This window comes from Malania oleifera, chromosome 1 (genome assembly GCF_029873635.1).
Source record: "Malania oleifera isolate guangnan ecotype guangnan chromosome 1, ASM2987363v1, whole genome shotgun sequence".
NCBI lineage: Eukaryota > Viridiplantae > Streptophyta > Magnoliopsida > Santalales > Ximeniaceae > Malania > Malania oleifera.
Window position 1 is genome coordinate 11,168,019 of NC_080417.1, and position 72,089 is coordinate 11,240,107.

At 33.6% G+C, this 72,089-nt stretch overlaps 2 protein-coding genes and 1 long non-coding RNA gene across 5 annotated transcripts; 1 reads left to right on the forward strand and 2 right to left on the reverse strand.

The window, feature by feature from the left end:
* Positions 1 to 30,518: 30,518 nt before the first annotated feature.
* LOC131152589 (uncharacterized) lies at positions 30,519 to 40,838 on the forward strand. 2 transcript variants are annotated; one of them, XR_009136062.1, is made up of 4 exons: positions 30,579 to 30,760; positions 31,098 to 32,390; positions 37,261 to 37,313; positions 37,486 to 40,838. XR_009136062.1 is itself a non-coding variant. In XM_058104344.1 (2 exons), exon 2 carries the CDS (start codon positions 31,258 to 31,260, stop codon positions 32,344 to 32,346), a length of 1,089 nt encoding a protein of 362 aa, XP_057960327.1. In that variant the 5' UTR covers positions 30,519 to 30,760; positions 31,098 to 31,257; the 3' UTR covers positions 32,347 to 32,703. The 2 variants fall into 2 exon arrangements, 1 of the variants encoding a protein (XP_057960327.1); XM_058104344.1 differs by lacking the exons at positions 37,261 to 37,313; positions 37,486 to 40,838 and having other exon boundaries at positions 30,519 to 30,760; positions 31,098 to 32,703.
* A 6,206-nt stretch (positions 40,839 to 47,044) lies between these two features.
* Positions 47,045 to 49,196, reverse strand: LOC131152606 (peroxidase 51-like). Its single transcript, XM_058104354.1, has 4 exons — positions 48,753 to 49,196; positions 48,436 to 48,636; positions 48,141 to 48,306; positions 47,045 to 47,705 (listed from the first exon to the last, which is right to left on the reverse strand). Exons 1-4 carry the CDS (start codon positions 48,990 to 48,992, stop codon positions 47,299 to 47,301), a joined length of 1,014 nt encoding a protein of 337 aa, XP_057960337.1. The 5' UTR covers positions 48,993 to 49,196; the 3' UTR covers positions 47,045 to 47,298.
* Positions 49,197 to 53,392: 4,196 nt separating this feature from the next.
* LOC131152615 (uncharacterized) lies at positions 53,393 to 55,241 on the reverse strand. 2 transcript variants are annotated; one of them, XR_009136063.1, is made up of 3 exons: positions 55,036 to 55,241; positions 54,899 to 54,943; positions 53,393 to 53,603 (listed from the first exon to the last, which is right to left on the reverse strand). It is a non-coding gene; the product is annotated as an uncharacterized LOC131152615 (long non-coding RNA). The 2 variants fall into 2 exon arrangements; XR_009136065.1 differs by lacking the exon at positions 54,899 to 54,943.
* Between the last annotated feature and the right edge of the window lie 16,848 nt (positions 55,242 to 72,089).

Below are 72,089 nucleotides of genomic sequence, written 5' to 3' on the forward strand. Positions count from 1 at the left end.
GTTCATGAAATGCATGAATCCTAAAGTCATTTTAGGGTATATGTTGAGCCTCAAATTAAATCATACGAAAATGTAAATACATGAGTTCTAAGTACCCATTCCCATGATGTTCTTGAATTTTGCCGCTTGCATCTTGATTCTTGTACTCTTTGAGTTCCATAGATCTTGCCAAGATATGCATGTTTTAGTTTAAGGCTTCCATGACTTGTTATCCTTCTGTGCATGCTTAATATAGTTCCTAGTCACAAACTCAATGCACAGATCAAATACCAAGTGACTTGTCATTATCAAAACCAGATTAGACTCGTAAAGTCAATAATCTCCCCTTTTTTTACGATGACAAATGCACAAGCAAAAAATATATATAATGGGTTACGCCTAACAAGGCTCCCCCTCAATTAATGCATCAAATATTCAATCAATGAGAATATGATCATGTTCATACACAATAGTTTAGCCTGAATCCAAATGAAGTATGAAATATACTCATAATGAATATGATCATGATGTTTCAACAATTTTTATTTTTTGCTATTATCCTTCTCCCTTTGCATATTTTGCTATTATCCTTCTCCCCTTGCATATCTCCCCCTTTTCATATCATCAATAATAATTTTTGCTCATTCTTCTCCCCCTTTTGACATCAACAAAAAGGTGTATAATAAAAAGACATGAATGGACATAACCTTATGTTCTTTTCCCTTTTGAAATTTTAAAGTTTGAATCTTGTTCAACAATTAGAATTGGAAAAATTTTACTTCTCCCCTTTTTACATCAACCATTCCCCTTGCTAATGCATAAGTTTCAATGATTATGTGAGGATACCAAATATTGATTGATGTGATACCAAATGTGGACCAATGTTATATCGAATGTGTACAAAAGTTGATTGATTGATTTGATACCAAATGTTAGTTAATGTGATACCAAAAGATGATTGATTTGATACCAAGTGATTACATCTTAAGTGACGTTGCTCCTCCTGAATTATGTTATCTAATATAATTCTAGGCAACCTCTCGACTATGCATCAGGCCTAATTCCTGCCTAATTTCGATAAACCTATCCTCTGCAAGTGGTTTCATGAATATATCTATCTATTGTTCATTCGTGCATACAAACTCAAGTGTCACATCTTCTTTTTGCACATGATCACGAAGAAAGTGATGTCGTATCTCTATATGCTTAGTTTGTGAATGTAATATGGAATTCTTTGAGATGTTTATTGCACTTGTATGGTCGCATCTTATAGGGATTGTTTCATAACTTAATCCAAAATCCTTCAGTTGTTGCTTCATGTATAACGTTTGAGCACAAAAACTACCTACCGCTATGTATTCAGCCAAAGCTGTGGAAAGAGCTACTGAATTTTGTTTCTTGGAAAACCAAGAATTTAAGGAATGTCCTAAGAAATGACAAGTACCACTAGTGCTCTTCCTATCCACTTTACTACCCGCAAAATCCACATCTGAATAACTGATAATCTCAAAAGATGTGTACTTAGGATACATAACCCAAGTTCCATGGTTTCGATTAGGTATCTAAGTATTCGTTTAACGACTAACAAATGTGACTCTTTTGGTGCTGCATGAAATCTTGCGCACAAACATACGCTAAACATTATATCAGGTCTACTGGCAGTCAGATATAATAAGCTGCCTATCATTCCACGATAAAACTTGACATCTATTGGTATACCTTGTTCATCTTTGTCTAATTTCAATGAAGCACTCATAGGTGTACCTACTATTTTTCCATCTTCCATTGATTTATAAATATTCCATGTTTTGCTTGTTTGATCAGAAGTCCTAGGAAGAAATTTAGTTCACCCATCATGCTCATCTCAAATTCATTTTGCATAGTATTAGCAAATTCATCAAACAACTCTTTATTTGTAGCTCCAAATATAATATCATCTACGTATACTTGGACTAGGAGGATGTCATCATCTTTAGTCTTTATAAACAAAGTTGTATCTATCTTTCCTTTTATAAATCCATTTTCTAATTGGAAAATGGCTTAACCTTTCATACCAAGCTCTAGGAGCTTGCTTTAAACCATACAAGGATTTTGTCAGTCTATACATGTGATTTAGATTCTTATGATTTTCAAAGCCTGGGGGTTGTGCTACATATACTTCTTCACTTATGTAGCCATTTAAGAATGTGCTTTTAACATCCATTTGATATAACTTGAAATCCTTAAAAGCCGCATATGCTAAAAGCATTCGAATGGCTTCCATTCTAACTATAGGTGCAAAGGTTTCTTCAAAATCTATACCTTCTTCCTGATTATATCCCTGAGCTACTAGTCTAGCCTTATTTCTAACAACTATCCCATGTTCATCTTTCTTATTCTTATATATCCATTTTGTTCCAATGATTGACTTATCCTCAGGCATAGGAACTAATGTCCATACTTTGTTTCTCTCAAACTGGTTTAACTCTTCTTGCATGGACAACACCCATGATTCATCCTCTATAGCTTCACCCACATTCTTAGGTTCTTCTTGAGATAGAAATACTGTGTGACAAATTATATTCCTAAGTGAGGATCGAGTGGCTACTCCACGTAATGGTTTACCTATTATTTGATCTATGGGATGATTCTTTATATATTTCCATTCTCTAGGTGGTTCATTAACCTCATTTTCAGTTTGACTAGTTTCAGTGGATGGTTCCTTAAGTTCATTTTTCTTTTCTAAATCATTCTCAATTTATAGTTCTTCAAATTCCTTGTTTATCTCAATTTCATCTTCATCAAGTCTTTTGGAGAAGGGATTTGACTCATCAAACACAACATGAATAGATTCTAAAACCGTCAATGTTCGTTTGTTATATACTTTATAGGCTTTACTATCTAAGGCATACCCTAGGAAGATACCTTTATTAGATTTCACATCAAAATTTCCTAGATGCTCATTGTCTCTAAGCACAAAACATTTACAACCAAAGACATGAAAATATGATATGTTTGGTCTATAACCATTCTATAACTCGTACAAAGTCTTATTAAGTGATGGTCTAATCAGAATTCTATTTAGAACATAGCAGGCGGTATTCACTACCTTAGCCCAGAAATACTTAGGTAATTTATGTTTGTTAAGCGTAGTTCTGGCCATTTCTTGTATAAACCTATTCTTTCATTCAACTACACCATTCTGTTGTGGTGTTCAAGTTGCTAAAAAGTTATGGGCAATACCTAATGAGTTATAATAGTCTTCCATGCCTTGGTTTTTGAATTCTCTACCCTTATCACTTCAAATTTTAGTGATTGTATATCCCTTTTCATTTTGAATTTTCTTGCACAAGTTTATAAATTGTTTACATGCTTCATCTTTGTGACCTAAGAATAATACCCATGTGAATCTTGAAAAATCATCAACTATGACAAATGTGTATGATTTTCCTCCTAAACTCTGAATTGGGTTTGGTCCAAATAAGTCTAAGTGTAGCATTTGGAGTGGTCTAGTAGTGGAGATTTCTTTCTTCTTCTTAAAGCTTGTCCTTGCTTGTTTTCCTAGTTGGCATGCATCACAGATTTTATCTGTCACGAATTTAGTCTTAGGCAGTCCCTTAACTAATTCTTTCTTAACAAGTTTTGAGATTAAATCCATATTTGCGTGTCCTAGTCTCTTATGCCAAATCCAGCTAATTTTATTCATAGCAGAGAAGCATGTCACACTCTATGAAGTTAAATTATCAAAACTTATGGTATATATGTTTTCATGTCGCTTAGCAATGAACAGTATATCATTATCAGTTTTGTGTTCAACTATGCACTTGTCATCTTCAAAAGAAACTTTGTAACCTTTATCACATAGTTGACTTATGCTCAATAAGTTATGCTTTAAACCTTCAACTAGTAAAACATCATCTATAATGAGTGATGAGTCATTATCGACTTTACCTACACTTGTGATCCTTCCCTTTGCATTATCTCCAAATGTAACAAACCCTTCATCCTTGGGTGTGATGGATGTGAATCTCGTTTTTATCCCTGGTCATATGATATGAGCATCCACTATCCATATACCATTTGTCTTTTGAGGATACTGATGTCCAGGGGGGATTAGTTCTAGATTCTCCTTTGACTCTCCATACTGTCTTAATTTTGACATCTTTATTTTTTAAAGGACATTCGAATTTTATGTGACCTAACCTTTTACATTTAAAGTATGTAATATTTCTACGATAGTCCTTAGTTGGAACATATGATTTTGACTCTCTTACAAAGTATCCCATGTGAAGATGTCTTTGTTTTAGATTTTCTTTCCCATTCAAACTAAGCCCTTCCTTTTCTAGGGAATTTCTTTGAGATCTTAGGAGTTTTTCAAAATTATTTTGTCCTTCAGTAAATTTACAAATAATTTCATATTTATCTTTCAAATCATTTTCTAACTCCTCAATTTTCAAATCTTTGTCTCTTATGAAAGATGCATAGGATTCATTTTGATGTTCAACTAAACTTGAAAGTTCTTTGATTTTGCTTTTCAACTTAGAAATTTTCTTCGTTTTCTTCTCAAGCATTTTCATAGAGTATAGGTATTCTTGTTTCAGTTCATCATATGAAATCATATCATTTTCATTTTCAGAATCACTAGAATAATACGAAGATGATGAAAACGATGATTGTACCTCAAGGTCATCATGTGCCATTAGACACATATTGGCAATTTCGTCATCGCTGGATTCAGATTCTGAACAAGTAGTGTTATGTGTATCCCAACCGACTTTTAGCACTTTCTTTTTTATCTTTGAAGCTTTCACTAGCTTGGGACACTCAAGCTTGATGTGTCCAACCTCTCGGCAGTTGTAGCATGTTGGAGGATCTGTCTTCTTTTTCTTCATAATAGACTCTCCTCTTTCTGATCTAGAGTTTTGGAATTTTTTGTTGAACTTCTTATTCTTTTTCAAAGACTTTAGGAACTTCTTTGTAAACAAGGCCATGTCGTCGTCTAATTTTGAGTCACTTCCCTCACTGGAGCTATGAGTTGTTGCCTTAAGTATTGTGGTTTTCATAGCTTTGCTTTGCTCGTTCTTCCTCTCATTTATTGCCAACTCATAGGTGATGAGCGATCCAATGAGTTAATCCACAGACATCTCCTTGAGATTTCTCCCTTTTGCTATTGCCGTAGCTTTCGCTTCCCACACTAGAGGTAATCCCCTGAGTATTTTCCTGATCAACTCATAAGTAGGATAAGTTTTTCCAAGTGCATTTAAAGAATTTATTATGTGTGTGAATCTAGTGTACATGGATTGAATAGATTCATCTACAGTCATCTTAAATGCTTTATATTCACTGGTGAACATGTCTATCCTACTATCCTTGACTTCCTTAGTGCCTTCATATGTAACTTCCAATTTTTCCTAAATTTCTTTAGCTGAGTTACATGTCATTACCCTATTAATTTCATTTACATATAATGCACAGAAAAGTAAGTTCATGGTAGTGGCATTGATTTGTACTGACTTCTAGTCCTTTTCAATATATTCATCTTCAGTTTTAGGTACATTAATCTTATCAATTACTTTCATGGGAATATGATTTCCCTTAGTCACTATTTTCCATACCTTTCAATTTACGTTCAATAGATATATGCTCATCCTACGTTTCCAATAGGTGTAATTTACACCACAAAAAATAGGTGGTCTAGTGGATGAGTGTCCCTCACCGAATGGAGTTACCGATGTGTGCCATGTGATCTTTTTACAAATTAACTATTAAGTCTATGTAAAACCACTCTGATACCAAATGTTGATTAAGCTGTAATCCCAAGAGGGGGGTGAATTGGGTATTTTAAAATTCTTTGAACCTATTTACCACTTAATCCCTATTTGTATATTTACCAAATCAATTGATGGGATTTAAAACAAACTTAAATTTGATTTTATCAATAAGTTCTTTTTACCCAATTAAATGTGTGTGGAGTTATTCAACATACACATGCAATATGAATAATAAAGTGTAATGTGGAAAGTAAAGAGTTAAGGGAAGAGAGAATACAAATGCAATTTTTACGAGGTTCAGCCAACTCGGCCTACATCCTCGCCTTGAGCAACCCACTCAAGGATTTCACTAAAATCCCGACTCCTTAAATTGGGACAAAGCTTCCCTTACAATCTGCTATTTACAAGAGATATAGCTCCCTCCTAATCCACGCTTACAATAGATACAACTCTCTACTCAAACCCCAGTTCACAAGCCGAACCATGAATACAATGAAATTTGTAAAACACTTAAAATTGCTTCCAACAAAAGCTAGTGAGTACAATTCAAATTCCTAATACATTAACATATGATGTAACTTGAAGTTCAGAATGTATGAAACGACACAATCGTTTATGTATGATATGCTTCAACACACAATTCTCTTTTTATCAAATCTCTCAAAATGTTTGTATGAATCAATACTTTGGAGAACTTAGGTTAAATCTTTGAATACAAAAACATCTTTGAAGATTGAAAATATTTGACACACACTTTGTCAAAAACAATATTTCTCACAAGATCTCAATCTCAATGTGATCTTGGAAGTGTTTGCCCTAATGTATATATATATATGTATCTATATGATGAAAATACCAAGGATCAAAAAATTAATATATGATTTTCAGAAAATATCCTTCAATATGTATAGATATAGTTATACACTTCGTAGGATATCTAATCAACTAGTTTAGAAGTAACCAAAATATCACGTCTTTAACTTTGAACACACTTGAATGATTACTCTTTAAACAAATGTCAAATAAAAACTTTCTCAAGTATTCAACTTGTCAAAAACTATCTTTTTATGAATATAAAAACTCTATATCAAACTTCTCTAAAGATATTCAATAATAGATGTTGATATGAGAATCTCTTAGAAAAGCTAAATGAATCAACCAAACCTCAATACCAAGATGAAATAAATTTGTGTAAATGAATCCCCTTAGATTTCTAGAGTAGATTTGCCTAAGCTTGATGAATGTAAGCTAGAGTGCAGGCAATCCTGTATCAATATGCTCAGATTTCTCAATTCTCTTTCAAATTGAAGTTCTCTTCTCTTCTCTTTTCATTTTGGCTTACATACTAGGGTTTAGATATTCAGTATATATAGTGTCTTATCCTTAGAATTGATCTCAACCATTGGATCAAAGAAATATCTCGAGAGTCCTTTTAATAAAAATCAGATTTTTAAGTTTTCTCGCAAGTTTAGGTGACCGAAGTCTTTTAAAGCTTTGAAAAATTAACTTGGAATACAGGGTCAGGTGCCTAAAGTGAGGTTCAGCCTCCTGAAGTGGCGAGTTCAGGCGCCTAAAGTTTCAGGTTCAGGCGACCGAAGTGCCTCAGCCAGTTTCTGTATTTCCCATTAATTCTTTAGGCTACCGAACTTAATCTTCAGGCTCCTAAAGAAATTCGTCAGGTGACTGACGTTGAGTTCAGGCTACCAAAGTGGCCATTTCCTAAATTTTTTCTTTCTAAATTAAAATTTTGTTTTCCTCTCATTCTTCGCTCTTTTATAAAAAAACTTTCCAGGGTTTTAAGAATATTTTTAAGTCCATGAAAGTCCCCTAATGATGTTTATGAAATGCATGAATCCTAAAGTCATTCTAGGGTATATGTTGAGCCTCAAATTAAATCATACGAAAATGTAAATACATGAGTTCTAAGTACCCATTCCCATGATGTTCTTGAACTTTTCTGCTTGCATCTTGATTCTCATACTCTTTGAGTTCCATGGATCTTGCCAAGATATGTGTGCTTTACTTTAAGGCTTCCATGACTCGTTATCCTTCCATGCATGCTTAATATAGTTCTTGTTCACAAACTCAATGCATAGATCAAATATCAAGTGATTTGTCATTATCAAAACCAGATTGGACTCGTAGAGTCAATAGCAGTGTTCCTTGGCAAACCCAAGTTGGGGCATTACAAACAATCTGATCATAATTGAGCTACGAGGCACTATTAATAAGATGACTATACAGCTGAATGCTTTAGAAAAAGGTAAATTTCCAGCACAACCTCAACCTAATCCCCAAGTATATCGACAATAGTAGCAACCAGTACATAATGTTTTAGGGGATTCTTTTGAGTCAGCAAAGGCCGTCATTACCATGAGGAGCAGAAAAGAATTTTCCCGTCCTGAAATACCCATTGATCAACAAACAGTTGCTCCAACACTTGAAGTTGCCATTGAGATGGATGAAGCAAAAGAAAAATCAGATGAAGCAAGCTCACATCCAAAGAAGTTGTGTAATAAGGAGGATGAGACTATTAAGGAGTATCAACCTGTGGTACCTTATCCTCAAAGGTTGACATCTGGTCAAAAGAATAAGTATCACACTGAGATTCAAGAAATATTCAAGCAAGTAAAGATCAATGTCTCACTTTTGGATGTCATACAGTAAGTTCCTACATATGCAAAATTTCTGAAAGATCTATGCACAGTGAAAAGAAAACCGAACGTAAAGGGGCTTTTTTGACTAAGCAAGTCAGTGTGTTGATATTGAGTCAGACTCCTCAGAAACTCAGAGATCCTGATTCTCCCACTATTTTTATCATGATTGGTGAATCTCGTATTGGGAGAGCTTCACTTCATTTGGTGAGTAGTGTGAACTTGCTCCCATTTTCAATATATGAGCAATTGGGTTTAGGTGAACTGAAGAAAACATCCATTATGCTACAGCTAGTAGACAGATTCATAAAAGTTCCATGAGACATTATTGAGGATGTTGTGATACCCCATGGAAGAAAGACTTAAAAGTATTAGATGTTACTACCCATATCAACAAGGTGCACCTTTCTTTTCGGGAGTTTTCCCATAAGAACTCCATAGCTAAGCGTGTTTGGCTTGGAGTAATCATGGAATGAGTGACCTTCTGGGAAGTTTTCTCAGGAAGTGTGTGAGTAAGGACAAAACACACTGAAAAGGACACATGTTGGATTGTGTAGCCAATCATTAGTCCGATAAGACCTACCCCCCATTGTCTGGTTCAGGTGGAAGAGGAGAGACGCAGTATTCCTTGGCAGGCCCAAGTTGGGGCGTTACAAAATGGTATTAGAGTAATTACCTAGCTGTAAGTGTGATGAAATTTACATCACTTGGGTTTGGAAATGTGGGTTCACAACAAGGACGTTGCATTCTGTAAGTAAGGGAGAATGTGATACCCCATGGAAGAAAGGTTTAAAAGGATTAGATGCTACTATTTATATAAACAAAGTGCACCTTTCTTTTCGGGAGCCTTCCTATAAGAACTCCATGATTAAGCATGCTTGGCTTAGAATAATCTTGGGATGGGTGACCTTCAGGGAAGTTTTCTCAGAAAGTGTGTGAGTGAATACTGAAAAGTACACGTATTGGTCTGTGGGGCCAGCTATTAGTCCGATAAGGCCCCCCCCCCTCACGGTTGCCTGGTCCAGGTGGAGAAGGAGAGATGTAGTGCTCCCTAATAGGCTCAGGTTGGGGCATTACAGATGTATTGATTCAAGTTGACAAATTTTACTACCCAATTGACTTTGTTGTTTTGGACATGCAGTAGCCTACCTCCACCATATACCAAGCCCCTGCTATTCTTGGGTGACCATTCCTTGCTACCTCCAATGCCTTGATTAATTTTCAAAGCGGAGTAATTAAGCTCACGTTTGGAAATATGATATTTGAGATGAACATGTTCAATGGTCACAAGATGTCAAGTGGGTGTGATGATGCAGAAGCACATGTGGTTGATGTAATAGAGAATTTGGATATTTCAGAGCTGTTGTTAGTACTTGATGTTGATGGTGCGTTCGAAAATGATTCTCCTAAGCAGCCTGAGGTATTCAATGAAATAGTTCCCTTGATTAGAGAGTTTCCAGAATCAGAGGGGCAGTTCACAAAAATAGATGGTTCCCCTCGCTTATTGGATGCGAATTACACGAGTGTTGGCCTAAACAAGGCTTACGACTCTTAATTTTGATGATAACAAAGTAAAGTTATTTAATATTCTTCAAAGTTGTGATATTTCAGAAAAAATAAATATTGATGTCAAGCATACTTCATATGGTCAAGTGATCAAATTTTGAAAGCTCATATCAAATTCAAGATCAATATTGGAAGCTCAAGGAAAAATGAAGCTCAGGATTTAAAAGAACTCAAAGCAACAATTTCATGAAGATTCTCAAAGAGCTCAAGAAATGAAGAGAGACAATAGGACATGTATTGTAAGTACTTCAAGTATATTCAAAGTACAAATTTTCATTTTGAAGCTCGTTAGGCATAAATAAACTTAGAGACCTTCATTTTAAAACTTGGAACATGTTTTTCAAAGAGAACAATTTGATATTCTAAGAATTGAGAAGCAAAGAGAGTGAATACAGAAATATTTTAAAAACCAGATTTTTTACCTGACAGGAGCCTGACTGAATATTGTTAGTAGGCTGACACTTTAAAGGTTTTTAAAATACACAGACAGAAGGTCATCAGGCTATTGTCTGGACCTTGACAAGCGCCTAATGGTGCAAACTGAGAAGCCTATCTAGGTTTCATCAGGCTGCTGTCACCCTTCTGCCTATTTTTTAAAATAAAGAATTTCAGTGATAGGCGCCTGACCACAAGGTGACAGATAACTGCCACGCTACTACCTGTGAAAATTAACTATGTAATTTATTGACAGGCGCCTGACTAAAAGCTCTCAGGCTATTGCCACGCAGCAGATTTTAAGTTTTATAACAGACATATTTTTGAAAAATAGATTGCTTGGGGATCAAACCTGTTCAAAACTTGGACACTACTCCAAGTAAACTTGGGGATCAAGTTAGGCACTTTTCTAAATCTATAAATACCCTCAAGATCAATGAATTTATACACCAAGAATCAATTACAGCTCTCATACTCTCTCAATTGTTCTCAAACTCTCAAAGGCTCTCTCACTCTCATCTTGTGCATGAATCCTACTGAAGTACTGTTGTCTTTCATCACTGAAATTGTGCATTAAGTTCTAAATCTTTCATCCATTGAAAGAACCATTGAATAATGAAATTAGATATGATTTAAAGAGAATTAAGAAAGTTTGGATTCCAAAAGTAACATCTTAAATCCTTTATTGTAGGTTTGCTTTTGGACAACACCATCAAAGGAAAAGTGGTACTTGGACAGCGAATATTCAAGACACATGACTAGAGATAGAAACAAGTTCACCACATTAGCACAAAAAATGGGGGTTATGTAACCTTCGGTGACAATGTCAAAGGTAAAATTGTTGGAATTGGTAAAATAGGTAAAGAACCCTCACTCACTATTGATGTTGTGTTGTTAGTAGATGCAATCTGTAACGCCCCGAACCATTAAACCCGGGTCCGGTGCGTTATACCTAATAAAATCCCTGATAATCCATAATCCATAATATACGCAGTGGAATACATAACCATAGTCTCCACATAATATAATACCAGAGTTTACTAATTCTAACTACCAACCATAATAAATTAATCATCTATCAGTAATCAAATATATGCATGTCTCCAAAACATTATCCACCAATATCAGTATGTTTTACAACTATCCTTTCATAACTGAGTTAAAACATAAAGATATAAAACATTAAATATACATATCAGAATTAACATAAAAGTATACCCTTTTTCTTATATCTTCCACAAAATGTTATAAAATCTCGAGCTCTCAAAGCTCGATCCTGAGAAATCCTGAAAAAAATGAATTCATATTCGGGTGAGACACATCTCAGTAAGGGAAGAAACAATATATTAAACTCAGCGTGTGGCCATCATGAGATTATACATATCATTTTATAATATTTGCAAATCATTAACATAATACTGAAAGTCATTTTCTGATCCTAAACAAACACATGCAAATGTTTAACCCACGAGATTACCCGAGGATAAAGGTGATTACCCGCCCATACAAGTAGCACCCTTCTGCTCTGATACATTTAGCAACCCGAAGGTCACAATTTAAGCATACCAGGGTACTCACCTTACTCAGTAAGCCCTCAAGTGTTAGATTGATCTTGTACTCACGCATTCAACAATAGTTTACCGGCAAAGGCCCTAAGGATTGGGAATTCTACCCGCCCATACAAGTAGGTTCCCTCTGCCCTAGTGCGTTATGTAGCTACTGTCACATTTGAAGCTACTAGTGCACTCGCCTTACTCAGCAATCCCTCAGGCGAAAGGTACGCCTCGCCCAATCGTAACATGTTCTACGTACATACATACTTCTATTATCATAATACGTCATTCTTTTCTGTCATTATACATTCATGCACATTCATTCATGTTCATAACTTAACTTTGCATTTTGTTTCACTTTAAGTGGCTCTTTTCCATTTACATCATTTACATTTGTCATTTCATTTCATTGCCATTTTATCGTCATTTCGTTGCATAACATTTCATTTCATTACTTCGTACTACAGCTGGTCTTTAGCCATCATCAGTTAGTCTACGTAGAAACGTGCTAAATCTGCTAACACAGCTCCTTTTAGCTGTCATCAATTAGTCTACAGAGAAGTGTACTAGATCTGCTAACATGGCTCTCTTTCAGTTGTCTTACATTAATATGGTTGCATTTAACATACACAGGCAACATTGTCCATATCATATTTTTATTCTCATTATTTGACTTACTTAGCCTGCATCTCATATATTTAACTTATATTTGCACAGATTCTCATGCCACACAATTTAGCAATAAAATTTATACACTGTCTGTAAAATAAGCCAACCAACATTTAACGTTTATATACTAAAAAAACATTTCATGTCTTACATAAATATTCTGAAAATATTTTTCCACTTTCATCAGTTTATTTTCACACATACATATCTAATAAACAACCCTAAACTCGAAGGAAATATAATTTAAATGGCTGACATTTTACCCATATTGAAACATATACACGTACATATAACACAATTTATTTTTCTATTAAATTCATAAAAATTCTGATTTAATATATATTTTTTCCCTTACTTGGTTTCTTGAACTATGCCAACAGGGACTCCGAAAAATACCTGCGGTGCTCACCCGGACCCTGAAATTAAATTCCTAGTTCCAATAAATTATTCATGAATAAAATATTAATTAAATACTTCCTAGGGCCATAATTCCTAAATAAATAAATATACCCTTAAATTTAGCCAAATTGCAAATTTCCCAAATCCCACTCTTGCTTTGGAGTAGGGTCTAGAAAACCCCAATTAAAAAATTACCTACGTCAAAGTGACGACAACGACGATTAGGACCCAATGGTGGTGCCTGATCATCGATTCAATAGTAGATTTAATTAGAAATTGAGAAATTAGGAAAAAATTACCTTTCTCCTAGAGCAATACCTAAGCCGTTCCCACGACAAATCCGCTCTAGTAGAAATATCGGTGGCAGAGTTAGGAACCCAACGGCACCTTCCGTTTCCCGATCGGTAGAATATTTATCAAGAAATGAGGGGAGAGAGAGAGGCGAAGACGGAGGAGTACGAGAGGGTGAGAGAAGAAGACTGAGCAGCTTTCTGCAACTTCTTCTTCTTCTTTCTTCTTCTTTTATCTTTTTTTTTTTTATACTTACTTACTTCAACTTAAGTTTTATATATGTATATATATATATATATATATATATATATCTTTATTCCATTTTTTTTTTACTATTCCTTTATTTATTTAATTAATTTAATAATATTTAATTAATTCATTAATTAATTAATAATTACTTTTTTTATACTATATATTTTTTTATTTGTTTATTTAATACATTAATTTAATATTGTTTAACCAATTAATTAATTAATAATTTTAATTAATTATTATTATTATTTTTTCGGGTTATTACAGTTTGAAGCATAATCTCTTGAGTATTAGTCAACTTAATGACAAAGGGCTTGAAATTATCTTTAAGAAAGACAAATGTATAATACAAAACCCTAAGAATAATGAAATTCTATTCACAGCACATAGAATGAACAATGTGTATTGCATAAATCTTGATAATCTAATATCTCAAGATGTAACTTGCTTGGCTGCACTAAATGAAAATAGTTAGCTTTGGCATAGAAGATTAGGACATGCAAGCATGGACCTTCTATCTAAAATATCTAAAAATAATTTAGTGAAAGGCTTTCCGAATACTAAGTTTATTAAAGATAAAATTTGTGATGCTTGCCAACTAGGGAAACAAGTCGAGACAAGCTTTAAAAAGAAGAAACACATATCAACTAGTAGACCTTTAGAACTCATGCACTTAGACTTGTTTGGACCTACTAGAACTCAAAGCTTAGGTGGAAAACAATATGCTTTTGTGATTAATGGATAATAGGATCTCTAGTGTAATGACCTAAATTAAAAAATATAATAAATGGAATGGATTAATGGATAATAAGGGAAAAGGAAGGATTTTTAGAAGGAACAGCAGGCCTCATCGATAATGTTCTTTCCTCGTCGACGAGTGTCCTTCTAAAGCTTGTTGACGAAGTTTGTTCCTCATCGATGAAGGAATCCCGAGAGAGTATATTTTGGAACTCTGAATTTCGTTGATGAATGTATCTTCTCGTTGATGAATGTATCTTCTCGTCGACGAAGTCTTTACAGTGCCTCATCAATAAACCCACGTATCTCGTCAACGAAGCTCTACCTATAAATAGACTTTTCTTCATTTTCAGCGTAAAACTCGGGAATTCTCTTCTTCTTCTCTCTCTAAAAATACGAACCTCCAGCCTTCTCTCTTTGATTTTGGACTAGTTTTGACCCGGTTTGACGATTTGGAAGCGCCATGAGGTTCGTAGGATCATTCTCTGTAAGGCTATAGGAGCTGATCGTTGGTTTGAGGGGTTTGGGAAACATCCCAAAATCAGGGTAAGTAAATTATTTTGGGATTTTCTCAAGGAATATTATTATTTAGAGCCTAGGAAGTAGTAAATAAGTAGTTTTCTTAAGATCTGAGTTAATTGGAATTTATTTAATTAATTAGGATTTTTGGATTCAGGGTCTAAGTAAACGCTGTAGGTATCGGTTCGGGGATCCTGCCAACGTAGTTTGAAAGTCAGGTAAGGGAGAAATTTATGTATTAATCAGATTTTTCATGAATTTAAATGGATTATGTTTTATTTAAGTATATATATGTTTCCATATGGGTATAAAATACCAACCATGTAAAAACATGTTTTTAGAGCCTAGGAATCTTTATATAACTATGTATATGTGAAAGTAAATGAATGAAAGTAAAAAGTAATTTCTGAGGAATTATATAAGAAATAAAATGTATTTTCAGCATATAAATGTTAAATGTAGGTTGGCCTTTTTTACACAAATATGTACGAAGTTTACTGTTAAATTGTGTAGCATGAGATTTTGTGCAAATATATATTAAATGTATGAGATACAAGCTAAGTTAGTAAAGTATTGAGAATAAAATATGATATGGACAATGTTGCCTATGTATGTTAAATGCAATCATGTAAATGTAAGACAGCTGAAAGACAGTCATGTTAGCAGATTCTAACGTATTTCTATGTGCACTAACTATAGCAGGTTCTTGCACATTTCTATGTGGACTAACTGATGATGGCTAAAGACCAGCTGTAGTATGAAGGAATGAAATGAAAATGTTATGCAATGAAATGACAATGAAATGACCATGAAATGAAATGACAAACGTGAACGATGTAAATGGGAAAGAGTCACTTAAAGTGAAATGAAATGCAATGTTTAAGTTATGAACATGAACAGATGTGTATGAATGAATAATGATAGAAAGGAATAAAGTATTATGTTATTAGAAGTATTTATATATGTAAAACATGTTACAATTAGGCAAGGCGAACTCTTCGCCTGAGGGCTTGCTGAGAAAGGTGAGTGCACTAGTAGCTTCAGATGTGGCATTAGCTACATAACGTACTAGAGCAGAGGGAACCTATTTGTATGGGCGGGTAGATTTCCCTATCCTTAGGGCATTTTCTGGTAAACTATTATTGAATGCGTGAGTATGAGATCGAGTCAACACTTGAGGGCTTACTTAGTAAGGTGAGTTCCCTGGTATGCTTTAGTCGTGACCTTAGGGTTACCTATGTATCAGAGTAGAGGGGTGCTATTTGTATGGGCGGGTAATCACCCCTATCCTTGGGTAATCTCGTGGGTTAAATATTTGCATGTGATTGTTTAGGTTCAAAAAACGATTTCAATGTTATGACATGATTTGCAAATGTAATTAAAATGATATCTATTTACCTCATGTTGGTCACAAGCTGTTTTAATATGTATGTTTCTTCCCTTACTGAGATGTGTCTCACCCAAATATGAATGTTTCTTTTTCAGGACATCCTCGAGGTTGAGCTTAGGAGCTCGACCATTTTAGCATTTTTTAGGACTATAAAAGAAAGGGTATATGTTGATAATACTTTGAGGATGTATATGTTTTTTGTTTTATGTCGTTATGTTTTAAGGATGTGAGTAAGGAATGATTGTGAAAATACTGAAATGTTATGGAGATGTATGTATTTATGGGAATGCAGGTGATGGTTGGATTTTATGGATTTATAGATAGAAAATAGTAAACTCTGGTATTATGGTAGTATGGTAAATGTTATATGGAGGTTATGTTTATATTTTCCGTTGTATATATTATGAATTATGGATTATCAGGTATAACGCACCGGACCCAGCTTTAGAGGTTTGGGGTGTTACATCTAGTGTGTGAGGAACTAGCCAAATGCTATTCAATACGTCCAATTCTCTAATTAAGTGGGGAATAGTTGATCTGCAGAGATACAAGATCTTCTTGAAAGGATTTAAATCCAAACCTCATGTCACTACTGAAGGTGGAGAATTGGTGATAAAAAGGAAGGAACCATAAAGGGCTAGCTTCTGCCTAAGGAGCAAACTACTATTTTGGATGCTAAATAGGTGGTTGCGGTTTAGGAGCATGGTAGCATTGCCTTCCTCCTTTGGGAAATCATCCTTGTTCATGTTTTTCATATCCCATCATCTTCAAGGTACTGGCAAAAAAGAAGTCATAGTCAGTCTGTTTAACAAACAGGGAGGATGGTGTGGCGAGATGACAGTGTGCAAATATCAAATTTAGAATCCCACCATATGGAAGAACAATACGATGAGCTTCTTCCTTCGTAATCAACCACCTAAGAATGAGGCTTGGCAAATATAACTTTTTCCCTTTAAGAATACACCACATTACAAAACAATCCAGAAAGGTAACATGGTCATGAGATCCAACTCGTGGTAAAATATTGTAGGTTATCAGTTTTTGAATTATCAGAGCTTGGAGGTTTAGTTGTTTGTAAAGTGGGGGATTACCAAAGTAAACAGGTTCTTCCTTTATAACCAGTGGCAAAAACTCTTTTGGAGTGAAGTCTTGAGCCATTATCCAAGATTTTTCAGTTTGAGGACATTCAAAATCACCATGCTTAATATGGAAAAATTTAGCAAAGGATTGTGGGGTGAGAATAATTGAATGCCACATGACGTCGGTGGCTAGTCCCAAATCTTGTTTGACAAAATTTGCATAAAATATTTTGATCAAAGTTGGGTAATATCCAATGGCTTGATATATGATAAACTTCTTCCATCCTAATCTTTCAAACATGGGCAATATTTCAAGAAAATCGGTTTTGAAGAAGGATGTGTCGAGAACTTTACCGAAAATAGGATCCATGGAGCGAAGGCGATTCCTATGTAGTTGCTTGGTATGTGAAGAGGTTAGCCATTTTTCAACTTCTTCATCTTCAACAGGTGTGGAGGATAAGGCTTTGTTCCCTATGGTCTTCGTACATGGCAAGATGGAAACCCTAGGTTTTTGAATGAAAATGGAGTAGGAGTGTGTGCTTTAAGTGAGAATCGAATGATTATAAGAAGGAAGAGGCCGAAAATTGAAGGGAGTGAGTGTTAGATGAGTGAAAAAAGCAGAGTCAGGCAGCTGAGGGTTTCAAAATTATGAGGTTTTTTCGTATATAAGCATACAACCCGCCGCTTGGCAATCGCCTGACAATTGAAGAGTCAGGCGCCCGATGAACTTTTTCGTCAAGCACTAGCAAGTCAGTCACCTAACGCCTCATGGTCAGTCACCTAACATGCAGATTTCCTATTTTCTTCTTTAAACGACTTTTCCAATTTGTAACAATCCTAATTCACGTCTAATAGAGATAAATCGATCCTCTGAAAGTGGTTTTGTAAAGATATATGCCCATTGATAATTTGTATTAACAAATTCAAGATTTATATCCTCTCTTTGAACATGATCTCTTAAGAAATGATGTCTAATATCTATATGTTTTTGTTCTTGAATGTGATATTGGACTTTTAGAAATATTTAGAGCACTTGTATTATCACACTTAATTAAAGTCTTTTAAGTGTTGTTTCATATAGAGTGCTCGAGCACAATAGCTACCTGCTGCAACATACTCAGCTTCAGCAGTGGATAAGGTTATGGAATTTTGTTTCTTAGAAAACCAAGACACAAGAGATCGTCCTAGAAAATGACAAGTTCCACTTGTGCTTTTTCTATCAATTTTACATCCCACATAATTTGCATCTGAATAACTAATCATCTCAAATCCAGTGTTCTTAGGATACCATTGACCTAAGTTAATAGCTCCTATTAAATATCTTAAAATTTTTTTATTGCTATCTAATGAGATTCCTTAGGAGCTTATTGAAAACGGGTGCACATGCAAACACTAAATATTATATCTGGTCTACTAGTTGTTAAGTATAGCAAACTACCTATCATACCTCGATAGTATTTCATGTCAACTGGTTTTCCTTTTTCATCTTTATCAAAGCTTATGGAAGTACTCATTGGTGTTCCTATAGGCTTAGTACTTTCCATGTCAAACTTATTTAGCATGTCTCTTATATATTTTGATTGATTTATGAAGGTACCATTTTTAGCTTGCTTGATTTGTAATCCTAAGAAATAATTTTATTCCCCCATCATACTCATTTCAATTTTTTTCCTTACATAAATCATTGTTTGTAGCACCAAAGATGATATCATCAACATAAATTTGTATAAGAAGCATATCTTTGTTCTTAGATTTTATGAATAAGGTGTTGTTCACCTTTCCTCTTGAAAACCCATTTTCTAGTAGGAATCTATTTAACCTCTCATACCAAGCTCTAGGAGCTTGTTTTAACCCATATAACGCTTTTTTTAATTTAAATACATGATCAGGGTTATTTATATCCTCAAAACCAGGAGGTTGTGTTACATAAACTTCTTCATTTATAAATCCATTTAAAAATGTGCTCTTTAGATCCATTTGATAAAGTTTAAATTCTTTGTGAGATGCATAGGCTAATAACATTCTTATGACTTCCATTCTTGCTACGGGAGCAAAGGTCTCATCGTAGTCTATTCTTTCTTCTTGATTATATCCTTAAGCTATGAGTCCTACCTTATTTCTTACTACAGGTATCATTTTCATCCTTTTTATTCCAAAATATTCATCTAGTTCCAATTATTGAATGATCATTGGGTCTAGGAACTAATTTCCAGACTCTATTTCTTTCAAACAAATTTAATTCTTCTTGCATTACTATTATCCATGAATCATCACTTAATGCTTCTTCAATGTTCTTAGGTTCTTCTTGGGATAGAAAGGCGTAATGATTACATAGGTTTTTCAATGAAGATCTAATTGATACTCCTCGTGATGGTTCTCCTATGATTTGATCTACTGGATGATTTCTTACAAATTTCCATTCTTTAGGTAATTCAAAATTTTTAGTAGAATCATTATTTTGAGTTTCTTCATTTTTCTCTTCTTTCACTGCTATGATTTCTATGTCTTCTAGTTTTTGTGTAGCATCAGTTTTAACTTCTTCAATATCAATTATTTGTGTAAATGGATTTATTTCATCAAAGGTTACATGAATTGACTCTATAATGGTGAGTGTTCTTTTATTATAGATTCTAAAAGCTTAGTTATTCAACGCATACCCTAAAAAGATTCCTCCATCTGATTTTGCATCAAATTTCCCTAAGTTATCTTTATCATTTAGTACAAAGCACTAGCATCCAAATACATGAAAGTAAGCTATGTTAGGTCTTCTTCCTTTCCATAGTTCATAGGGGGTTTTATTTAGGTTGATCTTATGGAAACTCTATTCATTACATAACGTGCAGTATTAACCACTTCAGCCCAAAAGTACTTAGGTAATTTGTATTCATTTAACATGCTCCAAGCCATTTCTTAAAGGGATCTATTTTTTCTTTCAACAACCCCATTTTGTTATGGAGTTCTAGGTGTTGAAAAATTATGTTTTACTCCATATTCATTGCAAAATTTATCAACATCTTTATTATTGAATTCTCTTCCTTGATCACTCATAATATTTAAAACATCATATCCTTTTTCATTTTGAAGTCTTTTACACAAGTTTATCAACATATTGTAAGTTTCATCTTTTGAAGCTAAGAAGAGTACCCAGGTAAACCTAGAGTAGTCATCAATGATGATGAAAGCATATTGCTTTCCTCCTAGACTTAGTGTTCTAGTAGGGCCAAATAAATCTAAGTGAATAAGCTCTAAGGGTCTACTAGTGGAAATATGTTTCTTCTTCTTGAAGCTGGACTTAGTTTGCTTTCCTAATTGACAAGCATCACAAATTTTATCCTTTACAAACTTAGTGCTAGGAAGTCCTCTAACTAAGTTCTTTTTAACTAATTTTGATAGTAAGTCAATACTAGCATGTCCTAGTCTTCTATGTCATAGCCAACTTGCTTCATTCATGCCTGTTAAGCATGTGATATCTTGAGATTTTAGATCTTCAAAATTTATGCAATAAACATTATCAATTCTTTTAGCGATGAATACAACATTATGTTTTTCTCTATTTTCAACAATGCAGATGTCTTGTTTGAAAATAATGTCAAATCCTTTATCACTTAATTGGCTTATACTTACAAGATTATGTTTCAATCCATCTACCAACAAAACATCATCAATGGTCAAAGAAGGTTCTTTACCTATTTTTCCAATTCTAATGATTTTACCTTTAGCATTATTGCTGAATGTGACGTATCCACCATCTTTTTCCATTAGTGTGGTGAATTTCGATTTATCTCCGGTCAAGTGCCTTGAACACCCACTGTCCTAGTACCATTTGTCTTTTGATGGGGTTGTCCTAAAGCAAACCTACAAGAAGGGTTCAATGTGTTATTTTTAGGTACCCAAACCTTCTTAAGTCTTTTTAGTTCAAATTTATTTTCCTTGACTTTCCATACTTTCTTACTTTAACATTTTTTCTTTTAAAAGGGCATTCGAATTTTACATGTCCTCTTTTCTTACACAAGAAGCACGTAGTGTGTTCATAGATATATGTGGAAGATGTGCTTTCATAATACTTTGATTCCTTTACAAAGTATCCCATGTATAGATTCTTTTTCTTTTTGTTCTCAATTCCATTATATCCAATTCCTTCTTTGTTTAATGACATTCTTTGGGTTCCAATTAACTTTTCAAAGTTCTCTTTTCCTTTTGTAAAATTGTAAATGATTTATCCTTATCCTCAATTTTACTTTTAAGGTCTTTTGTTTCTAACTCTTTTTTTGCTTTCACCATTTACTTGAAGTTTTACCAATTCTTAAGACATCTTGTTTATCTTCTTCATGACTTCATCAATGTGTGACTCATTTTCTTTTTCAGTTGATTTTGAAGTTTCTAGTTGATTTTTAAGTGTTTCATTTTGTTCTTTTAAAGTTATGTTTCTTTTTGTTACTTTTATAAACCTATTATGTAATGCAAACAACTCAGCTTGAATTTCTTTATATGATGGCATACTTTCACATGAGTCATTACATGATTCACCTCTTGATTCTTTTGATGAGCTAGAATAATAATTTACCTCAGCATTTTTTCCCATGAAGCAATTATTCGCTACTTCTTGTTCACTTGATTTGTTCTTCGATTCACTTGAGCTCGTGTCATCCCATGTAGTAGCTTTCATAGCCTTCTTCTTCTTCTTCTTCTTCTTCTTCTTGTCTTTCTTAAGCTGTGGAAAATCAAGTTTAATATGTCTAACCTTTTTGCAATTGTAACAAATAGGAGGTTCATTCTTAGTTTCCTTTTTACTTGTTTCTCCTATTTCAAATTTTGCACCTCTAAACTTTTTGGCAAATTTCTTATTTTTCTTGAAGAATTTTCCAATTCTTCTAGTGTGCAATGCTATTTCATCATCTTCTAGTTCATTATCATCTTCTTCTTCACTAGAGCTTTATTTTGCAGCTTTAAGGGCTATTGATTTCTTTTGCTTGTTATTTTTAGAATTCCTTTCGTTCATAGCCATCCCATAGGTGAGAAGCGATCCAATTAATTCATTTAGGGCGGTATTTTTGAGATTTCTTCCTTCCGTAATTGTTGTGGCTTTCGGTTCCCAAATTAGTAGAAGTCCTCTAAGGATTTTTCAGATCATCTCATATGTAGAGTAGTTTTTCCCTAAAGCATTAAGGGAGTTTATTATATGAGTGAACCTAGTGTACATACTAGTGATAGTTTCATCCAGGTTCATCCTAAAAGTTTCATATTCACTAGTGAGCATGTCAATTCTATTGTCTCTCACGTCAACTGTTCCTTCATAGATTACTTCAAATTTATCCCATATTTCTTTGGTTGTTTTGCATGCCATGACCCTATTGAATTCATTTATATCAAGGGCATAATATAATGCATTTATAGCACTTGAATTTACTTGTAACATCTTATGATCATTGTCGGTCATCTCCTTTTCTTCTTTAGGTATTTCTTTACCATCCACGATTTTAGTTGGGATAAGATTACCATGTGTGACAACTTTTCATGCTTTCCAATCCATAGTTTGTAGATAGATTCTCATTCTTTGTTTCCAAAAGGTATAGTTAATCCTACAAAAGATAGGAGGTCTAGTTGAGAATTGACCCTCAGTAAAGGGAGATACGCCTAGGTGTGCCATATATATTTATACAGCTTCTAAATTAAGATTTGCTATAACCCCACTCTAATACCAATTGAAAAGCTAAGGTATACTCCCAAGAGGGGGGGTGAATTGGGTTTTTTTTTTAATTATTTTTAAATTCTTATTATACAAGTTCTTTTAGTCAAATATTAACCCCTTTTTCAATTTGAGTTAATTTGTAATCTCAAAAATCAACTTCATAATCACTCAACCCAATTAATGAAGTAAGCTTGATATTGCAATATGAAATAAAATAGAAAATTCAACCAGGCTACCAAAATTCAAATGTTAATATTAAATAAGTATCTTGATCTTAAGTATGTAACCAACCAATATATTAATAAGCTTTGGTATTAATCAATCGACATACTCCCTTGTAGTTTCCGCAATAATATTGATCAATCAACGTACTCCTTTATGGTTTTCGCAATTCCCAAAGGCAAATTAAGTACACAACCACGCAGTTTATAAGAGCTGAAATTTAAAGAGAGTAGGGAAGAGAATGACACCAAGATTTTACGAGGTTCGGTTACACCCGCCTACGTCCTTGCCTTAGGCAACACACTTAAGGATTCCACTATACTACTCCTTTACGAGCAGAGCAAACCTTTACAACACTCCTTCAATAGGATAGAGTCTTCCTCTCCAAGCGATACCCCATGCTCGGTACAATGATTTTACAACCTGAATCGTCAAAAATGACAAGAAACAAGAACAAATTCTTGTGTACAAAGACACTCTCACAATAGAGCTGATTAGTTCAAGTTAGAGCACTAATGTACTTCAAATTTAAATATCAATAAAGAATGAATTTGAAGCTCAAGAAATTATTCACCAGGTTCTTCTTTAGATTGAAAGAAGTTTGGTAAGAACACAAGACCCAAGTAGTTGTATCAACAAGATTTCAGTATAACTTCAACAAGAGTGAGTGAGCAAGAAAGCTTTGAGAATTAGAGACTTTAATTGCTTGATTGCTTGTAGTTGTTGTTATGAAAATACTTTGGTATTCCATGTATTTATAGAATTCTAAAAGTAATTCCTTGTTGCCCAAGTTTACTTGAAGTAGTTCCCAAGTATTTACAAAGTTTGGAGCCCAAGCAAACATTTTTGAAGACTTTTCAACGTTGCTTTATTTGAAAATTTACAAACGCCAGTCGCCTGACCAAAAGTGCCAGTCACCTATTACATTAAAAACTCAGCGTTTTTCAAAAGTCAATGCCCTGTCAGTCGCTTGACTACTGTCAATCACCTGAGAGTGTTTTGTGAGGCGTTAGTCACAGTTCTGTTTGTCTTTCCTAAAAGCCATATAATTTGTCAGTCGCCTGACGAAACCTAGTCAGTTGCTTGAGCATGCATTTTAATAGTTTTTAAGATTTTGTTTCTAAAAATTCTTAACTTTTAATCTTCAAATCTTTAATTTGAAATTTGAAAAATATGTTTCTCAAGGTTTTAAAAATAGGTCTCTAAGTCCATAATCATGCCTAAAGAGCTTCAAAAGCATCCGTATTGATTTTAAATTGAAGTACTTACTTAAGACTTTCCTTAAGACTTAAACTCTCTAAGTGTGAAGTCTTCATGTATATCTTGCTTTGGGTCCATCTTGACTTTGAGCTTCAAATTTCTTTAAGCTTTCATAAGATTTGACAAACTTGATCTGTTGAGCTTTCTTTTGATCTCTTGTTTGGAATGTTGGCTATCAATACACTCTTGATCATTTAATGCTTGATTCCTGAAACATCATCACTTCATCCAAGACATGTTAATTTCCCTTGATTTTTTATCATCAAAATAAGATTCGTAAGCCTTGTTAGGCCAACATATACCATGTAATATATAACCTTCTAGGAGGTTTTCTCCCCGAAACCCAACCCATACAAACTTCTCAAATTCAAAATTCGAAAATCAATGCTGAATTACCGAGCCAAACCATCAACAATTTCGGACATATTGTCGATGGTTTAATACAAAGAGCAAACAATCGAAGTAAAGCACTAAAATAGTCAGTTGTTTCTTGTCATCCTGACAAAACCATCAACGATTTCAAGAAAATCGTCGACAGTTTGCTCTAACAAACCTGTAGCAAACCACAATTGTTGTTTTCTACAATGTTTTCTCATTGTACATGTGTTCCACTCAACATATGAGCCACATATTACAACATTCCTTTGATTTTCTTTGTTTTAATTTTTTGTGTTTTAATAAAATTAATTGAAAAAGTAAAAAGGTAACAAAGTAGTTGGGTCTCCATGAAGATCATCATGCCCTTGCATAATTCATATGAAATACCTTTACAATAGATTTAAAATACTTAATCATTTTCTAAAAATTTATAACAAGTTTTGTAAATCTACTACAGGCGGTCATCGCATATTATAGGCTAGTTAACTGGTTCAACCTAAGAGGTAGGGCACTCAACCGATCACCAAAGTGTGGTTGACCAGCCCCACGTCCTCTGTGGGCTTAGCCGGTTAATTTTTAATATTAGTTTCATAAAAATATTTTTCTAAGGGAAACATGTACATACACATATAATTGTGGTAACTGTTCCTAAAATAGGTGCTAATACGGTGCATAGCCGATTAATTTCCTATTTTAGGAAATTAACAGGTTACCTTCCTTATCATGAATGCACTCTCAAATTAACTCTTAAAAATAATTTTCCTTTATTTTTAACCTTTTCAAAACTTTAAAAAACAAAAACAAAAAAAAAATGTGGTGAATCCACCGTTTTAAAAAAAAGGGGGTAAGTAAGGAAATCAATGGATCGGTTTTCTCTACTTTGTTTACAAAATGGTCACTGAACATGTTGGCTAAACAAACTAGATCTAATATCGACAACCTCAAAAATTAAAAATTCACTAGTGATCCTATGAGTAGGCCTTTGTGTTGACACATACTTGACAAAATTGTTTGTCTTCTTCACCTGAATATCTTGTTCTAAGTTGAGCTTGACCCAGTTCTAGGAAGTTTGGATTAGGACTTTAAAGCTCATAGTGTGAGAATGTGTGTATTGAGAGTGTGCTACTCTCTTCCATTTTCCTTAAGTTGTCACTTGATGGGAAGTTACAATAACACTAAAGAGAAGATGGGAATCTCTCCTTGTATTTATATAAAGTCCTAGGAGAAACCCTAGCTACACACAAGCCTACACAAAAGGTCCACACTAACCTAATCCATTGGTGCATATTGCTCCAAACAAAATATTTGATCACGTAACATCACAACCTTTATTTACACTTCAAAGGTTTGACATCAAATTTAAATTTTATTAAATACACTATGGTGGTCCATAGAGTTCTAACAAGAAAAACAAAGAGAAAAATGGTCAAACATAATTTTAAAAAAAAAAATCAACTAATACTAAATAAGAATTCATTACAATCCACTATCCTAGCCTCAAGATCTTCCTCCAAAACTTCCATTAGCTTCAACAAATCAAGTCATCCACTTGCAAGCTCAAGCAAACATTCTTTTTCAATAGAGACAAGACTCTTTTCAAGTTGTTGAACCATGTATAGTAAAGAAAATGACCATATGTGACTAGAAGGATCATGAATTGATGTTATCTCAATCCTAGAGAGTAGGAAAGAGTTGTCAATGTCAATTGAGTTGTCATTTTGATCGTTAACACTGCTTAAAAAAAAAAATCATTTCACTATCATAAGATATTTCTTCTTGAAACTTTATAGTATTTTAAAAATTTTTAACAATTTGGGATCGAGATTTCTTTACTCAATTAAAAAAATAAAAAATAAATAATAAATAAATAAATGGAAACAAACTTAACTTTATTGTCTTCCATGACATGTAACCCCATCTTAGGTTCTACATGTTTAGTGTCATTGTTGTCAATTTAAGAATATTAAGTAATAATTGCAACACATAGAACGAGAAAACAAACAAAGGAAGTTCAAAAAATTAAATTATGGGAGTAAGACATAATGATAACTAAGATTTTTGTAAAATAATTAAAGTTAACTTTCAAAAAATTCACCAATCCCTATCCACTTTCAAGTTTATTTTACTAAATAAAAAATATATATTTGTGACATATATATATAGGATTCTTGGACTTCATAGAACCTTGCATCTTGTTTATCGTGCTAAAAACAAAGGATCTAATAAATAAATAAATAAGACGTCTTAGAAATTTTTTTGAAAGTTCAATAGGTTTCTAATAGAGTTTCATCGTACTAAAAAGCAAATAATGTGAAAATAATGGTTATTTAGGGTTCGCATAAACCTAATTAAAGAAATTCAACTAGTAAACAAAATGAATAGCAATCATACCTTAGCGAAATAACAATTTAAAAAATCTTCATCACTTTTTTCCCTATTTTAATTAGCACCAATGCTAGCACACTTTTTTTTTCTTTTTATATATATATTAGTAACATCACAAATAGGGCAGCAAATGAGTCAAGCTAAGCCGAGCTTTGGCGAGCTCGAGCCAAGACTGAGCTTGACTCGAGCTTAATTTTTTCTATTTGAGGTCAGCTCGTTTAGTATATATGCAACTTGAGTTCAGCTTGAGTTCAACTCGACTAAAGTTCATTTCACATATAAACAAGTCGAGCTTGAGTTCGAGCTCAAACTCGGCTCAATTGAAGCTCATTTCAAACTAATAAATAAACTAAGCCACTACCAATTAAATTAATTGATAATTAATAAATATAATTTGAAAAGATATATTTCAAAGTAAAAAATTTTAAAAAATATATTTAATGTGATTACTATTGAGTTTGTTTATGAGTTTAATATTGAGTTAGTTCACGAGCCTAATATTAAATTAATTCATGAGTTACTATCGAACTAGTAAACGAGCTAATAAGCGACCTAACTCACTAAGTGGCTTGTTTAGGCTCGCAAGATGTTAAACGAGTTAGCTCGTGAATCAACTCGAACTTGACTCGTCTAGTTAACAAGTTTGAAATTTGAGTTCGAGTTCGACTCATTTAACTTAATAAACAAATTCAAGCAAGTCATTATCGAGTCAAGCAACAAATAGCTCATGAGTGGCTCAAATCATTTGCAGCCCTACTCACAAAGCACACCATTTATATTGTTAAAACATATAAGCATCTTTATTTTAAAAAATTATCATTTTTCCCATTTTTTCAAGGTATGAGTAAAATTGTTATGTGTGTGTATATATATATACAACTCTTTTTCTTTCTTTTTTTAAAGAAAGACGACACCTCCATTTATTTATTAATATACCCTCACTTTTGATAGAGGAATACCGTGATTACAAGATAAGCAATGAGAGATAACATATAGAAAAAACTTAAAGGTCTCCCAAAAACAACACCAACATGCAACCAAAACAGGACTACAAATTCAAACAAATCAAAATAAGGACCTACTAACCAATAAAACATCACACGCATCAAACCAAATAAAAGAAAAAAAAACATATATCAAAAGAAATCAACTAAACATATCTCATATAAGTCGTACCCATCTTATCTAGTTTATATATATATATATATATATAAGTCCCTAAAAATTAAGTATATCTGATTAGTTGGCTTTTACCAATCAATAACATTAATTATGCTAAAAAGCAAAATGTTGGAGCCATCATAATGCAATTGTTGCAACCAAAAAAAGAAAGGAATTGGGGTGATTAAGAGCCAACTGTTAGCACTACACCTTCAAGGGTGAGTTTGGTATAAACCTTGAGTTCAACAATTTAGATATACACTTATCATTAATTAAATTTTTCAATGCGAGATAAATTCATAAATAAAATTTTACTAGTATTGGTAGGATCAATTGCTTATTTTTCTCATGCCTATATTTTTAGGAACACATCTATGGACAACTGAAAATGTTTCCCTTGAACACATCCTAATCTAGTCAAATATATCTAACCAATTTAGATAATCCTTATTAGCCTCTATCATACTTAGTCCTCTCATTGTTAGCATGTTGGGAAAATTAACTTTATACCCAACTAGCTCAAATGATCCTTATTAGCCTCAGTCATACTTGATCCCCTCACTATTAGCATGAGAATTAACTTTACACCTCAACTTTACGATATTGTTAGGACTGAAAAATTCTCATGGCAAGCTTGATATACTTTAGTAAGCATCAAATTGACCCAAAAGTTTAAACCTTTAGGTTTTGGATCTAACCATGCATATAAGTACCCATCATCCATTTAATTTTTCAATGTGAGGCAAACGCACATGATACAAGTGGAATTCTCAATAATCTCTCCATCACTTATGAGTTTGAACCACACATGCATGACCACTCAAGTCCAATTCTATTTTTCATGTTTCAATCCTATTTGAATCCATATGCCCATCTTAGATGATCCTTATTAGTCTTGTCAAACAATCATTCCTCCAACTGTTAATGGTGGAGTTGATATGTATGGGTGAACAATAATACAATTACAAAGGTTAAATCGTTAGGTCTTTGGTCTAACAATATACATAAGCATCCGTCATTCACTCAAATTTTTTAATGTATCACAAACTTAAAAGTAAAATTCTCAACACCAACATTGATGAAAAACGGTCATTAATACTTATATTCAATTACCTAGGCATGACAAAAATGATTTGAAGAAAGTGAGAAAGCCTCTATAATGACTGCAATTTATGACTCTAAAAATAGTGGGGGTGCATTAATGTGTTTAATTCCTAATGAAACTAAGATGCTTATGATGACGTGGAATATGAATTGTCTCCTAACGTTGCCAAAAAAAAAATGACTATTAGCATCACTAAGTTTTGACTCATTAAATTAATGAATCTATAAAAAAAAAATTTGTTATTAAATTGAATCTTGATCTCCCCCAAAAGTCGAGCACGAGACAACCGTGCACTAAGCTCAAGGCTGAAGTTCTTTTGACGACATTTATTACTCGATATTACTAAAAATGTGTTTTGAAGGACATCGACATTTAATATTAGACTAAAGAAACTTATATTGACATTCATTTTTTCAATTTTTTTTTTTTTCAGTATTGAACAAACCTAATTTTATATCAAAACATGAACTCGTGAATATTTGATTTGCTCTAAAAAATTGAATGATATAATCATGCGCACACAACTCATTAATTCTACTGGTCATAATAAATATTATATGAAGCCACATAAGCAATGCTTTGTTTCAAAACATGAGGTCATGAAAATCAGATTTATACTAAAAACTTGCAGAATATTAATTTGCTTGTAACAATAAATATTGCGAAAACAGATAAGCATGACATAAGGTCTTAAAATAAATTCATTTCGATTTTTTTATTTTTATTTTTTAAAACATGAAATTTAAATTTTAAATTTGTTTATAATCTAGAACCAATGTCCTAAAATACTAAGGTCGTTACCCGTTAGCACCTTGCATTGGGACCCCGACCCAAAAGCCATAACGGCAGGTGCTTTCTGTGGGTAATTTAATAGGTTAATGCCTGTGAATGGGTGATTGATTGACATAGGCAGTGATGTGGGTAAACCCGACCCGTTGACATCCATTCCAAATTCCAACGGGTATGTCGACCCATTTTGACTTTCCCTTTTTGCCCTTATGGGGAAACATACAAATTGGTGGGCAGTGCCGCGAGAGATCCGGCGTGTGAGAGTTCGAGTGTGTTTCTGATGCTGAGCAGCGAGCGCACACTTGGCAAAACGCACGTGCGTTTGACCCCTCACGGACTCAGAACCTTCGATTGCCCTAATTTCTCTGTTCTCTCTCTCTCTCTCTCTCTGTTCCGGGAATCGAATGAGCTTATCAAGAAATGATCAACTGGAATTCTCAGGGATTAAGGAACTAGGAAGCTGAAGTCAAATTTAATTGCGGGGTTCTTCGGATCAGGTTGGATCTGGTTTCTTTAATTTGGTTCCCTTGTTTGAGTCCGTGCTGGTAGTTCTTTCTTTCTTGAGTTTTTGTTTCCTGATCAAATTCCAAGAAAAGGGTTTAGGTGAACTGGGATTTTACTTCTGAATCTAAAGTTTGTTTTTTTCTTGGTGGTGTTTCTGTTTTCTTGTTTATTTTTCTTGGAATCGAGTTGAAGTGAAACTGGTGTGTCATTGTTCTGCGTGAATTTCGGTGTTTGTTTGGAAGAGCTGAATGATCGTTTAGAAGAATGAACTTCGGAAGTGCTGTTTTGAACTCAATTACTTTGTGGATTTTGTTTCTTTTTTCGTTTCAGAATTAAATAATCCAAGCTTATTTTGGCGGCCGTCGTTGACCCTTTTGACTGATATTTTAGTTGCTGACAGTTATTTAGGAATTAGGGTTTTGAGTATTTGGACTTTGAAGTGGGATATTTCCCGTGGGATTTCTTGGGTGTGGTTGAGAATTTGATTTCGATGATTGTGAAGAATTCGGGAATCAAAATGTCGGGGGATCGGCATTCCCCTCGAATTAATACTTTCCTGATAAAAGCTGAGATTGAAATGAAGCTTGGGCGCCATAATGCGGATAAATACTTTGATCTCTTGAATGCATTTTTGAGTCTTAAGATGAGCAAATCTGAGTTTGATAAGCGCTGCATTGGCACAATAGGGAGAGAAAATCTCTACCTTCATAATTGCCTTATTAGATCAATTATAAAAAATTCTCGCTTATCTAAGACTCCCCCACCAAAAGAGAGCAAAGTAGAAGATTCCTTCAATTCTAAAATCGCAAATGGGTATCAAAGAAGCTGTCTTCAGTCACTCTGTAGAGACGTGTTTCCCCAGTCACCGCGAAAAGGAAGAACTCCAAATATTCGCGATCGTAAGTTCCGGGATCGACCGAGTCCTCTTGGGCCTCATGGCAAGATACATAGTGTTGCATGTGAAGATTCAGTCCCTAAAGTTCAAGAACAACAAAGTGCTACTGAGCTTCTTTCTGTCAGCAGCAGGCCTCCACGTGAAATTATCTCAGTGGAAGATGGGGAAGAAGTTGAGCAGATTGCTGAAAGCCCAAGCATTCGTAGTAGAAGCCCTGTTAGAGCTCCTCTTGGCATTCCTATGAACTTAAAAGTGAAACGAAAATCACTCATTAATGGAGCAGCATCTACTCTGGACACTTGTCATAGCTGTGGTGAGCTACCTGATTCCACTTCTTTAAGGTACAGATTAGAGCAGAAGTTGGAGATGGAGGGTTGCAAGATCTCGGCGGATTGCATTAACATATTGAACCATAGCCTGAATGTTTTCCTGAAGAGGCTGATAAAGCCCTGTTTGGAATCAGCCAGTTCGAGAGCTGGAAACAAAAACTTAAACCAAGTTGGTGATCAGGTCATTCCCCGTTTGAGTGGAATGGGGCCAGCAAGTTATGTACAAAAACCAACTGGGTCTGTTTATGCGTCCATGTTAGACTTCCGGGTTGCAATGGAGTTGAATCCGGTGTTGCTGGGAGAGGATTGGCCATCACAACTTGAGAAGATTTCTTTGCGTGCATCAGAAAAATAAACTGAAACGTAGTAGCAGATGGTCTGGATGAGAACTTGATCCAGGTTTTTTTATTTTTATTTTTTATAAATAATGCAACATCATTATGATTTTAAAATCTAACATTGACATTGACCTCACAGTTTTTATATGCGCTGCAGAATTAGGAAAGTAGTCAATGCTATGGAAAATTTTGGGTAGAGATGAATAGGATGTAAATAAATCTTAGCATTAATTATTTGAGGCAGTGCACCTCTTAACTTGTAAAAATCTGGTTATAATAGATAGCTGAGTTGTCTTCTTAAACTATACGTATAGTTTGTTAATTTCCTTAGCATTTTTCAATAAAGCTTATCTTTGGATTTGCACCTTTACTGTATATTTGGAGCTTAATGAGCTGTTTTTGTTGACATGATGTCTTTCAACTATTTTTTTTTTTATTTCCCCGCCAACCTCTTTTTTTTTTTTTTCTAATGTCTCTCCTAGACATGCGCGTGCGCGCGCACACACGTATTGCAAGTATTATATGGCAGTCATCAGTATTGAATTAATTCACTGGACCAATAAGCGGTGTTTGTGCATAGTATGTTAGTGAAATTATTTCATTTTTTTTTCAACTATTCGAAAACAGAAATCATTTTTTTAAGAATTATATATTCACCATAAAAGGGTCCTCCATGAAAATAAAGGTGTTATTCATTAATTCACTCTCCTTGTTTTGTTTTCCTTATTTCTGTTTTTTCTTTTTTTTCTTTTTTGTGTGGATTTTTTAGTGTACTATGAAGACATTCCTAGACTTAGATGTATGGAATTTGACATAATACTAAGCCGCTGTCCAACCATTCACTTCCCCAAGTGCTCATTTTTTTTTTTTTTTTTTTATACTTCTTATTTTGTGAGGTTGAGGGCGAGTCTTGGTCCAAAGATCAGGGTATTACACTCACACAGTGACCCCAAACCTAAGAGTCACAGGTTCAATTCAAAGAAATAGCATCTCCAAAATGTCAATAAAGACTGCGTAGATCTTGCTCTTGCCATACTCCTGTTATTATTTAGGAGCCTTGTGCACTAGGTATTACATTTTTGTATTTTGTAAAGGTGCCTAAATGATTTGTTATGAAATATGATGGGCCTGCTTACTTGAGACGATTGTATTAAAGTCATTTGCAATTTGGATGCCTTTATTTTATGAATAAAAGTTGATCTTCTTTTCTTGATATTGAGAAAAATATAAATATGTTGATTATCAAGAGTCAAAATCTTGGTTGTCTTTTTAAGATTCCTATTAAATGAGACTTGAAAGTGGGTAGTATTTTTGAAATTTCTTGAATCCCATGAGATGTTCCAAAGCAGATCATTCCAAACAATTAATAATAATTTGAGATAGGATTGTTTTTATTGGTGCTGAAATTTTAATGCGATGTTCAAAGTCTTAAGAATCTTGCGATCATGACACATGGTTTTGATGTATGATTCTGACTTGGAGGGAACTTGGTTAACATGGATTTGACTAAGGAGATGTCATGGAGATGGTTTTAGTATGTCTTTGTGACATTGTGGTGGATCCAGATAGTGCTTATGGTGGTGTTCTCGAACTTAAGATGCATGATAAGATCCATGGGGATTAGTCATATGTGAACGAGAATGCTTTGGAGACTTTACTTTTGTGAGAACACTAAGTTAGCAGCCTATCAACCCCCATTATCCTATTGGGTACTAAGTTAGCACCCTGAGTGCTCAAGGGCGATCTCTTGGCATCCTCGAGGGGTGTCCTGGACTTATGTGTGGGATTGGATTGAACTTGGTGTAGTCTTGCTGCCACATGGGTGTGAGATTTCTGGACACTTTAGGCAGATAAGGCAAGGGTGATATTTTTTGGCCTTGGAGATTTGCACGTCCATGACTCAATGCTACAAAAGACAAATGTTGATATATATTCACCTACTTTGTGAATCAAAATGGGCTGATACTCATTTCTTAATTAATATAACCAAATCAGCATGAGCACAAGGTTTGTTATTTTTTGAACTATACAACTTAAGGTTTGTTGAACTATGTATTCAGCTTCCATTTCAGCTCTCAGTTTTTTTCCATTCTAAGGCTACACTATGTGTGCTTAAATGGGTTTGAGAATGAAATGGAATAGCCATTCCCAATTGGGCATGTGGATTTCATCTGCCTGAATGTATTGCTATTCTTATTGGGCGGCATTTCTATGGGCACTTTAAAAAATGAGAAAAAAAAAAAAAAAAAAAAAAAAAAAAGAAAAAAAAAAAAAGAAAGAGAAAAGGCATGTGGATTTGCTCCCAGGACTCATTGCAGAAACCATTATATCATCTTGCATGTAACCATCCCAAGCTTTGCCTCCATATGTACACCATCTTCAAGCACCACCATTGTCATGCCCATCGCCGTCATCACCATAGCCACACTGCTGCTGTTGACATAATCATAAGATTCATAACCACTCTGCTGGTGCTAATCCTGCGACACTTGTGCATCACCCTTGCCGCTGCCATCCTTGTAGCTACACCACTACTGCCATTGATCGACTCCACCATCATTTTGTTGCAACTGCCATGGGAACACATATGACTACTGCTGCCGACCGCCATCTTATATTGCTGCCATCATGATCATCATAGCACAACCATAGCCAAGGAATGTTTGCATTTTAACATTAAAAATATTTCCAAATCACTGGCACACTATGTCAGCAAACTGGCTGGAAAACACCAATTCATTAACTACATACAGATTGGCCGCTGGGGCACATTAATTGAGTGGATGTGAGTCCTTCAAATGATTGAAATCATATGTTTTGTTGGGGACATTTTGGAAAATTTACTATGAGTCAAGTTCGTTTCAACATTTAAAGGATTAAAAGCTAGAATGGAATGAATATTCTTTTCATTTTCATTCTGTTCAAGCGAAGCAAATGCAACCTAACATATTGCAGTTTTTTGATTGATTGTTGAAATGATCCTTTAAATAAGTGGGTGCAACTGGAATTTTTGTTGTAATTTGATAAGTGTTATTTTGAGGGTTGAAAAATGATAATATTGGTGCATTTCAGAGCTCTCTAGAACTAGAGCGACCCTGATTTTGTGTTTTATGCAACATATGATAATGTTATAATATGGAGTTGTTTAAGTGCAGGGCCATTAAAGTTTTAGTGTAATTATACAGAAATGACAGTACGGGATTAACATTATTTTTTACATGAAATTTTACTTTGAAGATCTTACCATCATTTTTGTGGTGGCTGCCATTTTCTGTGCCCTATTCAGGATGATGGGTTTTTGCTTTTGGACGCTATAAAAAAGACAATGGGGCCTTTAAGTTTTTGTGGGGTGTGCTACTGTTTACGTAGTGTTTCTACAGCATCTTCACATTTATCTTCCAGCCTATATCATTAGAATAGGCCTTGAAAACAATGAAAAAAGCCTGTCTGGTTGTTAAATGGGAGAGTTGTAGTTCGTTTGGCTTGTTTTGTAGCGTATTTAAGGAAGTTGTCAAAGGACATTGGATTTGATCCTGCCCCATGTGATTGATACTGGAGTCTCTGTTTCAATCCATTCATTGACTCAATAATTTTACATTATCTCATATGGTTGATGCAGGACCAATTGGAACAAAAGAAAGTGTCCAGAAAATTAAGGAATAATAAAGAGAACAAATAATAATTAAAAGAAAGATTAAAAGAAAAGGGGAAACTCAATTAGGTTCAAATTCTGAGTATTGCAGGCTAAATCCCATGATTGAGCATCAAGCCTTACATAGAATTTTCTCCTGAAACTGAATAAGGAAACACATTTTATGAAATAATATCGAATCCTGAAAAACATGAATTTTACATAGGCAGCAAACGCCTAAATGCTGAAAATCACATAACTAAATCCAGTAAATACAATCCTCAATTACGCCTATGCCTGTGGAAAATACACAATCACACAAATGTGATCCCCATCTAGTATTAAATTTTATTTGTCACTATAGCTTAGCTTATTACTCTCGACTTTATTGTTGCTTACCTTAAATTTTTAACTGTGTTGACAAGATAGAGTTACTATGTAGAAATTATGTAACTTGGTGCTGTACTTTCATTAAAATTATCCACTCCATAGAAAAGAACAGTTATTATTGGAAGAGGTAGAACATACAAAGGTACAATAGGTGAAATATTGGCTTTAAAACACTTACAGAATCAGTTTTCGTTCAAATTTCTTTCCAGAAGCAAACACATCTTCATGCATGTGGCCTCCCTTGTAAACTAGCATCAGGTATTTGCTCATACTCTCATAGTTGCTTTTCATGTACTTGCCAGGTTTTATATTGAGCTGTAAATGTTCGTTCATGTCTTCAATTCAACTAATGTTTCTTCTTGCATTCCTGTCCCAGAAAAAAAAAGGGAAAAAAAAAAAGAAAAAAAAAAAGAACAATGTTCCTTTTTTCAGGGATTGGCATGGGAGCTGTCGGAGCATGGAAGATTTATGGTTAAAGAAATCTACCTATTTAACTATTTATCCTCCTCAATGATATCTTATTGAAAGGCAACTTTAGTAACAAAAATCCTCATTGCCTTCTAAACTTTTTTTGTTCTAATAAACGTTTGCTGATATCCTGAGTTACCACAATTGCCGTTCTGGTCATTCCCACTTTACCTTGAATGAGTCTTTTATTGAGAGATTGAAGGAATAACATTGAAACTCTTAAATCATGAATGAAATGGCTATTTAATAAAAATAAGCACTCAAAATGCATAAACCCATTGTGAGCAATGCCTTGTTCTTCAAGTGAATATGTGAGATTATGATATGGAAAGCATGTTATGCAGAGCAGCATTTATTGTAGAAATTTTCTTTTTCTGTGATATTGTTGTGCAAATCAGAGGAACAATAAAAGAATATTTAAAGACTCTAGTTGTGCCTGTAGGATATGGAGTTTTAACATCACCAGCCTGAAGGCTTTTCAGCGCTACTGCATATGTAAGTTTTGACTTAAATAGGATATAAGTTGTTGAGTTTACATGACCTTGGTCTGTTTGGGTTAACCTTTCTAGTTTTCTTACACTGCTAGCTTTACTCCTTTTGTTTGTTTATTTATTTTTTTGGGATTAATATATTTCCATATCAGCTACATATGTTTGGTTATGTGCAGCTACATATGCGGCACTCGTTGAGAGCTCTCTCCCGACAAGTCAGCCAAATCTCACACGTTTAAGCCTGCAAGCATGAGCACCAGGTCAGTCTCAATACTCAAGAGAAACAAGGAACAATATGATATCCCACGAGCAATATATTCACATACACAGAATAGGACTACAACAATCAGGTATATCACAATCCAAGGCAACAAAACACCATAATGAAAAGGACTACTTGTATTATTCAAATCTAAGAAAATAACCATGCAAACGTTAACACAAATAATCATATATTCATTCTAAATGTCTAGAGAATACAATTATAACAATATCTCTCTCCCCCTTTTCCCCATTACATTGTCACTCCCTAACACTATGCTTTTCAGTCTGTGCTAGTATACTGGTTGTGCATCCTCTATTGAGTTTTTTGAGTTTATCTTATTATTTTGTCTTTGATGCTGAATCTAAACATGGGTGTAATTTCTTTCCTTTGGATTGTAAAAAGTGTGACATGAAGTTGTAATGATCTTATTTGAAATGCCTTATTGTTATTGAGTCAATACTGGCTCTAAACATGGAAATCATTTCCTTCCCCTGGATTGTAAAAAATGATATACAGAAGTTGAAATGGCCATGAAATCAAACTGCTTCCAACTTCAACGTAAAATGTGATATTTGCATCATATTTTATCTGGCAAGCAAAAATGGACCCTGGACAAATATCATAGGAAATCTTCACGATTCTTGGTGACAGAATCCCATCCAGAATGTTTTCTAGATAGAGTATTGTCTAGTTCTTTGTTTCACTTATGTGTCTGCGCATGCACGCACGCACGCGTACGCTATAAACCTAGAAATATCCTTCTAAATAACAAAGTGATATTTATTTAAAAGTAAGATAAACTCAATAATTAACAGATTAGTAAACAAAAACTAGTAGCTCCAAAATATTTTAGCTAATGAACCCCAATTTATACAAATATTGAGCTACTAATACATGTAAAATTTTACTAAAAGTATTAAATTTTGTTCATTGGTCCTCCTATACCAATTTACTGTGTAAATTAAACATTATCAAACTATCAAAGTTGCAGGCACAAAATAAAAAAAGATATATAATTCATCTTATCCATTCAATTTTTTTGTCAAAAAACAAGTGCTTGACATGTTTTGTTAAAAAAAAAAATCCTTTTAGACAACAATACACTGGCTTTTTAAAAATATGTTACACATACCTATCACTGCAACTTATTATGTTCGCACAGGTATTATAAAACATTGTACCTGCATTCCTATTCTAATAATCTATTATATTTACACATATTGTCATAAAATAGTCTAATTCTAACTTTATTTAACTTTTTTCATATTGATTAGAACTATCTGATATGATATCATATTTTAGTTATTATAAAGTTATGTGACATCATAACCATTATAAGGCCATCATATTCATGTTGTATCTGTAACAATGATAATTTTTTGCAGCACTTCTTTGACATGCATCCAATATTTTATAAAAGGGTATGGTTTTTAAAAGTAGTTTTCATATTTGACACTTTTCTAACACTTCCCAAGTAGGGGAAACATTGCACTTTTTGATTTGCAATGTGACTTTATTTTATTTTTCATAAAACATCATAATTATCCCCCAAAAAATTTGCAACTTCAATTTTTGAAGAATAAATTACTGACTTTTTTAACAGAAAAAGATATGTATTGGGAATTTTACAAAATAAAAAAAAATTATTTATTATATTTTTATATATATAATCTTATATAAATATAAAATATATATATAAATTTAATATGTCATATGTAATACATTTAAACATAATATTATCTGATTTTAATTTACATTTCCTTGTTGTATCTTGTATCTTATATCTTATATATTTATGATTTGTCAAGTTCATGTTTTTTTGATGTTTAATATTAATGTTCCATATGTCCATACTTTATAATTGCAAGGAAAATATAAACGCTTATAAATTACTTTTGTTATCCATATATTAACTTCTAAACTTGCAATAATTTATCAATTTGTTTTAAACAACTTCTAAACTATATTAGAATTATCCAAATATATTAGTTAAAATTATTCACTTTCAATCATGTGTGACAGGCATGAAATATTTACTAGTACACACACTTATATGTATGTATGTGCTTATATGTATGTATGTACGTATACACCCACCCACCCACACTTTTGAAAATGTTATAAAGCAGGCAGAAAGCAAGAGCTGAGACATGCATCCATGCAAGCTTATTTTTCTGTGCGTCTTCCAAGTGAGAGAGCATCACAAGGTATTGTCTCAATTCTTGTACGAGATACCCAATATATCTTCTCTTGTGGGGGTGCGTGCAACGGAAGCAATAACTTCTGCAAGATTGATTAATTAGCCCACTTCAATAATTTCAAGCTACTTTCACTGCTGTCGTGTCTCAAGGATGCAAGTAACTTCTAGTTTGTGCAAGTGGAGAAACTCCATCCTAGTATGTGGTCCTGGCACTGCTTAGAGAGAGAGAGAAGCATGGAGTAGGAATGGGGTTTCTGGTTTGTTCAGGTTTGGGTTGGGAGTCTTCCTATGCTTTGGGTTGCTAGCTTTGTTACGCATGCCCACTCACTGTTTGCTTGATGTTTCCTGAAGTAAGTGTTATAGATAGGTTATGATGCTTTTGCCAAGTCCCTGGAAGGTGGGAGAAGTATGTCAAGTTGAGCTCCTCTTTCAATGCCCTTGCTTCCACCCTCGCTGCTGCTTCATCTTCTTCTTCCTCTTTTTTCTTCTCAGTTTCTTCCCCAATAAAAATGCATGGAAATATGGGATAGCACCTTAATGGTCACCAGGCGATCATTATTTCTTGTATTTTCATGCATGCCCTAGTGCTTGAAAATTGGAACTACAATAGCTAGCTTCTTCTGCACAGATTGGCTGTTTCAAATTCTGCTTGCAGATAATGTTGGACTTGTTTCTTTGCACTGCACCGACAAATGGACTTCCTTTTCTACAATATGACACGTTAATTTCTTCTTTCTGGGAAGTAACTGCTGCTAATAGCATAAAACTTAAAAATGAAGGCTTGTTGCTGCCTTCTATACATGGGCATCTCTGGCCATCATGTGTTGATGATGAAAGAAAACTGACGGTTTAACTGCCCTGTTCCATCCCAGTAAACTATCTTTGGCTCATGTGGCTGACAAGACTAGACTCCAAATGCTTGGAATAGCAGAGCCCCTGATGGAAGGGACCGCAGGTTGATACCAAATTAAACAATTTGCATTATTGAGTTAAATCTTGTGGAAAGTGACTGCACTATATGCTTTTATATGTGAAACATTGATATGTTAGATGATCAATGGTTTTCTTATATTGGGATTTCTGGCTTTAGTTGAATATTTTGCTATGGTGAACGCATTATTGGTTCATTTTTATATATTAAAGCTGTGTTGGTGTTGTGACATGGTATTTAGAATATATGGTCAAAATCTGTGTGATGGGGAGGCTTTTTGCAGCTAGAAAACCTTTCTTGGATGCTTAGCTAGTTGGCATCCTGAATTGTGAAGGCGGCGTCAACCTTGGTGGCTTGGCTAGCATTGTGAGCTTTAGGGGCACTGTGCCCCCAAGCATATACCATGTACCTCCACAGTTAGAAAGGATTTTCATAAATGGAAGCAGCTTCAATCACTGTTCATTAAGGATCGTTTTGGGAGTACAGATTTTAGAGCATGGATTTGGATTAGTGGTCATTGAGGTTCATTTTGCGGAGAGTATAAATTTCAGAGCATGAATTTAGATTTGCATAGATTAGAAAGAAATTCAATATGATTTTATACCATATTTAACTAAATCTATATAAATTTATCAATTTTGTTCTTCCAAATGTAGGATGAAAAGGTTTATTTGAATTATTTATTAAAATTAATAACAATGGAAATTGAGAAAATACAAAGTCATCCGCATGCAAGATGAAAATTTATTAATTTATTATATGTGTTTTTTCCTTTTTCAGTCACACTAATAGAGTAGCTTTCCCTGCACTTTATTCATTCATTTTCTTTTAATGTTTTCCAAATTTTAATCAGGGCTTTTGGCAATAGAAATAATATTTACTAGTTTCATATTCGTTGAACAATAGAGCAATCATAATATAAAGATTATAATATGAAGATTTGGTAATCCATATATATATATATATATATATATATATATATATATATATATATATATATATGTTGCAATTATAAAACAATGAGTGTAAAAAATTTATAAATTCATAACACCGAATAGGTAAGAAATGTCGATTTTGAAATTTTATCATTAGAATGTATAGTTTTATGATGGATGAAATGAGGAATTATTTTTATTTTTTGGTTTCGTTATGTAATTTTGATTACATTTGTCATCTTATTGACTTCGATCGAGTATTTGATTGAAATTGAAATTGGGTCATTCGTCCATCACCATCTTAGTTTTCATTTTTCATTACGAAAGATAAAAATAAAGTGATTTCCCTTGATTAACTCGGACGCATTCAAATTTTCACATCCCATCAAAGCCAGCAGCCAGCTGTTTGACGTCCCCCTTCACGCAACATTAAGAGGTGGGGCAATTGTATAAATAAAAATAATAGTAATACTAAACAAAAGAAAACTAGGGTTGTATGTGTGACTACTGACGAAAAAAAAAAAAAAAATTAAGAAGGGATGGATGGCTGCTTGATAAAAAAGAAGACGTGAGAAATAAGGAACTCATTTGGCTGTTTGATTCCGATGAGCAAACGGATTTGATTGACTTGAAATTATATGTGTGCAATTATGACAGGAGCTTCCACTTGATTGGCTTTGACTGTGGGTTTTTTTTTTCCTTTGAAATTTTTATCTTTTGGCGAGATAGTCTTTTATTATTAATCTTCATTTCTTGTTAGTGAGATTAGCGCTGTGTAAAATTATTTATGATTTGTCGCATTGCCGTTGTTATTGAAAGTTCTTGTAAAACTTGTGGAGTCTTGCATTTTTCTCTTATCTAGTGAATTTGGCTTGAATTGGAGATCTTGTGATTTTTTTTTTCCTCGATTTGAGGTTTTTTATGTAAATTCTTGGTGTCCGGTCCTTGGATGTTTTATTACTTTAGTACTATTGTCGATTGTTTATTGATTTATTTGGTAATTTACTTGCTATATTATCAAACAAAATTTTAAAATTAAAATTGAGTGAAAATATGTCTAGTCCAAGTCCATTGTTCTATTTTATCTATGTAAGATGTTTTATAAAAGTTCACCTATTCCGCTATTTTTTTCACCACCAATTATATGTGGTGGTTGAGGTTAGAGTGTCGGGGGAAGAAAAAAGTGAGTGATGAGGTTACACACATATTGCACATGCATTGGAATGTTGTTTCGTACAATTTATCATAACATCTTCCTAATTTGGATGCTCGTGTGTCCCGTCCCATTTACGCCCAATGTATTATAGTTGCTTCATCCATGCATCGATGTCTTAGTATCCCACTCTTTATAGAAATCGTCATATAAAAACTTGTAATTAGAACATCTTTTATAAGATAAAATTAAAAAGTTCAGTATATATTAAAATAAATAATATTTAAAAAGTTAGATGAAGACTTTAACAATCTCACCTACATTTTGATGTTTGTATTTTACATATGCAAAATTTAGGTTAATTGGAAAGTTCATCTCTTATGACATATACACAATGAATTTATATATATATATAAATTCACTATGGTTGTCTACACAGTTTGACGGGATTAATTGACCCTAATTCCTTCCAAGGACTTAGTGATATGGAAGAGATTAGGGGTCTTAATCCATTGCAAAAGATATGATATGAACTTCAACCCTTGTTCTGTCCAGTGCTATACCTTGTTTAAGTGTTGGATGATGTCGAACCCAAGAAGGAGATTTTTGTTAGGAAGATTGGACCCTAAGAATGTGGCCTTGATTAAGAATTCTAGATTAAGCTTAATGTAGATTGGCACATTTTTAATTTGACCTCAAAATGCTCCCTATTTGCTGCTTTGAAACTTAATTTGATTACATGACTTTCATTGCTATATATATGCTACTCTAGTATCAAAGAATGCAATAACTTTGATTGGCTTTGAGTACTAATCATAATCTAGAAATGAACTCTTAGGTTAGTTTGGATTAAAGATTTTTGTTGAATACAAAAAGGAAAATAAGAAGAAAACTCATTTTCTCATTATATTTTCTTTCTATATAAAAAAGTATAAAAAATAAAAAAAAAATTTAATATGACTAAAAATTAAGAAAAAATGTTAATTATTTTTAAATTTAAAATTTTGTCCATTAATTTGATGTATTTTTATTTTCTTTATTTTGTTTACTAATCAAATATATATATATATATATATATATAAGTAGATTCTTTCATATTTTTCTTTCCTTAACATTTTCAAAATTCTAAATGTGATTGGGTTTAATACGTGATAACTTAGGGTCTGTTTAGTATTGTTACTTTTTCCTTCTTTTTTTTCTGTTTTTATTTTTGCACAGTAGAAATAAATTATAAAAACACATTTGTTTGTGTTGTCAATTTTTTTTTCTTGTCAATTTTCTACCTTTGTTAAAAAATTAAAAATCATATTTTGTGGTTTTCAGCTATTTTGGCAACTTGTTACCAAAAATTTTAATATCCAGAAATCATTTTTTCAGATTAAGTCATTTATTTTATATATTTTAAAATTAAAATTAAAATTAAATAATCATACAAATTTGAATGTAATTAAAATAAAAATATTCATAAATTTCAAAAAATAATAATAAAGTCAATTATAAAATATTTTTACTACTTTTCAATTAACATGCATGATAAAATTTTATTATAAAGTAAAATTTAAAAGTATAACAATTATGTAAAATAATTATAATAATTTTTATTTTTATTATAATATTTTTTTTGTGCATTATTTTATAATTTTATCATTTTAATCAGATTTTCATAATATTATTTATTATTATTATTATTATTATTATTATTTTAAATTTATTTTAATTTTGTAAATACTAATCAAATAAGTGATTGATTTCTGAATTTTTAATTTCCGTCTCTTGATTTTGATTTTTTCTTTCTCTAATTTTTGCCAATGATCCTTTAAATTTCTAAATCAAATAAATGCAGTCCACCCCATGGCCTGCAGGGTTTATCAACCTCACAAGATATGTGGCTCTGAAGTTCATAATATAAAGTTATAAACTATATAATATAATACGTCGTAACGTCTCCATCCGCCCAACTCACAAAAAGCTTGCCCACTTTGTGTGTGTTTGAACTTTCCCTACGTTGATTGGTCGATTCCAATCCAAAATTAAAACTAGCCCATGCCCAAAAGCTAAATGACAAATATTTGTACCACTTTTTTTAATAATTGTTTGTACGTTGATTACTTGATTGAATCCACGAAGAGGACAGCCCCCAACCAAAGCCAAACGTGCTCTCACGTTCTCTCTCACTGCCCTGCGTACGTGGGCTCCACCACAAAATTAAATAAAAAAAATTATTTCATTATATAAATGAGCCAGTCAGAGTATTACAAAAATGGGGAAAAAATAAAGAGACAAAAGGGAGGAAATAAATAATAATAATCTAATGTCAGGCCAGTCTGTATTGCGTAAAAATATAATAATTTTTTTAAAAATATATATAAAATGGTGTCATAACAAGGAGAGGAGACAGGAATGTTAATAATATTCAAATTAAAATAAAATAGTATAATATATATATATATATATATATATACATATATATATTTATTTATATATTGTATACAAGGCATGGGCACAGATTAATTTAGTGTGTGCTTGGCTCTTTAATTTTTATTTTTAATTTTAAAATATGCATGATTGACTATATTTTTAGTTATATCTATAAAGGAAATTGTATAATTTTCTAGCAAATCGTCGACGATTTCTATATACCCTTCGACGGTTGTTTCGACGGTTTGCGTGTTGAGAATTCCACCGGTGAGCTTGTTTCACATTGAAAAATTAGAGTGGATGATGGGGGTTTATATACATGGTTAGACCCAAGACCCAATAGACTTGAACTTTTGGGTTAAGTTAGTGTTTATCCATGTGTATCAAATCCACCCATGGGCTCCTCCGGTCCTAACAAGTGGTATCAAAGCCGATGGTTCGTAACTCTGGGTGAGCGACATCGTAAAAGTCGAGACGGGAAGCTAATTCTCTTAACGTACTAACAGTTGGAGGACTAAGTGTGTGGCTGAGGTCAATAAGGATCATCTAGGCTGGAGATGGATCCGACTAGGGTCAAGACGTGAGAGGTAGGATTGGTTCGAAAGCACGTGGAATGCAATCTGACGCACGTAAGATGCCAGTGGTAAGGCCTACTTGAGCAACTGTTGGAGAATTGAGCTTACTCCTAGAAGAGAGATGATTTCCGTTAAAGGGGGAGCAATTGGAACTCACAAGTGACGGGGAGATTGTTGAGAATTCCACTTGTGAGCTTGTACCATATTGAAAAATTAGAGTGGATGATGGGGCCTTATATACATGATTGAACCCGAGACCCAATAGGCTTGAGCTTTCAGGTCAAGTTGGTGTTCACCCATGTATATCAAATCCATCCATGGGCTCCTCTGGTCCTTACATTGCTATAGTCAACAGTTTTCTCCTAAAAGACATTCTGCATCAAACCGTCAAAACAACTGTCGACGGGTATATAGAAACCATCGACGGTTTATTGGAAAACTGCACAATTTCCTTTATAATATCATTATACATTTTGGTAATTAGAAATGGATAGTTAGGCACACATGTTGGGCGGATGGAAACGTTTTCATCTCCCTAACTTGGTGCCAACTAGATGAGTTTGAAAATTAAGACTAAAATTATCTTTAAAAAAATAAAAAGAGCACCCCAATAAGGTACATTATTAGGGTGTGCAATGCTCACGATTATAAGCCCTCAGGATCTTTCAACCGTTTCTAATGTGGGGCAAAAGCACCTTGCCTACCCCTCCTAGGTGCTGGGCGTGTCATCCTATCTATCCTTTTAGGCGCTTATTGTGAGATTCTCCCCCAACCAATCCATCCATGTCCTCGTCACCGATAGCCACCCTGTGTACCTTTTTGGGCGCTTGGTGTGGGTCGAATCGAGTCGGGTTGGCACTCATACCACTTTATCACCGGATCATTACCCTCTCCTAAAAAAGGTACATCTTTTTTATAGAAGCAATATTCATGCTAGTTTGAATACTTGGAATAATTAATTGGAAACACTTATTCCTGTTGAATTCATGTCCAACTGTTTATTAAAATGAAATAATTTTTTGTACAATAATATTTTGACTCACCCACGTGCAATCAAAACCTTCAAAGCAACAACCAAAGAAATCCCAAGTGAAGAAAAATAAGAGGGCGAGGAGTGGGAAGAAGAAGATTTGTGTCAACAATCATAATTTATTACTTCCATTGGATAATTTTTTGTAAAATTATTCCTGATTTATTAGTTTTTTAAATGAAAAAAATAAATTATGAATATTAATAATTATCACTGAAAAAAGTAATATGAATCAAATGAATTATTCGATTCAATTGCATAATTACAGACAAGCCCTTGTGGACTGATTTGCATAATTGCATTATTTAAATCACAATCTTAGTCAGAAATTTCTTATAAAAAAAACAAATAAATATTCAAATATTTTTCACGTAGTCTCATCTCAACCCCAACAAAATCTCTATTCATATTTTGAGTTAAGAATCGAAAACATTATTATTATTATTATTATTATTATTATAAATAAATTTTATTTTTATTTTTTAATTGAAAGCAGAGCAGTCGCGGCGAATGTTGCCGTTCCTTCCGGTCTTGACTCCGACCCGGCCCAGCTTGGTCATTGCCGCAACGAAGGCATTGTTAAAGGCGTCCGAGTTGCTGGCCCACGCATTTACAGTGGGCCTGGACCGGCGGTCCGAGAATAGGACTTGGTCCGAGGTGAACAAGCCCTTTCCTTGCTGTAGGTTCTTGTAGTACATGTTATCGAAGACTTGAGGAGTGTTTGGGTCCATGTTGATGGCTATCCTCGGGTCCACGTTCTTCGGGCACATCGACTGCAGCTGAGCCGCGTACCCCTGGTTCAGCGCCGGGTCCACCGAACTTACACGGCTGAAGTTGTAGATCCGGTTCGCGAACTTGCCGCAATGTGAGAATCCTACGGTGTGTGCCCCTGAAACAAAACGGCGTCATTTCATCATTATAAATATATGAATTTGGAACAAAAGGGGTGGCCAAATAAACCCATACCTAGTAAGTGACCCACCACTTAATTCATAAAATGGATTCCAATTCTACGAATAATAACTGGTTTGTACCAAATCAAACTAAACAGGTTTGGGTCAAGTACTTAATGGATTATCCAATTAACTCAATTAATATTTATATAAATATTACATAAAAAATATTTGCTATTTTAAAAATATTATTTCAGTCATATTTGTTGAACTATGAACAAAAAAAATTTACAAGAAAAATATTATCCATTTATGTGCTACACATTAATGACTCGACCGAGCTTGACCCGGCCCATTGGACCGATTTTGTCATCTTTACACAACCATACCAAAGGCCCGGGGGGTTAGGGCGCGCGGAGCACGAGGCGTACCTGAGAGAGCAATCATGTCTGCTTGGGAGAGGCCGTGAGCAGCAAACAGGGAGTTGAGCCGATTCAAATTGAAGGTTGGCTGGGGCAGCCTCCCGTTCACACTCGCAGCTGTTGAGCTTAGCCCGTCCAATCTTCCGAGCTCAACCGCGTACGACGGTCCACCAGACTATATATATTATAATCGATTAACGAAGATCGAGATGGAAATCTTTTGTTTTTTATAGGTGAGATGGAAATCTTAATTTAATAAATCAATTCGGATGAAGATGGAGCTAGCTAGCTAAGGTGAACAAACCAATGCAATGACATCGCGGGTGGCCATGGCGAGAATATCGGCGCAGGAAACCTTATTCCGGCAACGGGGCACGGCGTCGACGGCGGCTTTTGCCTTTATAACGGTGTCGAATCCGTCGCCGGCCAATGACAGATTATCCGGGTTATCCTTCTCCGCCTTGTTGTTTCCGGTTGAAGCAATAATTATCGACGCATCACAACCCTGTTTTTTTTAAACAAAAACAGAGTTATATCGACTACAGATTAATGCTCTGATTAATTACACACTCGAGCAATATTAATTAAAACGTTTGATGAATTGAAAAAATAAGGATTAACCTGGACGAAGCAATCGTGGAAGAAGAGACGGAGAGTGCCCGGAATGGTGACGAAGGTCTGTTGGATTTTGGTCCGGACAACTCCGCGGACGATGGATTCGACGTTGGGGCAGACGTTGGCGTAGTAGTTCCGCCGGAGCTGCGCCGCCGCCGGGTAGGGGAAGGCCACCCATAATAGCAAGCTAACGGAGAGCCACCAGTACACCACCGGTACTGCTAAAGCACGGATGCCACCACCCATCTAGCTCTATATATATCAACTTCTTCTTCTTCTTCTTCAATTTTTAATTAATCGCTCTATTAATTTCACTAACAAGAAACAATGGTGGGATCGACGAGAAGAAAAGGAGGGAAAGGATTTATTGATTGCAAAGATATGGGGAAGAGCTATCAGCTAGAATTACCATCGATGATGATGATGCTGATGATTATTGTTTTCTGTGTCTCTCTTTTTCTGTTGCGGGGCAATTTATAGAAGCTGGCTAACGGTAAGAAAGGTACATACCCAATTAATTACTTACTCTAAAAAAAATATTTACAATTGTAAATCAACCATAGAAGATAAGTAGGAGAGAGAAATGTCAAACTACGTGCACTGCATTATTGTAGTAGAAGAAAATTCAACTCAACTTGTTCGGGTCGTTTAAGAAAAATTATAATGCTTTATTAATATTAATTACATGTGGTTTCTAAACAATTGTCATTCATATCTTAATTAATAATACTACTAATTAGTTTTTTTAAGAGATTATTGTGTTAATAGTCAAATTGCAATGAAGATTAGGAGCACATATTGTGTTAGCATATCATTTTTTTTTTCTTGAATCTTTGAATATTTGCATTGCTTTTTATAATTTCTATCAAAAAAATATTTAACTAGTTGCTTAGATTAAAAATATTTACATGTAGAGATAATTATGTCTAATAAAAATATGCATACACATGTATATAATTTACTGAACTAGACCAGTTCAAATGGTATGGGCGACTTGTGACTTTGATTGAGGTCACCAGTTCGATTCCCCCTTGAAACATTATGTCGGTGAATTACCAGGAATGCATCAATGGGCGGACGACTTTCACCCCCGGATTTGGTGTCACACCATAATGTCTAAAGTGGCGCAATGGAACTGCACCATAGTGTCTAAAGTGGCACAGTGATGAATGAAGTCCTGAATTATAAAAAAAAATGTATATATATATATATATATATATAGACACTTACCACCATTACCAAGTCACATTTACTATAGTCAAATTCACTCCTATATTCTAATGCCTAATTATTTGTGAACATAATTTTATTTATTTTATTTTTTTATTTTTAAAAAAATTACAATTATTTGAAAAAATAAAAAATAAAAAAAATATTTTCCCTCGCTAAATGTGCACTAAAATGTTCTAAATTTTATTTCTCAATTGTATTTGATTTAAACCACAAAACAAGAAGTCTTACTTCTTACTTAAATTTTTTTTCTTTGATTAAAAATTTGAAGTTAGGCATTTAGGATTGAAGTTTAAGGGCAAATTGTGACAATTTTTCTTCCAAATAATAATGATGTAGGCCATGGGTCACTGACCATTGCAAGAACATATAACAACATATAAGAAGATCGAGGTGGGTGCAACAGTGCATAGGGGTTCACAATCCCTCTTCTTCTCTTCAATGTTGTGATATAATTTGGAGAAGATTTGAATTTACATTTATATTGAATTTAGATAAAATGCATTATATAATTATATTTAAATTTATTTAAATTCACCCAAATTCAAATTAAAGTTCAAAAGAATTCAAACTCCCACATACACACTTTCTTTGTCAAAAGTATTTAAATTTATATGAAATATAATATAATATTTAAAATGTAAAAAATATTTAAATATCAAGATCCGTACTATAAAATTGGCAGCATACCAAAAGTAAAATTGTTGAGCAGCCTAACAAAAGAAAGAAAGAGGGAATATTAATTATTGCAACATACATATTGCGGTACAGCTGGTAATTAATTAAAGAAATGGAATCGTATGTTCGTACACGATTGATTTAAGTGATGATAGTTAATTTTGAAAGAGACTTTGTACTAGAGAGGCAGTCCATGGCAGCCACTGCATGTTTCTCCTATCCTCATAATTATTTTTCCCGTCAACCTCTTTTTCCCTTCTGTGCTCTCCTCTTTGTCCAAGCTTTTTAGTCACACACATGTCTACCATGTATATATATATATATATATATATATATAGAGAGAGAGAGAGAGAGAGAGAGAGAGAGAGAGAGAGAGAGGGTGAGTGGGAAAATGGGGACAACGAGCTAGAACGTAGCATGCACGTTACGGCTATACCTGTCACCCATAGCTGCATCCCAAACTATTATATATATATATATATATATATATATATAGTTAAATACTTGTGACTTTGGAGATCCCAAAATCACAGATTCAATTCTCTCTTATGGCACTATGCTAATAAATTACCAAGAGTGTGTGAATGAGCCTTCATGTCATACCATAGTATCCAAAGTGGTATGGAATGACTCAAATCCCAAGATTATCAAATATATATATTTATGTGCAAGCCACCAACATCTCTATATATGGTATGATTTTAAAATAATTTTATTATGTATATGAATTTTATTAATAATTTTTATATATAACAAAATTATATTAGAGTCGTTATCTATCCTCGGAGCATTTACTATTATTATCTCATTAATAATACATATGTGTAGCCAAAATATATATATATATATATATATATATATGTATACCCAAGTATTTTAGTTGTGATACATATTTATGTGTTAGAAATTAAAAAAAATTACAAAAATAATGAAGAATTAAGAAATTTTGTATAAATTGTCTTAACTTATATTTAGGAGAGATTTTAAATTCATATTTGCATAAATTTTTAAAAAAAAATGTAATATAAAATTGAATTTAATTTTGTTCAAATCTGAATTCAAGGTTCAAAATCTATACTTTCAAATGTAGTTTTAGAGTTTAATCTTAATTTTTCTAGGGACTAACAGAAAGATATAAAAATTTGTCTAAATTTTATAATAAACAATAATGTCATTGATTTCCTTATATGCACATGAGATTTCAAAAAAAATGATTTAATGAAAAAGATAATTGAAAATTCTCTCGACGTAGGAGTTATGTTCTAACGATCCAAAAATTTCACCATTATATATATATTACTCTAATACTCCTGTTATATCGACTATAGCATCTCAGGCCTCATATGGGCGTTAAAGTATCCCTGTACACAAATTGACACACCTATGCAGCGGAAAATATAAAGTCATACACCTATATATATATATGCAATACCAGAATTTAGTGTTTCCAAACCATATATACATATTTACACATCTCCCCAGTACCATTTACTCAAAAACATAAACCTCTGAATACACTTACCCTATAGGCAGGGCAAAACAAAAAATCTTTCTATTTACGAGCCTGATCTGCTCGCTTAACTGGTTAACCTGAAAAATGTTATATTGTTGAGATGAGATGACGCTCAGTAAGTGAAAATATGCTATTACTAGTGTGTGGCGACCGAGTTGCATAAATTCTATAATGACAATATCTGAAACTGTATAAACTAGCAAATCAGGATAGAATATAATTTACATCTACCATAGTTTAAAATATAACTTGTATTATCTGAATTTTTCTACGTATCATACTTCTAATATCATACTATATTTGATAAAATTTTTGTAAATTTGTATACATATACATAACTGAGATTTTTTTTCCCTAGAAAACGGTATGTCATAATTTAACCCCTCATGACAAGATTGTTCGCCTTGTAGGTTGGACTTAACTTTGGTTGGCCTACCAGGTAAGTCAACCGTATTCTACCAATCCTCAGTCTAGCCAAACTGCGTCCTCTCCTAAGCACAAAACTAGAAAACTACCTCGTCAAATCGGGCCCCCTCAACCCAGAGTACTGGGAAGACTGCAAACTCTTTGGACACAATTGATGGAATCCACATACTATCTGAGATATGTGGTTGCACTTTAATCTAAAAATAGCAATGATATCGTACTCTGCTAACTGAATTTGTTTGAGATAATTTATCAGGGATCTGATACTGCATATACTATTACTATAATTACCCTACTATTTTCATCATGTTTCTAAATTAACCATAACACTATATATCTGATCTATAAATACTGTAATATTTGAATAAAATAACTGTATGTCTAACTGTAATATCTAACCGAATAATCTGTAAAATTTGAGTGTTATGGTTTTGGAAAATATGACATTCTATGATTACTGTAAAATACTAGTCTGAAAAATATCTATAATTCTTATCTGTAAAATATCCGTCTATATATGTATATACTGTAAATCATTATATTCTGGAAAAAACTACATTAATTCTGTATTAGGTGAATATACACTCAAGCCACACAAATAATAATAAAACTTATATTCTGGAAAAACTGGTTAATAAACATATATTGTAACGACCTGCTCCTTTTTCACATATTTTTTTTTTATATATAAATAAATTATCATCACATCATACATCTCAGCTCAGCAGGTCACAATCCACCTGGGCCCGTGGGCACTAGAGATATAACAAAACATACAGCAGAAGCCTACGCAGCAGAAAGTATAAAATCATATACATCTCATTATATTGTGTATAACACATACCAGAGTCACTACAATTACTATCTCACAGTATATACATCTCAAAAATGAAATCTAGGGACAATCTCCCACAAAACCTAACTATCCCTACCAAAAACTTACCCTTCCAAAGAGGGCAAACAACTGATCTAGATCAGCGGGACTTTTCCCGCTCTCCTATCAGGGGCTCCTGAAAAATGTATAAGATTTAAGGGTGAGACACCTCTCAGTAAGGGAAATAAACTAATACCAGTGTGTGGCAACATGAGTATTCTGTGTTCTACATATACCATACATAACATATTCAATACTGTTTATCAAATCTGTGAAAACATATGCATATCAAAACATGGTAGAACATACTGCATTTTCATAAACATTTCTCATCTCATATCATAATAATAATAACATAAAAACAATTCTGGTAGGTTAGTTGGCTGTTGTCATGTATTACCCCCACATGACTAGGTTGTGTGGCCCGAAGGCGGGACCTGACAATGGTTGGCCGACCACTGCCAAGTCAAACAGTAGTCTGTAGGTCCGATGGGTCTACCCAGACTGGTCCGTACACCAAGGGCGATAACAGCACACTTCTTGAAAATAACCACATCGACCATCCAATCTCACACCACTCCGTACAGCGGCGTTAACACAGATATCATGATCACGAGGACCATGGACACATAGCAACGGTACCGTGCAAGTGCTAGCCTAGACCAAGCCAACCAGGTTCTGATATCATATACATATACTAAAACCGTGATACATAAATATCTCATATCATTTATTTTCACATCAATCATATCATTTCACATATATACGTGTATCATGAAAATCATCGACCCGTACGCCGGTATTACACATTTTAACATAGCACGGCCCGTACGCCGGCAAATCACATAGCACAGCCCGTACGCTGGCAAACCACATAGCACGGCCCGTACTCCGGCAAATCACATAGCACAGCCCGTACGCTGGCAAATCACATAATACGGCCCATACGCCGGCAAATCTCATCCACATAGCACGGCCCATACGCCGGCAAATCACATATACATATAAAAATATCTCTGCCCGTACGCCGGTTTTCCATCATAGAAATCCATATCGTCCCCATTCCAAAAAAAAAAACAGTATTTCACAATATTTTTATACTCATGCCACACTAAACAAATGTTTCTACGTATTCAACATATAATCATTTAAACAATATTTTCCAAATATAAATCATATATATAAATATATTTATTTTTCCTGAAACCAGATGCTATATATATATACATACATTTTCTCAAAACAAAACTAGCTTAATTTATCCCCTTACCTGATTCCTGAAAAGCCCCTAAGAAAATCTTCCCCGTACCCACAAGGTTCTCAACTCAACACCATGAAAATGAAAACTCGCAGAATTAAAGTTTAGTATTTTCGTACGTACAACATTTTCTATAACTACCACTAAGTCAAATTCGACTTAAAAAGTCTTACCCAACTTAGGGATGATTCTCAACGTTCCCAATCAATACCCTGGAACTGAAAATTTCCAGTATTAAAGTTCAGTATTTTTACGCGTATATTACTTTCTTCAACTGTCAAAAATCCAAATATTGAATATAAAGCCTTACCTTGGATTTGGGATGAAATCCAACTTCGTTTTCCTGACGATCCGTTCCGGCTGACTTGTAGAGAACTTCGTCAGGAGCGTCGTGGTAGCTTCGGTTTGTCGATCCGGCGTAAAACTAGACCGGAATCGAAGAGAGAGAGTCGTAGGAGAGAGAGAGAGAGAGAAAGAAAGAGCACTCACGCACACCAAATGAATCCAATTCAAATTGGATTTTTTTCTTTTTTTGACTTTTCAAAGCTTAAACTTGTGGTTTGAATTTATTTGACTTTTCAAAGCTTAAGCTTGTGGTTTGAATTTATTTGACTTTTCAAAGCTTAAGCTTGTGGTTTGAATTTATTTGACTTTTCAAAGCTTCTTTTTTTTTTTTTGAAGAAGCTTGTATTATATATATATATTTTGTCCTTATCATACTATTCATTTTAGTTGTTAATTTAATTAATTAATTTTATTTTATTATTTTATTATTATTATTATTATTTTAAATTTTTTTTTTCCGGTTACTACATATATATATATATATATATATATATACAAAATTTCCTAGTAAACTTGTTAAAATTTCTAGCATAGCATATCTCCCTTACCTAACTGGTTAGAAGGCTCGCCTCCAGCATAAATCCTCATGCACACGGCGTACAAATCCTAAATTCTCGAAATAACACCCATAAACATATTTCCAATAAATCAATTATACTACCCCAAACCTACATACTCGTAAATTTCCTCAATTATAATTTACCTGAACTCCTAAAAATATTCACTGGGGTCCCCAACCCATGTCTATAGGATCCCAAAACACCCTATTCCTAAAAATATAATACTCAAATTTTACTTCACAAAATTATAGTATATTCTCACAAAATACTAAATCTGACCTCAAATAAACTAGATAATACTGAAAAAACTCAAATAATCCACTCACTCTGGTTTTTTGGATGATTCCCAAACTTCTCAAAACGACATTTTGCTTTGGTTATGTTATAGAGAATCTCCCTAGGATCACCATGGTAGCTTCTGATCGTCGAACTGGGGAGAGACGGAGCCGAAAACTTAGAGAGAAGTGAGAGAATCCCATTTTTAGAGAAAGAAAGTGAGAGAGAGAAAATTTTCCTTCGCCGAAACCCATTTCCTGCATATTTATAGGTGTCTTGACATGTGGCCTCGTCAACGAGTCCAAGAAGGAGTTTCGTCGACGAACCCTTACTCCTCATCGATGAAATTCAGGTCTTAAAAACCCTCCTTTTGGTATTTTCTCGTTGATGAGACACGTGTCCACGTCGACGATCCTAAGAAGGCTATTTGTCGACGAGACCCTGCTACCCTCTTAAAATTCTTCTTTACTTCCTCCTTTCTTTTATTATTTAATTACCACAATTCTACGGGTCTACATATGTTTTTTCATGCCCTCAAGTAATCAAAGATGGGGGAATTTTTGTCTTTTTGTAAGACCTCCCTTTACATAACTGTTGACCCTATGGGTCATACCCAGTTTTGATTATGAAAAATACTCAAGTATTTAATGTATGTCAAGTTTATATACAAGTTTATATTAACAGATCAAGTAATGACACATGAAAGCAAAGCATGAAGACCCTGAAGACTATTTTTGTGATTGTAATTCATTTTATGTAATGCGGATCTGTAATAGTAATTAGGAGAAAAATGTCTTGCAATAATTATCTGCATATCAGGCATATATGATATTTGGTAAGATCAGTAGACCTTAGTGAGACTTTAGGTCCCAAACTTATGCATAAATAAGTCCTCATTATCATTCACAAATCAAAGGATCAAAACTGAGACAAACTGGATTTAAAATGAAAATCTTGTGAGAGGTTGGGCAACCGAACCTGTGGTGTTCAAAACACCTCGAGTGCCTGAACCGCTAGAAAGTTAGCGAGTTGACCTGGTTTCGGGCGACCGAACCAGAAATGATCCTATCTCCCTCGGGCGATCAAACCCTTAAAAGGACACTTTTCACCAACTTGAGCTGCCGAACATTTTAGTTCAAAATAGGCCTTGGGTGATTGAAGACCCAAGCACTCGAACCATGGACAGAAAGATTATGACTTTTATTCAGCCAACTGAGCTTGAACTCGGGCACTCGAACCATTAAAAATGGCTTTTTGGGCTGAGTCTATTCGAGTGATCAAACTAAAGTTCAGCCACCCGAAACTTCTCAAGTTGCAAATTATTTATCGAAGTTAAAATTGTAGTGATCCTATAAAAAAATATTATTAAAAAAATTAAATTAAATTTTAATTTTAATTTAAAAAAATTAATTTATTATTATTAATAATTAATTAAATAATATTATATTATAATGATATATATATATATATATATATATATATAAAATATCCTGAAGGATCTGAGATCCTTCAGGAAGAAGAAAGCTCCAAAGGAGCTTCGCGTTCAGCTCCTCATCTCCTCTTTCCCACTCTCCTCCATCCCGTTTTTGTTATTTGGCCAATCAAAAATTCAAAAAATATCGTTGGACTCTGCTCGCTACCACCGACATTTCTACTGGAGCGGATTTGTCGTAGGAGCAGCGTAGTCATATCTCTTGGGGTAAGGCTAAATTTCAAACTTACCTCAATTTCTGTTAAATTATAAGCCCCATTAACGAACATAAATTGTTAGGAGACTCTTGGGGAGATTCTTTACAATCTAACTGGAGTAAGTTTTCGAATTTGAGTTCCGGGGTAGCAATCCTAAATCGGAGGTAAGTTTAACCATTTAGGCTTTTATTAGACTATTTAGGGTATTCAGAACCTAGAGAAATTTTAGGAAAAGTTGTTCTAGGAATTGTAACGAATAATATAGTGAATTTTGAATTTCAGGGCTCAGGGATTTTTTAACGCTTGGGGCGTAAGTCGAGGTATTAGCGGGCTTTTTCAATAATCAAGTAAGAGGATTAAGTTAAGGCCAAAATTTTATTTAATTTAAATCTATTAAATTAATATATTTATTTATTTATTTATTCATTTCGAAAAATTTAAAGGCTATTTTGAAAACCAACCATTCGAAATGAGTTTTACAAACGTAGGATATATGGTATAAAATTTTTGAATAAAATGAACGGTGGAAAGCTTGCTATTTATATGGATATGCTAAAATGTGAAAAATTGTGTGGCAGATGATTTAAGTTGTATGGATTATTGTATATTTGGATTTGGGATTTTGAAATACTAGAATTGTTGTGAAAATACTGGAAATGCTTATGAAAATACTGGAACTGTTTATGAAATAGGAGTTTGAACTAATGGCCAGTGGCCGAGTATTGTTTGATTGGCCAAGGGCCAGGATTATTATTTGACAGCCGAGGGCCGAGTTTTAATTGATGACTATATACCGGATTGTATTTTTGGTTGAGGGCCAGGTTTTTGGAATAACAATAAATATATGTGAAATGATGTTTTAAATGATATTGTCTATTATCTAAATTGCATGATATGTTTTAGGAACCCTGGGGACCAGTGTAGTGTGAGCACGGTACCGTTGCTAGAGATTTGTTATGTGCCCTTGTGCGCCCACACCTGTGCTGAGAGGTGTAGGGTGGCCTTATCCGATTTGCCTACGTGAGGAGAATGCACCCTTGGGTTAGGGCAATCGGACTAGCAGTTGAAGCTGCGTGAACCCGCGGAGTATGTTAGCGGAGAGTATAAATGACTACTGTCTGGGTGGATCCCCTAGGACAGTAGTCTAACCTTCGGGCTGCACAACTCGTGCCATAGGGATGTAAATGGCGTGTTTGTCACATGGAGTGTCTTATATGCATATCTGTTAATTTATGTGAATATGATTAATTAATAAGATAACTTTGAGGGCTTACTGAGAAAGGTGAGTGCCCTGGTAGTAGTAATGGTACTAGAGTAGAGGGAAACTACTTGTATGGGTGGGTAATCTTCCCTATCCTCGGCTAATTGTGTGTGTGGGTGTAAAATAAGAATGTTTTCATAAAAATTGTTTATCTGCTTAGAGAACTAGTTATTTTCTGTACACTAAATGCATGTTGGCCACACACTGACATTAACTTAGTTTTTCCCTTATTGAGCTGTGCCTCACCCCTACTTTACAAATTATCTTTTCAGGAAATCCTAAAGATTGGGTCTAGCGGACTAGAGGTGTAAATTTATGTAGGTAACGTGTAGATAGAGATTTTATTTTTATTTAGTTTTATGGGATGTAATTATGTGAAAATGGATATATTTGTATATAAAAATAGTTAGAACTCTGGTAGTGTACTTTGAAGATTTTATATTTTATTTTCGCTGCGTATGTGTGTTTTATATTTGATGGATAAGGTATCAGGTACACTGACGTCACTAAAGTAGTAATGCGGGCCCACGTGGTGGGTCGGGGTTGTTACAAAAATACTTTAAACAGGGTTAATTTTTCTAATGTGTTTTAAAACATTCCTAATAATACCTTACATGTCTTTAACGATTGTATTTTGACATTTTTCTATATATAGGGCCTCATTTGGGTGGATTAGAAGCCAGATTAAGAAAATTATTAAAAAAAATTCTCTTTGTTTCAAAATCATATTTTACCCAAATACTCTCATATCTTCATTCTCTTGATATATCTTAGCATTGTGAGAGCTTATTGATTGTGCTAGTGCTGATTAGATTTTACTACTACTCTTTTTGCTTTAGTTGATTATTGATATTGATTTTGGGGAGTTTAGTTAAGTTTACCCCACGAATTTGAATATTGTAAGTCTTGTGTTGGGATAAACTAAGAAACTTAAGGATCTTTGCATTGTCATTGCAAGATTTCTATAACTTTGATTTTGTTGTGCAAATATTTTTCCAAGTTATAGTATTTTCAAACTACTCTTGTGCTTATTTCATTGAAAGAAAATATTTTGAGTTAGTTTGAATATTTGTTTAGCATATTTGAAACTCTGATTTGTTATAGAGATTTGATATAACTTGTTTCAAAGATATAGTTTGATTAAAACACTCTTGAACATACTTGTTATCACATCTTGTTGTGTTGCTTGCACAAAGATACATATCACTGAACTTACATAACCTATACTGTTGATGTGCATGTGATTGATTACATTTGGTACATATCTGCTCTACTGAGAAGCATTATCCTATATTGGTTATATTATGAAAATACTGTTGTATTCCAGGCGTGGCCTAAGGGGGTGGTAATCCAGTCCGGTAAGGATTGTTTGTAAAGGTTAAGGTTAGCCCTGTGCTGATTAACCTGATTGTTTAGGCGCTGCTCCACCCGTTAAGCGAGTCATAGTGGAATCCTTGTACTTGTGCGCCAAGATAGGGATGTAGGCAAGATTGGCTAAACCCTGATAAAATATTTTGTGTCGGCTTTCTGTTTAATTCCGCACATGTATGTTAATACTTGAACTGCTGTGAATGTTTTAATTGCTTTGAATATTTGCATACATACTTGCTTGGGGAATTGAGTATGTTTTAGAAAGACACTAGGTTGCGTAATACTGCTATTTAGTTTAACCTAGGAGATAAACTTTTAAATACCCAATTCACCCTCCTTCTTGGGATTACACCAAAGTCAACAATAACAATATTTCTGAATCCAACTTGGCAATGCAGATTATCGACTCTCGATTTCCTTAGACTTAGGAATAACTTAAAGACCAATGAATTGGTAGTGCATTAAATAGATATTCCAACCTCACATAGAGTAAGAATAAGTTAGTGGCGACTCCCTTGGACTATATGTTGACCCATTGCTCACTACATATACTATTTCCCTCCCTCTTTTACATAATTTCAAGTTTGCAATCCAGCTGAAGATATTTGGAGATTTGACCCCCGTATTTTGGGAGTTGTTCCCTCCGAGATGCTGCGACAATAACTATCACATATATTTTATAACTCCCATAACTAATACTTGGAAGTATTTCTTTGTTATACGTTTTTTAATATCCTTATACATACAAGTTGTATATATGAAAGCAAAACAAAATGTTCTCTTTAGATTTAATTTTTGTGCATCAAAATATTGAAATACAATAGAAAAATGTATTAATTTTCATGCAAAACTACATGAATCCAAATTATCTTTAATTTTTTTATGCAAATACAAAATATCTTTATCCTTATCTTATATTTAGAAATATTGATTTCAGCAATTGGATTTGTAGTTGTATGAATTTGGACAAAATGCAGTACTAAATTATATTTAAATTTTCTAAAATTCACACATACTCAAATCCAAGACTCGAAATCCATACTAGCTACCAACCACTCCCTTAAACTGATGCTAAACTTCCTTTTGAAACATGGAAAATGTTGGGAAAAGGAAAGAAAAATAGGAAAAATTTTACTTTTTCATATTTAATTGTCATGGAAAGTGAGAAAAATATAATAAATTAATGAACAAGATTTTCATTTTATGTTGTTGTCATAGTTTATGTATGTGGGAGAGCACAATCTGCCTTTCCCTTTCCCATCTCTTGCTTAATTTTTTTTTATTTAATAGGATTTGACATTCAGAAAAAATATAGTGGAAAATGAATTTCTTTCTTATTTTTCTTTCATTTGCTTTTCTAAAGTAAAATTCTTGATTCAAATTGTCCATAAATGAGCGATTTTTTTCTTAAGCAAGGTAAAACCTATAAAATATAAGTATATAGAATTCTTATATTTGACACCTCTTTAATGAAGTGCGATAAAGTAGGTTGGATAGAAAATGTTCATGCTCACACACTCAAACACTAATTTAAAAATTGGGTGATTGTACTTTATAGGGGACGGCCAACCTGAGGCGGTTGAGATCATGGATGCTAAATAGGAGTTTTTTTCCGTTTTATTATATATAAAAAAAAATATATATATATATAAAATAATACTTTTATTGGAAAAAAAATTTCTCAAACTGATGCTTACGTAATCCCGCAACTTGATGTTGCGAGATTTAAAAGTCCAACCAATGGGAAGCTGACACGTGGCACGGTTGCAGAGAAAATCTTACAGCATGAAGTTGCGAGATTTAAAGTCTCAGACCAACAGGGTGTGATACGTGGCATTGAGCAAATATCGCAGGTTAGTCCTGCGAGATTTACGGTTATAATTATAACTTTCCTTTTTTACAAATTTAAATTTAAATAATAAACATTCTCTTTTGATAAATTTAATCATAACTTTTCCTTATAAATATAATTTAAAGTTAAATTTAAATTTAAACTTAAATTTTAAATTTTAAATTTAAAATATATAATTAAAAAAAAATCCTTATATAAAAGAAATTATTGATTATAAATAAGTATTTTGTCATAAAAATTTGGATAAAATCCAAAAAAAAAATTCAAAATATGATTCTAACCCCTGAATTTTTAAAAAAATACTAAAAAATTTCTTATAATTTAATTTTATTGACGGAATGAATATTTTGTTAGTTAACTATTAAGTGCATGTGGAATAACAAAATTTGTCCTTAATAAAATGATATTTTAAAATGACATTAATTTAGTAAATAAAAATATATATATATGATTAATATAATGATTAAAGTCAAATAAGTGGATTAGAGACGGAACAAAAACTTCGAATTGACTGCTTTGATGCTTTAGATTAACTAATTATATAAGTATGACAAAATAATTTGTATTATTTCAAAATTTTCTAAAAATATAATTTGAAAAAATAAATTTCTCAATAAGTTATAAAAATGCCTAGTAATTATAATGTTGCTAAATGTTTATTGTATGTAATATTTAAAATTAACAATTAAACATTTTGCAAGACAAATTTAAATTTATTATTTAAATTTAAATATAAATTTGTAAAAATGGAAAGTTATAATTAAATTTAAATTATAACTTTAAAAAATTTAAATTTAATTAAATTTTAAATTTATAAGGGAAAGTTATATTTTAACAATTAAACAATTGTTATATTTTAAATTTAAGTTTATAAAATTTATAAACTTAAATTTTATTTTTTAAATTATAATTAAATTTAAATAAAACACATTGTTAATTTTAAATATTACATCCAATAAACATTTTGCAGCATTATAATTATTAGGCATTTTTATAACTTATTGAGAAATTTATTTTTTTCAATTATAGTTTTAAAAAATTAACAATGTGTTTAATTGTTAAATTTATAAGGAAAATTTTATAAGGGAAGTTGTTAAAATTATATATTTTAAACTTAAAAATTTAAATTTAAGTTTAAACTTAAAAACTCTAAATTATATTTATAAGGAAAAGTTATGATTAAATTTATTAAAAGGGAATGTTTATTATTTAACTTTAAATTTGTAAAAAGAAAAAGTTATAATTATAACCGTAAATCTTGCAGGACTAACCTGCTAGTCTGAGGCTTTAAATCTCGCAGTTTCATACTGCGAGATTTTCTTAGCAACCGTGCCATTGGCTGAACTTTTAAATCTCGCAGCATCAAGCTGCAAGATTATGTGAGTATCAGTTTGAGAAATTTTTTCTCAAGAAGAATATTATTTTATATTTTATATTTTTTTAATAATAAAACGAGAAAAAACTCTGCCCCGGCCTGCCGGGGGCGGCTCCACTCTGCACATGGATTTTGACTTGAACGCGTTAGTCATGCATGCATGCATGCGGCATCATTATTGGCTCATTGGATGCTCTCAAAAAACGCGCAAATTGTATTAAAATTATAATAGAAAAAAAAGCTTTTATATATATATATATATATATATATATATATATATATATTTAAACAAGAGATGGGAAAGGCGGATTCTGCTCCCCCGCATACACAAGAAAACAGCGTAAATACATAAATAAATAATACAGTAGTCGTTGCTCTCATCCTCCATTAAAATGTCGTCATTTTGGCTCTTCAATTCCAATATTGAATTTAAGTAATAAAAGTGTGCTGGAGCCAGCTGCAGATGCGGAGAGTATATATTAATCATTACTAGTTTGATAATATAATTAATGTCAGCAAGACTATGATTGGGGTATCATGCCTTATATATATACAAGTTACATTAACGTTTACAGCTCGTATGTACATATATGCATTTGTTGGCTATTCAACATGTCGTGGGCTACCGTTGGACTCATTGTAATTAATTAAGGACTTGAATATAGATGAAAATGCATGCTAGCTAGCTTGGACATGGTACGAGGACTGATCCAGCAGGGTCAAATTAGCAACTCCTCATAGGTTTATCTATCAAAACGTCCCGGCCCAAACCCCCTGCAAAAAGTAAAAGTAAATAAATAAATCATATAATATAATTTCTAAAAGTGGTCAGGATATATTCATATGAAAGCTTGCTCCTGGCGACAATTTCTCTACAAAAACAGTACCTAGAAGAATCTCAATGCATTTATGAAAAATCTGGTTTAGATACTTGACAGTAAATGATAGAATTCAAAAAAAAAAGAATATTGATGCTTTCGACTTGTGATTGCTGCGTGCAAAGAAGTTAGGAAAATACTGATCACATTCTTTCTTTAGGTGAGGTGGTTTCAGAGGTTTGGTGTCGGACTAATGTGGTGTTGGGGATTCCTTTCCAATGATTCCTTCCCTGAAAAAACAGAATTGCAAACTGGTTTCACTATACTCAAAAATCATCTATTAAAGGTATTTTAATCGGTCTGATTTCGTATTTGATTACATGGTGCCTTTGGAATCGAAAATGTAAAACGAGAATGGAAGGAGTTTACCAAAGTTCGGATCAGTCGTAGAGAAGTATTCGATACCGGGTTAGTTATTTAGCGGAGAGTTCTAATTCTTTTCGAAAATTGAAGATATCGGACATTACGATTTTGAAAGAGTTTCAAATTTAGCATCAGGGAGTTTACGCCAGGCTTTAAAAAGTTATCTTGTGGGTTAAATCCTCAGCAGGGTAAATAAAACTTAATTGTGATGGAAGCTGTTAGGACAATCTAGGTACTTCAAGAGGTAGAGGAATCATTCGGGGCTGTCATGACATGGTGAAAGCGGTTTTTTCAAGTTATTTTGGTAATGGTACGAATAATAGTGCGGAATTAAAAACAATCCTAGAAGGAATTCGTTTATGCAAACGATTTCATTATTTTAATGTGATTATTGAAAGTAACTCGAGAATTGTGGTTGATTGGTTTCGAAAAGGTAAATGTATCTTGTGGTATCTTTGAGATTTTTGGAAGGACCTTGTGATAGAGTTAGAAGGAGTGAACTTCATGATGATTCATCGATATAGAGAAGGTAATAGTGCGCTGATTTTCTTACTAGAGAAGGAGAAATGGGAAACAATGTTATCTACGAAGAACAACATTTTTTATCACGTTCTCTGAAAGGTATCCTTTGGATGGATATGTTGGGTCTCACTTCCCTTCGTCATTAGTTCATCCTCTCGATTTTTGTTTGGTTGGTTTAGATTCTTTGATTTTAGTTTATTTTATTATGTTTATTTTTTACTAGGTTTGTTTAGATTTTTTTTTTATTTAATTTTGTTTGGATTTGTGGTTCTGTTTTGGTTCGTTGTTGGTGTTATTTTTAGGAGGTCTTTAATGTCTTTTTTATCTGTAATCTTCCAATGTTTGTCTTGTAACAACGGTATTCCTCCGCCAAAAGTGAGGATATATCAATAAATAATTGGAGGTTCCGCCCTCCTTTAGTTAAAAAAAAAAAAAATTAGAAATTAGTCCTAACAAAAGAAATTGTAATGTTAAAAGGTTAAAATCACCAAAAAAAAAAAAAAAGATTTGACAGATATTTTTTCTACTTCACAGATTTTTTTTTTTTAATTTTAATTTTTTGGCTATTAGTATCGGCTAGAATTGCATATAGTACCACAATCTATTCTACGTATAATAATGAGTTGAATTACTTTAACAGATTTGCGCGTGAGATATTCATCATATGATGTTCGTACCACGGTACCCTTAACTCCTTTTTGGGCTCCCTAGTATGAGAGGATCAAGAATGCACCTTTAGTGTACCAATTGTCGTGTCCATGATAAACGCTAAGTAGTCAAGTATGAAGCGAATAACTGTTGAAAGCATCTATGCATTATATAGACAGAAAGCAATCGATTGGATCATTTAATATAATGGTATGAACTCGATACCAAGGTAAACCTGACATCTTTATTTCCGACTCAACAAATAGTTATTTTTTTCCACAAAGTATAGTGATGTCTTTCTTTGGGATCATAAGCGTCTTTATTAGCTCCTATTTTTATTATCCAGGAACTTATTTAGAAATACCGTAATGAAAGGAGCATAAGAGTTTGTCTCTATGTATTTGATCAAATAGAATCATCGAGTTCCTATAGAACCTATCACTAAAATACCACTAGAGGGGGATAGGGCTAAACAAGGCGAAAAGTTTTTGCCATCGTAAACACAAAGAACACTTGATTTTGCATGCTAAAGATCATAAGATTTTAATTGCTCAGATTAGATAAATTAGGATTATGTTTGATTTACAGAATGTTTGTATTTTTAAGCATAAAACAAAATAAGATGGTCCTCATTTTATCTAGGCCTTGTAGAACAAAACTGATGTTAAAGTCTAAATTAAAAAAAAAAAAAAATTGACAAGGGTTTTCAAAGATTTGCCAAATTTTTAACAAATGAAATTTTCTTTATTCTCTTTGAAATTTGGTAAAAGTCATGGTTAAATTAGAGATGCTCTCTCTAAAGTCTTTTTTCGTACATTGCGGCATTCTCACCTAATTTTCTCATACTCACCTCTCCTATGCTGAAAAATAAATTGCATCTTTGCATTTTACAAGAATTCATAGAATTTCAACAAAATACACAAAAATACAAAAAAAAAAAAAAAAAAGAAGGAAAAATTGAAAAATAATAACAAAATATATATAATAAAAAAAAAAGAGGATAAAAAATCAACTCCAACCCATCTTCAATCCTAGGCTTCAATTTCAGCACCCGCATACAAAGCCCAATTTCGAATTAGTCTCAGCCCAAGGAAATTCAGCAAGCCCAAATCTCTTTTAGCCCACAAATCCCCATAGCCCCTAATCATCTCTTTATCCCCCAATTGCCCTACTCAGCCTACCCCTTTGCGACTGCTTGCAATAGATTGGCAGCCAGGATGGCTACCCAAGAAATTCAAAAAGGTGGAGCTAATGTTTGAAAGAGAGAAATCAAGGAGGGAAATCCCTGAAATCATGGGGTTTTCTTTTTCATTTTTTGCCTATAAATAGAAGAAGAGAAAGAAGAGGAAAAGGAAGGGGGAGGCCAATTTTGAGAGGGAGAGAATTCAATTCTCGGAGAGCAGTTAAGCAGACTTTGGAGAGTAAAATAGAGCAGTGAAACAGTGAGTGAAGGAGGAGATAGGAAGCATAGAGTAGTGAAGAAGAGGAGCTGCTACAGAAGCCAAACAGATATTAAGAGAAAGCAAAAAGGAAACAGCGGAAGAGTAGCAAAGGTATGTACCCTCTTTTACTCTGAGATGTTTGGCATTTTGGGTTAAAGAATACTGAATGGCTGAACTTGTGATTGACCTTACTCCATTCTGGGGGTATGATGATTAGAATTTGAGAATTTGCCCATGATTAAGTCATATCATTTTGTTTCAAAAAGCATGACATGTGAAGCTGCATATTGAATATATAGGAAATTTGGTTTGCAATTAAGTGTGTTGTGCATGATTAGTTCTAGGATTGTTCTTGATTAAGGTGAATGAAATATACTTAAAATTTTGATTTTGGGTGATTATGGCATATTGTGAATATAGTGAGTTTGCTTTATTAAATTGGAGCTTTGAATATTACGAGAACTATTTAGACCTTACCCTTTGGCTTGAAAACCCTAGACCCGAGAACCCATATACCCGAGTCAACCTACCCAACTCAAGTCGACTCACCCAACCATCCAAGTCCATAGACCCAAAATCCTACTTAATTAAACCTAAATATTTATGTCAACAAACCCAAAAATGTGGTCAACTAAACCACTAGGTCAACAAACCTGAAAACCCGCTCATCTATATCTGAGGGTGTGAAATATCACCTGTCATGTTTGGCAAGAGTGTCTGACTCTATATTTGAGGGCTTGAGCCTTACCGGCTGATCACCGAAGGGTGTGGATCCACCAGTTGTACCGATACGATGCCATGGGAGCCTGGGGCTATGCCATGTGCCGGGGACGCCGTGTAATGCGGGCCGACTTTGGGCCGAAGGGTGTGACGACATGGGACTACTTGATCATGTGTGTGTGCATGATGTGCACTATACTGAAATTGTTTTGTGAAAATACTAGAATTGCATTGAACTGTGTATGTTTTATGTCATGATAACACTCATATGCCACACACTAGTATAATCTGGATCTGTCTTACTGAGAAGTGTCTCACCCCTATCGTACGTACATGTTTTTCAGGTCTTTTGAGTAACCCGAACTAGCGTCCTTGTGTTGGGAGCATAGTTGTCGGTGTACTGCGAAAAGTACTTGTGTAAGTACTAAAACTTTATCGGGTTGTCATTTTGGGTTTTGGTTGAAACTTGAGTTTATGTTTTGTATTACGGAGCTTAGACTCCTTTTGTATAGACTTTGGTATGGTACATTGTATGTATAGAAAGAACAGTTTCCGCTGCCTATTTGTCATTTATGTTTATGTATATAGGGTGTACGGGAGCCCCACGGGGTTAGACCCTCATTTATTATGGTGTATCATTGGTGTTTTGTATGATACATGGACAAGTTAGGTTACTAATTCACCCCTGGGTTCCATTACCGGGTTCTGGGCGTGACACATACCCTAAACCCTTTGGTCTTGACCAGACCCTAAACAGGTTGACCTTTTCGGTTCTCTCTCCGAACTAGTCAGGTCTTCTGAATCAAGATTGAGCCGATTCAGTTTGCGTCATTACCATTTGGATAAATCCCAGAATGCACCAAAATCCACAAAAACATAGAAAGTCAAAAAAGTCACAAAAATATTTTCAAACTTTGATTTTCATGGTTTCAATCTTAATTTTATTTATGCTATTTAAAAGTTTGGGAAAACTATAAAAAAAAAAATTACCCAAAGCACAAAAAATGTTTTCACACTTAGAAAAAATCACAAAAATATTTTAAGCCTGGAAAATCATTTTCATCCTGAAAAAAATTTCAAAAACCTCCCAGAATATTACTTTTCAGTTAAAAAATCCTATAAAGATTTCAAAACCCCAAGAGTGTATTTTTATAAACCATTTTCTCGATTTTCCATCCCGATGAGTTCAAAGGGAGGCATGAGCTCTTTGGAGCGTGATATGCTCCAATTCTGAGGGAATATCTATATAGTACCTTCATTTTTCGACTTTTGGAAATCATAAAGGCTTATTACATTTAATTTGTGGGATAATTTTCAATTAATCTGGTACCGTTCGTAAGAACGGGCGTGTAGGAGGTGTTAATACCTTCCCCTCGCGTAACCGTACTTCTGAGCTCAACTCTGGTAACGTAGACCGATTCTACCCTTGATAGGGTAGTAATCAAGTGTTCTAACCATACTTCAAAAGGTTAGTGGCGACTCCATCACAACTCGTTTTCCCATGAAAACATATTTTTCAAAATTCACACAATTTTTCCCAGTTTGCAACCGCACCCATGTGTTTTGGGCAGGTCCGGGACGTCGCGACAATCATTGGCCGAATAGGAAGTTGGGAACTTGTGAACCCTAATCCCAAGGCCAAAGTGTGGAACGGGAAGTCTGGAATCGTCGAATCTACGGAGTGGAGGTGACTCAAACTCTTGAAGGGTAGAGGCTACTTTGTCGGCAATCGATGTGGAGCTTTGTTGGATTAGGAATCAGGATGGCTGGAGACTAGAGTCACTGGATGTTGGAGGGTGGAGGGAGTGAGGGACTCGGTGGAGTGCCTAGTCTACCTTACCGAATGCCGAGTGTGGTCGTGTGGAGTGGAATATAAGACTCTTGAAGAAGTTGTGGAACCCTAAATCCCAAATTATATAATTTATATTTAATTATTAATTAATTATATAATTTAGTTAAATTGATTAACCAAAATGTAATTTCTCCATAATCAAATCGAAAACCGAATAACTGAAATATAAAATCAAACCAATCCGAATTAAAAATTAACTAAATCGAACTAACCAAATTTGGTCGATTATTTTGATTATTTCAATTTTTATCGAATTATGCACACCCTAAGTGAGGCAAGGTCAATTTTGACACGGGGTAGTGTTAATTTTGACCTAGAGTGGGATGTTGGACTGATTTTGGCCATACTAGGGGTAGGTTGGCTTTGGACTTGTGAGCTAGGCCCAGCACATGCTTTGGGCTAGTGGGCTGATTTAAGAAAGAATATTTCACTTGGACCAACACTGTTCTGGGCTGGAACTAACCTCAAACTACGTGTTTTTGTGTGTGCAAGTGAAAGCAACCCTAAATGGTCGGCCTAAGGACCTGAAGACGATGATTGAACGGGTTTATTTATTTATTTATTATTATTTTTGGATTATGCACTGGGTTTCTACATGTCCATTTTACGGTTCACGTGACTAATTCCGCGCCCTTTGAAGCCGACCCTACAACTTCAAAGGGAGGTAAATTTCAGGAATTCAAGGGCGGAAACGAACCAGGGAAGGTTTGAACACCTGACCTCGTGAGAGGCACTCTCGCAGCCCGCACTACCACCTGAACCACACCCTGGGTATTTTATTGAATTTTGTATAAGTATTATAATGTAATGTGGATGGATGCATGCGTGATTATTTTCAGCAAAACCGGAGGATGAGCGAATTAGAAAACAATGTGAGAGCTGCAAAGTAAGTGAAAGATCTTAGACGACATCTTACTTTAAAAGAAGTCTTTCAATTAATTTAAAAATAGGGTTCACTTTTTAAATATTTTGATGAAAATTTTAAAATACAAAAATTAGCTTTTATTAATCACTATATGCTTCTTCTATACATTAATGTGGAAAACATTTTTATTATGTATTCTTCTTCTTCTTCTTCTTCTTCTTCTTCATGTAAGTTAATGTGGAAAATATTTTTATTATGTCGTCTTCTTCTTCTTCTTCTTCTTCTTCTTCATACAAGTTAATGTTTAAAACATTTTTATTATGTATCCTCCTTCTTGTTTTTCTTCTTTTTCATGTACATCGATGTGGAAAACATTTTTATTCCGTCTTCTACTTCTTCTTCTTCTTCTTCTTCTTCTTCTGCTTAGTGTGCATCAATGTGAAAAACATTTTTATTATGTATGATGCAAATGATGATTAATTTTATTTTTTTAACATTATTTGGGGTCTTTTTTACCCTTCATTCGGCCACAGCTAAATTAATCTTCACAATAAAAATATGGTCAAAAATATTTTCATGAAAAAACAAAAGGATCGAGTCAAACTTCAAAATATGCGCATTGTTACATGGGATAGCCATTATTTTTATGTTTGGACATAAAGTTAGTTAATATTTTGACTCAATATATACATTAGAATTTGATGCAAACGCAACTTAACAGTACAAGATATATTTGTGAGTTTCTTTTTTCAAACATGATTGTGAGATTTTTTTATTTTTATTTTTATTTTTAAAAATTTACTAAGATTTGGCATGATTGTTTCTTGCTTGTTACTTCACTACTTTCTTTGGATCACCACACTCGACTTTTGCTTCAGAATTAATGTATATTATATACAAATAGATAGATGGGAAGTTTATATTTTAAAAGACTAGTCATTGCATATGCATGGCACGTGAATAGATTTATTTGAAATGAAATTTTATTTAAAATATTAAATTTTTCTGTCCACATTGAATATTTGCAATTATATTCATAAAAATAGTGAATTTTTTTTTAATAAAAAAAAATTTCATTGAGTTAAAAAATAAATTCAATATGAGCTTGTGTTAAAGGGGGGAAGGATATAGAAGCTGCTTGTTATCTTTATGGATAAGTTAAAAATGTCAATTTTTTTTTTTAAAAAAAATTGATAAGAGATTTTTCGTGTTAAAGGAAAGAAAAATAGAGAGGTAATTCGTTATCTGCATAAATAACTTGAGAGTGCTCTTAAACCCTTAGAATGCGCGCGTGTGTGTGTGTGTGTGTGTGTGTGTGTGTTAGAGAGAGAGAGAGAGAGCTTTT

Coding starts and splice junctions, on each gene's coding strand:
- LOC131152589 (XM_058104344.1), top strand. CDS start 31,258: ATGATTGTGAAGAATTCGGGAATCAAAATGTCGGGGGATCGGCATTCC.
- LOC131152606 (XM_058104354.1), bottom strand. CDS start 48,992: ATGGGTGGTGGCATCCGTGCTTTAGCAGTACCGGTGGTGTACTGGTGG. Junction 48,307..48,435: donor CCCGCGATGTCATTGCATTG/GTTTGTTCACCT, acceptor TAATATATATAG/TCTGGTGGACCGTCGTACGC. Junction 47,706..48,140: donor AGACATGATTGCTCTCTCAG/GTACGCCTCGTG, acceptor GTTTTGTTTCAG/GGGCACACACCGTAGGATTC.